We start from the raw sequence: 59,838 nt of genomic DNA, 5'->3' as shown, positions 1-59,838 counted from the left end.
TAATCTTTTATCTATACCCCTCTATCCCCTTTTCCAGCAGGAAATTGTCCAATCCTTTCTTAAACCCCAGTACCGTTCGCTGCCCTATAACGTCCTCTGGAAGCGCATTCCAGGTGTCCACCACACGCTGGGTAAAGAAGAACTTCCTGGCATTCGTATTGAATCTGTCCCCTTTCAACTTTTCCGAATGCCCTCTTGTTTTTTTATGTTCTGAAAGTTTGAAGAATCTGTCCCTCTCTACTCTCTCTATGCCCTTCATGATCTTGTAAGTCTCTATCATATCCCCTCTAAGTCTTCTCTTCTCCAGGGAAAAGAGACCCAGTTTCTCCAATCTCTCAGCATATGAAAGGCTTTCCATCCCCTTTATCAGTCGTGTCGCTCTCCTCTGAACTCTCTCGAGTAACACCATATCCTTCTTAAGATATGGTGACCAATACTGGACGCAGTACTCAAGATGCGGACGCACCATTGCCCGGTACGCAACCCCAATTCTTCTCTTCCTATATTTAAATTCTTGTAAACCGTGCCGAGCTCCAGATCTGTGGAGAAGATGGGGTATATAAGCTTAAGGTTTCGTTTCGTTTCGGCTAGCGCGTGATGAAAAGCTAAACCCGCTAACTTGCCTTCGTAAAAGGAGCCCTTAAAGTGTGTGCTTCCTAGTGCTGGGGTACACGAATGGACTAATTCACCGGGACATTTAAGCTTATGTACAAATTGTGCTAACTTTAAGAAGTTACTAAAGACACAACTTTTTGTTCATGCCGATTTCTAACGAGGATCTTTCCTTCTTCAACCGCCTTGATATTTAGGGCTCCTTTCATCAAGGTGCGCTACGGGGGTTAGCGCGTCGGACACTTCATCACGCGCTAACACCCGCGGCACGCCAAAAAAACTAACGCCTCGTCAATGGAGGCGTTAGCGACTAGCACGGCAGGCGGTTGAACGCGCGGTATTCTGCCTGTTAACCGCCTCCTGCAGCTGGATAAAAGGAACCCTTAGTCACCATATATGATGAGAAAAGAGATGGTTTGGGTCTGTTTGGTTTTGTTTTATTAGAAATTTTAGGTATGTTTGTTGCTAAAAACCGCTTAGATAATAATAATAATAACTTTATTCTTCTATACCGCCACAATCTTGCGACTTCTAGGCGGTTTACAATCAAGAGTGCTGGACATTCAACGAAATACAATAAGTAGATATTCAGAGGAAATACAGAGATCAGGGACCTCAGGAGGCAATAGTATAGAAATACAATTTGCTGAGCGAAAATGTAATATGTACATTTTAGTAGGTAATGTCCGACAGGACCTGTTGGGGATAAATAGCAATACTTGGTCTATAAATGTTTTAAATAAATAAAATAAATGATAAATTTTTAAAATATAATTAGCATAGAAAAATATACACAGACATAATTAGAGCAAAAAGCAAAAAAAACAAAATCTTACCTAGAGCCCAAGGAGTATAGTTAGTTTTTTTGCAATGCGCGCATGCCCTCCTGATCGACGCGATTTCGAGGAAGCTTTTCAAAACCCGGAGAAAGTGCCGGGTTTTGAAAAGCCGCCCAGACCCCCCAGACATGTTCTCAAAAAGGAGGACAAGTCCGTGGAAATCCTGGTAAACCTAGTAAGGTCAGTGTTCCCTTTTGTTGAAATTCATATTCATACTTTATGTTATGGTCTATTTAAGGTTGCCTCGTGTCTGGATTTACCCAGACATCTCCTTTTTTTAGAGGACTGCACGGGTGATTTTTGAAAACTCAGCAGTCTGTCTGGGTTTAGGAGCTTGGGGCCTGACTGTCTGATGGTCCCCCCAGGACAGGCTTGAGAACCACCGGCCATATCCTTCCACTGGCCCTTCCTTGTAAGGAATGTCCACATCAGCTCTGCTTGTAGGATCCAGGCTTCGTCTTTCATAGCCTGAAAGCTGCAGAATTCTAAACTCTTTTCAATATCAATCCCAGAATTCAAAGAGATAGAGTTTTGGAAAACCAATGTTACATCACCCTTTTTCCAGAAACATCAGACCAGAAAAGTAGTTACAAACAGAAGAACCAGAGGCAAGTGAGGTATCTTTAATTTTAATTCAATATTTACTGCACAGGAACATTCGTTATTATTACAAACATTATTAAATACTGTGTTAAATATAAAATACTGACTCCACAAGAGCAGAATATGTATCAATAACAGAGTGCTCTACTTTAAAAATAAATCACACTGCAAACACTTACAGATACCCTGTTAGCAAAGTCATTAAAAGTCAGTGTCAAAGGTTGTCACAACAGATGAAATCGCAAACCATAGAAACCAGGCTTAGGAATGTAAACACAACCAGGAGTGCATTGCTTTTCAGACAGGTGCTCCAAAAGTAAGGCTGCCAAGTGGATCCAGACCTGGGTTTACCCTGTTGCATGCTGGGACTTGTAGTCTCGCTTTTCTTTGGAAGTGTAATGAGGAAATGACAACTACAAGTCAATATGTGCGGCACCCGGAAGTGATGTCAGAGGGAGAGCCGACGGGGGTCGCGAGGAGCGCATTGTTGACCGCTGCGAGCAACAACGTCAACTAGGGGTACAAGGGATGGGAAGGCGCGTGGCAGGTAAGAGAGTGGAAGGAGCGGTGGAGGGGCTAAGCGCAGCAGATGGGATCAGGGGGCGGAGATGAGGGCAGGGGAGGGGCGCCTCTCACCCTCGCTACACCACTGCTAGGCACGCCCATGACAACATACGCTAGTGTTCTATGATGGCATCTTGGCACACAGATGATGTTATCGATTTGGCACCCAGTGCTTGGCTTCGACACTCCTCTATGGAGACATCACTTTATAGAATTGCTTCCAATGTGTCCAGCCATCAATATTTCCTACCGGTGGGTCAGAACAATCACATCTCACGAAGAAGAGACAGTGCTCATTCCGTTTCTAATGACTGTCTAAAGCAGTGGTCTCAAACTCGTGGCCTGGGGACCACATACGGCCTGCCAGGTACTATTTTGAAGCCCTTGGTATGTTTATCATAATCACAAAAGTAAAACAAAACAGTTTCATGATCATATATCTCTTTAGCTACAAATTACAATATTATTATTAAGACTTAGCCAAAAGGAAAGATTTATAAACTAACATAGTAGATGACGGCAGATAACGACCCGAATGGTCCATCCAGTCTGCCCAACCTGATTCAATTTAAATTTTTTTAAAATTTTTTCTTCTTAGCTATTTCTGGGCAAGAATCCAAAGCTCTACCAGGTACTGTGCTTGGGTTTCAACTGCCGAAATCTCCGTTAAAACCTATTCCAGCCCATCTACACCCTCCCAGCCATTGAAGCCCTCCCCAGCCCATCCTCCACCAAATGGCCATATACAGTCACAGACCGTGCAAGTCTGCCCAGTACTGGCCTTAGTTCAATATTTACTATTATTTTCTGATTCTAGATCCTCTGTGTTCATCCCACGCTTCTTTGAACTCAGTCACAGTTTTACTCTCCACCACCTCTCTCGGGAGCGCATTCCAGGCATCCACTACCCTCTCCGTAAAGTAGAATTTCCTAACATTGCTCTTGAATCTACCACCCCTCAACCTCAAATTATGTCCTCTGGTTTTACCATTTTCCTTTCTCTGAAAAAGATTTTGTTCTACGTTAATACCCTTCAAATATTTGAACGTCTGAATCATATCTCCCCTGTCTCTCCTTTCCTCTAGGGTATACATATTCAGGGCTTCCAGTCTCTCCTCATACGTCTTCTGGCGCAAGCCTCCTATCATTTTCGTCGCCCTCCTCTGGACCGCTTCGTTACCTCATGCAAAATTGTAATTTCTTTAATAAGACATGAACTATTTTTTCTGAGGCCCTCCAAGTACCTACAAATTCCAAAATGGGGCCCTGCAAAGGGTTTGAGTTTGAGACCACTGGTCTAAAGTGTAGCTAGCAATTGTAATTAATGTGAGCAAGCCGAAATGGGGAGTGCTTGCAAAGAATGCTGCAGTCCTTGAATATCGGGCTGGCGCCCGCATAACCATTTAAAAAAAAAAAATCCCCTCCCGACCCCTCTCTGAGCATTCGGAACCCTTCCTGTTCCCGTGATGGTTTGAGGTGAGGAGAAAGGAGGGGGGGGGGGCTTGATGCATCATGGGGTTGGGAGGGGAGGGGTTGGAATGCCTGAGGTGGCGGTCAGGAGGGAATTTTTAAAAATAGTTATGCGGTCCCGGCCTAATATTCAGCTGGACCCACATAACCGCCGACAGCCTGCCCGCTCACACCTGACCCCCAATATTCAGTGCCGGTGCCCGGCCATGGCCTGGGATTGAATATCAGGGTCTAATTCAGCTGGCAGTGGTAATAATAATAAATAATAATACTAACTTTATTCTTCTATACCGCCACAATCTTGCGACTTCTAGGCGGTTTACAATCAAGAGGCGTTTAAAAAAAGCGCAGACCAACACCAATGAAATATCGGGGTTGGAGGTGGGACAGAAAAGATGCAGTGCAGGGGATTGACTTTAGAACTTCAATCCACCAGAACTGGTTTGGCCTTGGTGCACCATGGAGATGGGCAGAGGAAAGACAGTTGCTGTTGTGGTGGTGACCTCTGCTGGCCATGAGTGTTACTGAGGGTGTACCTTGCAGGAGGCACTCTCTAGCCCTTGAGTTAGCTAGGGTTGACATAACATAGTAATATAGTAAATGACGGCAGATAAAGACCTGAATGGTCCACCCAGTCGGCCCGTTAGTTATTCTCATTAAAAATACATGATTAAATTAACTTGTCTCTTCATTGATATTTCAGGGTCATAGACTTTAAAGTCCACCTGGTTCCAAATGTTGAAGCTGCCATCTAATTAAGCCATTGTGACCTCACTGATGAGGCTGAGGCAATAGTGGAATGAGGCATTATGACATCACAATCTCAGCTCTGGAATGTTGCTATGCTCTGGGTTTCTGCCAGGTAACATAGTAAATGACGGCAGATAAAGACCTGAATGGTCCATCCAGTCAGTTATGCCCATTACAAATTCATGATTAAATTAACTTGTCTCTTCTTTGATATCTCTGGAAAATAGACTGTAAAGTCCACCTGCTATTGTCCTAGGTTCCAAATGCTGATGTTGCCATCCAAACTCACTCCAGCCTATCCGACCATCCCGTTGTTTGCAGGATATCTACTGTAAAGTCTGGCCAGTAACATCCTCATGTTCCAAATTCCCATTGATGCCCTCCCCAGCCCATCCTACACCATGCACGATACCTCAAGGAGAGGGCATTAACAGTAGAGAAATATAATGGGGAAAAAAGATAAACCAAATATGCTTTAAACCAGGGCTGCCCAAGTCCGGTCCTCGAGATCTACAGGCAGGCCAGGTTTTCAGGATATCCACAATGAATATGCATGAGATCTATTTGCATGCACTGCTTTCATTGTATGCTAATAGATCTCATGCATATTACATTAAGGAAATCCTGAAAACACGACTGGATTGCGGCCCTCGAGGAGGGACTTTGACACCTCTGCCCTAAACCAACACCTCCTAGACCAGTGTTTTTCAACCGCTGTTCCGCGGCACACTAGTGTGCCGCGAGATGTTGCCTGGTGTGCCGCAGGGCCGGCGGGCCCGGAGCTGACAGGGGGCCCGAGGCAGGGGCGCCAGTAGCTCACCAAGGCAAAGTGAGGCGATCACCCAGGACTCACTTTGTCTTGGCGATCTAATCTATCGAGCCGATAAGTCTTCTTCTCCCCGATGTCAATTCTGCAGTCGGAGAGGAAGTTCGGCCCAGCCAATCGCTGCCTGGCTGGGCGGAACTTCCTCTCCGATTGCAGAATTGACGTCAGGGAGTGCATGCGTCGGCGTCGGCTTTGGGGCCTGTTATCCATTGGTGGGTCCTGTTCCCCGATGGCAGCGGCAGTGGCAGTGGCTTGGGGAACGGCAGGGAGAAAGAAAGAAAGGGGACAGGCAGGGAAACAGAAGGAAAGAAGAGAAACAGAAAAAAAGAAAGAAAGAAAGAAAGGTCAGGGAGAGAGGAAGAAAAAGTTGGGGGAGGGAATGAGGTGTGGAGGAGAGAAAGCATACAGGCTGATAGAAGGGAAGAAAGATTGGATGCACAGTCAGAAGAAGAAAGTGCAACCAGAAATCACCAGACAAGGTAGGAAAAATGATTTTATTTTAAATTTAGCAAAGTGGAGGCAGTATTACCACAGTTTTCAAAGGAATTTGCCCAAATAACTTAATAGTTAACTGGGTAAATTCCCAGAGATGAAAACTTCCCTTCACTTACTATGCACAGTTCTGAATTTATATCTGCTGTCTATATTTTACAATATGGTCACCTTTTACTAAACCGCAATAGTGGTTTTTAGCGCAGGGAGCTTATGAGCGTCAAGAGCAGCACTGGACATTCAGCGCAGCTCCCTGCGCTAAAAACTGCTATTGTGGTTTAATAAAAAGGATGGAGGGTATATTTGTCTATTTTTGTATGCTATAAAAACCAAATACAGAGAGAGACTGAGAGCTGTTGACGAAGAGCTACGTGTGTGTCTTTCTTCGATTCCAGCCAGAATATCAGCTTTGTGTTCAGCCAAACAGGCCCAGGTTTCGCACTGAATAAAGTATTTTATAATTTTTATAATTTTTATTTCGTAATAAAGTAATTATAAAATACTTTCTTTGTGTTTATTTGATTCCTATTCAAGAGAATTACTTTATATATAGTCAATATAGGCAGAGAGTTAAATTTTTTAACATTTTCTAATGGTGGTGTGCCTCGTGATTTTTTTCATGAAACAAGTGTGCCTTTGCCCAAAAAAGGTTGAAAAACACTGTCCTAGACTACTGCGACCTGCTTCTCATTGGCCTTCCGCTAAACCAGGACTGCCCAAGTCCGGTCCTCGAGATCTACTGGCAGGCCAGGTTTTCTGGATACCCGCAATGAATATGCATGAGAGAGATTTGCCTGCACTGCCTTCTTGGTATGCAAATCTCTCACATGCATATTCTTGGATTGTCTTCCAGTTCCCCTTGTTTTATTTGTTTTTATAAAGTTATATGTTTTTAACTAATTTTACATTGTAAACCGCTTAGATATTTGATTAAGCGGTCTAAAAAATCTTTTAATAAACTTGAAACTTGTGACAAAAACCTGGCAAAAACCCAAATAGTAGCAGCATACCATGTGGAATCCCTAAAGAGTAGCAAGATTCCGGAATCCCAGAGAGTAGCAACATTCCATTTTCTCAGAGTAAGAAAGATTCCGGAACCCCAAATAGAAGCAACATTCCATACAGAATCCCCAAAGAGTAGCAATATTCCATGCTACCGATCCAGGGCAAGCAGTGGCTTCCCCTGTGTTTTTCTCAATAACAGACTATGGACTTTTCCTCCAGGAACTTGTCCAAACCTTTCTTAAAACCAGCTACGCTATCCGCTCTTACCTCTGGCAATGCGTTCCAGAGCTTAATTATTCTCTGAATGAAAAAGTATTTTCTCTTTTTAGTTTTAAAAGTATCTCTCTGTAAATCCATCAAGTATCCCCTAGTCTTTGTGATTTTTGATGGAGTAAAAAAAATCGAACCACTTGTACCCACTCAGGATTGTGAAAACTTAATCACATCTCCCCTCAGCCGTCTCTTTTCCAAGCTGAAGAGCCCTAACCTCTTTAGTCCTTCCTCACATGAGAGGCGTTCCATCTCCTTTATCATCTTGATTGCTCTTCTTTGAACCTTTTCTAATTTCTCTAAATCTGCTTATTATTTAAAGTTGTCAGATGTTTCAGACTTTAAATTTTCTCCCTGCCTCCCCCTAAATACTATCAGAGAGACAAAAAAACTTGTCAGACATGTTTGTGAAATGAAAAATATGAGTCAGTATTCTTGGTTAATGGTCTGTACCAGGTCTGGCTCAGAGCCAGAATGCTTACATCAGTACAGTGAGAAATCTGGTGTAGAAATCTCCCTTTGAGGAAAAGCATCTTATCCTGAAACATGGAAAATATTTATATGAAGATGTACTCTTTCCCCCTCCTGATTCGCGGTTTTAGGACTCGCAATTTCAATTATTCGCAATTTCCTAAAAGCAGAATCACCCCCCACTTCCCTCCCGCCTCCAAGACCTCCCCAGACCTTACCTGGTGGTCTAGCGGTCTTTCGGGGCAGGAGTGATCTTCCTACGCTCCTGCCCTGTGCAGATCACTCATACAAAATGGCTGCCGTGAGTTCCCGTCATAGTCTCGAGAGACTACGGGAACTCACGGCAGCCATTTTGTATGAGCGATCTGCACAAGGCAGGAGCGTAGGAAGATCGCTCCTGCCCGAAAGACTGCTAGACCACCAGGTAAGGTCCCGGAGGCGGGGTGGGTCAGAGCCAGCCTAAAAGCTATTCGCAAATTTTCAATATTCGCAGGCCAGCTCTGCCCCTAACCCCCGTGAATATTGAGGGAGGAGTGTCCAGGAACCCCATCCTACAGAAAGGCTGAGTTGATTTTTCCTTTGTAATCTCTAGACAAACCATACCATACCATTCAATTTTTTATAATCCACAAATTTTGACAAGAATTCCTTGTGGTTTACAATAATTTTCCGGTACAATTTCTCTAGTTCCCGACGTTCCTTACGAATACAAACAATATTTGATTTTCCTTCGGTTAGGGGATACCGTTACAAAAGATTCCATAACAGATTACTCTCATATCACGCAGCCACTTGGGATTCTGTTTTTCGTCGATTATTTTCCACTTCTTACGTGGATTTTAGAAGACTGCTCAAAGCTTAGTTATAGGATACATTTTTATAATCGGTATGATATGTCAAATTATAATTCGCTGTTTGATGTTAAGCTTTTCTTGCTTATTGTAAACCGCAAGGATCCGTATGGTTTTGCGCCATACAAGTGATGTTATGTTAAAATAACAGTAAGATTCTTAGATTACAATTGGATGACGATCATGAGAATTACAAAGAGAAGAGATACAGTAAGACTAACATTTTCCTGACATGGTAGTAAGAAGAGATCTGACGCAGATACAATAGTAGGTTATTCTAGGTTTGGGGAGCCTGAAATTAGAGAATGACACGGTGGTTGTTACCCGCGGCTAGCCGCGAGTAGCCGCGGGTAACCCACCGAAACGGGAAGAAAAAATTAGTGGTCGCTGCGGGGACGGGGACAAGGCCATTCACCGCCCCATGGAGCGGTGAATGGTCTCGTCTCTGCAGTGAAGCCAGCACGGATCGCGCGGTCCAGCATCCCCACCCGATCGCCGCATCCCACGTCCTGCCATCTCCCTCCCTCCACCTCACCTTAGGTGCTTGACGAATCCGAGTTTAATCCTTCTCCCAGCCAGCACGCTTTCAATAAGTCGCGCGTGCGCAGCTGATTGAATTGTTGAATCTCCTCTGACGCAACCGGAAACAGGAAGTTGGGTCAGAGGAGAAGATTCAACAGCTCAAGCAGCCGTGCACGTGGCTTTTCGAAAGCGTGTAGCTGGGAGGAGAATTAAAGTCAGACTTGGCAGGCAGCTAAGGTGAGGTGGAGGGAGGGAGATGGCAGGACGCGGCGATCGGGCCGGCGGGTGCTTCTGGACTACGCGATCCATGATCGTGCATGTTTCCTCACATTAGGAAGGAGGGAGTGGACAGTAGTCGTGGGGATGGGGGGGCACAGTGGTCGTGGGGATGGGGCGGTGACAGGGATGGTGGTCGCGGTGACAGGGACAAATTTTTTCCCCGTATCATTCTCTACCTGAAATTTGAAGGCAGCCTCGAATAACTTTTTTTCCGGTGGACTTGGGGAGCAGGAAAGTTCAGCTCAAAATGTTATATTGTTCTGGAGTTACAGAACGAACCTGTAACCTTGATGATAATAATAATAACAGTTTATATACCGCAGGACGGTGAAGTTCTGTGCGGTTTACAATGATTAATAGATGGTACAACCTGAGTGGAATAAACAGAGTTGAGAGCTAGTGATTAACAGTAATTTTGGAGTATTAGTCCCTGAGAGTTCTCTCCAGAAGACCTTATGGACCACCCAAGCTATCTTAAACCGAGCTCTTCTTTTTCATTGGCAGCCAATGGAGCTCTTTCAATAATGGGCTTGCCCTTCCAAAGTGACTTCATCGAAAGATTAATCTAGCTGCTGTCTATCTACTGTGCTCTATGAAAATGATATCTATAATATCCCAACTCCAGTTGGGATTCTACGTAGTAATAAATACAGAAAATGTGCAGAAGAAACATTCGTCAAAGTCTTGGACCCCCTGTTATAAGGAATGTTCATAGTACTGTAAATACTGGCTCACATGAAATTCACAGTACAGTGGTGCCTTGGAATCCGTTCCAGAACCCCGTTTGAGTTCCAAAACGTTTGAGTTCCAAGACAGTTTTCCCCATTGAAAATAACAGAAACTGGATTAATCCGTTCCTTGGTCCCACAAACTCAGAGGCAGCAAGGTCGGCAACGGGAACTGCAAGCGTTGCTCAGCCCAAAGCTTCCCTCCCAGGCGGAAACATGAAGCTACGTCAGAGGGGAAGCTTTGGGCTGAGCTACGTTCGGATTCAAAGTCGTTCGCGTTCTGGGGCGCTCGGATTCCGAGGTACCACCGTGCTTGCAGACAGTGGCGTGGCGAGGATGAGTGGCGACCGGGGTGGTAATGCCCCTCCCCTGCCCTCTTCTCTGCCCCTCCCCCGCCCTCTTCTCCTCCCCCCTGCTCCTTCCTGACTCCCCCCTGCCGCGTGTGTGCCCCCCTCTTCCTTTCCTCAGTACCTCTTTCATTTTTCCAGCGCGAACAGCATCACGAACTTGCTACCCATACTGTGCCGGCTCTCTCTTTGACATCACATCCTAGGCGCGTGACCCAGAAGTGACATCAGAGAGAGCCAACACTGTCATGGGCAGCAAGTTCGTGGTATTGCTTGCGCTGGGAAATTTAAAGAGGTACGAGGGAAGGGGCGCACCTGCGTGGTAGGTGGGGGGTCAGGAAGGAGCAGAGGGGCAGAGAGGAGATTGGGTGCCGGCACTCCCACTATGACGATGCCTGGGACAGACCGCTTCCCCCCCTTACTATGTCACTGTGTGCAGACAAGATAAAAGTTCTGGAATGTTGTCAAGTTTCATGATGTGGAAGACTTTATTGACTTTATTGATAGCTGTCCCAAGGTGCAGTTATTTTCAAAATTAAGAATAGCCTTACTGGGTCAGTCCAATGGTCCATCAAACCCAGTAGCCCGTTCTCACGGTGGACAATCCAGGTCCTTAGTACCTAGCCAAAGCCCAAGGAGTAGCAAGATTCAATGCCAGCGATCCCAGGGCAAGCAGTGGCTTCCCCCATGTCTGTCTGAATATTTGCACTTAACTGGCCAAGTACTGACTCTGCCCCTGGAATACCCCCCAAATAGCCAGTTTTCAGCAGTACTAACTGGTTAAATGCCACTGAAAATTAGTGGTTAGCCCCGAATCTGCCAGGAGCTGCTTCTGGCTGTAGAAATCGCTTTAAATATTTATCTGATTAGGTGTACTGTACCTTTAAGTTACTTCATTCTCTTTTAAAAAGCCTGAAATATTTGTGATTGAGGATACATTTAATTTGGAACACCTCACTGGGAACCTTTTGGGTCAACAAAGTCTTTCCACAAATCATTGTTCTTCCTTGTTTTTATAAAGCCCATGTAATTCTATGGTATAAAACCTCTGCATTAAGAAAACCCTTGATCAAATGAAAAGTACATTTTTTTAAAAAGACCACAAGTACAAATCTTTCAGGCACTTTTGGGGGTGCAAAGCGCCATCCCTGGCAAGTTAGAGATGGAAAGGAAAACTCTTCCAGAAAACAACCGAGATGGAAGTTAAATGTGATTTGCTCTCCATTATAAAATAATGTTCTTTAGAAAAGCTCCCATTTTTTTAAGGACTTCAAGTATGTTGCATCTACCATGAAACCTTAAGATGCATCTCATTTGGATATTTTGACCTCCAGCATGTGCTCATTGGGTCTGTACAGGTACCTCCAGATGGCATAGTAGTGGACCCCGGCTCCAATTGCTACGAAGAGATGCCATATTGCATGAGCAAAAGGTATGCGCCCATCACTTTTAAAGAAGACCATGCCCAAGCAGTAGAAGACTCCTCCGATAAGGAGCTCGATGAGGCCATCTCGATTAGTCTACACAAAGAGAAACACAAGTTGGGTGAACTTTGAACTTGCATCTACTGGCAACCCTGGTAGGACCACTAGGGAATCATATAGTGCCACGCTGAAGATAACCACCACTAAGGCAGGAGCAGCTGGGGATCCCTCCTGCCCTCCCCTTCCCCCTCCTTTGGGATTAGCAGGTCATTCAAGCTAGGCTTCAGAAGGGCCAAGGCGAGGGGTCGTTCAAAAGAAAGGTGGCAGGACTGGGGAAGGGACAGCCTTTTGGATATTTCAGCATGACGAGTATTGGGGGAGGGGGAAGGAGGAAATGGTGGTGAACAGTAAGTCATCAGGGACACCAGTAGCAATGGTGGGAGGAGAGACTCTAGCTCAGTGGTCTCAAACTCAAACCCTTTGCAGGGCCACGTTTTGGATTTGTAGGTACTTGGAGGGCCTCAGAAAAAAAATAGTTAATGTCTTATTAAAGAAATGAGAATTTTGCATGAGGTAAAACTCTTTATAGTTTATCAATCTTTCCTTTTGGCTAAGTCTTAATAATAATATTGCCATTTATAGCTAAAGAGACATATGGTCAAGAAATGGTTTTATTTTACTTTTGGGATTATGATAAACATCCTGAGGGCCTCAAAATAGTACTGGTGGGCCGCATGTGGCCCCCAGGCCACAACTTTGAGACCACTGCTCTAGCTGGAATGGAGGCTTGCAGCTGGGAATGTGAATTAGTCTCAGCTTCAGTAATATAGAAAAAAAATATATTAGAATGCATTTTACAGACCTGCAGCATTCAGATACCATGGGTTAGTCAAGCCCATGTTAATTTTTACTGCTAAGGTCATGCTTTAGTAATCGGACCTTGTGCAGTAATTCAGAGCTGCTAATGTGGAGATAATTCAGCACAGGATTATGGTATACACAGTACGAGAGTTCTTCAGACAGTTTCAGCACATCCGTATTTTTGCGGGAAATGGTTGGGGGCGGGAGCAATCATAAGAGGGTGTGTCGTAGAATGTCATGTGATTGGTCAGTCAGGCAAACTGGCTCACCTGTGAAGAAGTGATGTGATTTGCTTTTGATATATTTAATAAATAGTATTTTTTTTTTTTTTTTTTTAAATAAAAGTGCGGAAAGTTTTTGAAGGACCCTCGTAGCTCTGAGGAGCTCCATTTGCTTCAGGTTGTAGCCATTCTCCAAAGCTGCTGGGGAACCTATGAACCTTTCCCATCTTTACAGGTTTTTAGGCTTTAGTGAAATGGATTCATTTACTCACCATGGAGAGAATAACCAGGGCTGGGAAGAAACCCATGACAACATAACACGCCAGCTCCACAAGCTTGTACCTGAGCCAGAGAATCGAAGGATGGTGTGAGTCTCAAAAAACGTCAAACCAACTGAGCTAATCCAAAGTAGAGAATGACACGGGGACAATTTCTCCCTGTCCCTATGGGAACTGATTCTCCCGTCCCATCCCGGTGGATTCTTTTCCTGTCCCTGCCCCATTCCTGCAAGCTCCGCCCTCATTTGCACCAGACTTAAACACTTTAAAATCATAAGTGTTCCGGGATTGCGCTGTTTAAGGCAGAGTTTACAGGAATGGGGCAGAATGCGCGGGAAAATTGAGTTCCTGCGCGAGGATGGGGACAAATTTGTCCCTACGTCATTCTCTAGTCCAAAGCACTCACCACTAAGGTGGAGATAATGGGAAGCTCTCTGTGTTTAGCAGCATGGCACGATAGGGAGGGATTGACAGGAGTGGATGGGGCTTTGCCTTCTGCTACTCTCTCCATTTTTCTCAGGTTCTTCCCTTCCACAAACCAATACTTCCAGATTAAATTCCAGGAGCTTTTTAAGGGGAGGGGGTTCTCCCACTATGGTACTGTGCACTAGAGATCGACACGGTGGCAGTTAGCCCCAGGTAACCCGCCGAAACAGCGGGGGAGGGGAGCGCTCACTGCGGGCACGGGGACATGGCCATCCACTGCCCCGTGGAGCGGTGAATGGCCTTGTTCTCGCAGTTAAGGGAGGGAAGGCGTGCGGTCACCGATCGCGCGCGGCCCCCCCTCCAGCCAAATTTATCTCCCTTCCTCCCCCTTACCTTCGCGACGCTTTAGTAAAGAAACTTACTGAAGCCAGCGAAACCTGTCTGCCTGCGGTCGCATGTGTGCGGGCGGAAGCTTCTCCTCTGACGCAACATCTTAGCATTTAGCGTGTGCTAATTATTTAGGCCCGTATTCTATCAACGGTGCCTTAAGTGATGGGCCGGTAGGGACCCTAAAGGCGCCTAACCTACGTTGAAAATGCTGTTTAAAAAACAAGAAACAGCATTTTAAAATGAAAAATCGAAGCGCCTACCGGCTCCTTAACAAACAGCGTCTGCATCATGAATATGGAGATGCTTTAGGATGGCTAACGCCACTGTGGGCGCGGCCAGCACCGGACAATTCACTTCAAAGGTAGGCACGGGAAATGTAGGGCTTGAAAACCCCGGCAACTACCTTTTCCAAAGTTGCAATTCCACAAACGGCACCGTTGCATGGCTGACAGGTGATCGGTAGCCACCGACAACAGCGCCGTTTATAGTGCGGGCTAATGCAGTTAGTGCGCGCAAAATCCCTTAGCACCCATGAATTTCACCCTCAGTTGAACATTTATACAGGCGTAATGCACCTAACTTCATGTGCATTGGGTTGGATTCAGTAAATGGCATTCACAATTCAGTGCCAAACAAAATCAGCGTTAAACAGTATTCTATCATGGGCGTTCCAGGATCGTCACTCTAAACAGAATAGTGCGTGGCACCAGGGTCCATGCTCAACTTTGTGCACGAAGAGTTGCATCAGTTGAAACCAGGTATAAATCCTAGTGAACAGGTTGAGCACAGGTTCACACTATTTTAGTGAACATGTTCGCACCATCCTAGTGAACAGGTTTGCACTATCCAGTTTTGCACTATTCTAGTGAAGGGGTTTGCACTATCCTAGTGAACAGGTTGAGCACAGGTTCGCACTATTCTAGTGAAGGGGTTTGCACTATCCTAGTAAACAGGTTTGCACTATCCAGGTTTGCACTATCCTAGTGAACAGGTTGAGCACAGGTTTGCACTATTCTAGTGAAGGGGTCCACACTATTCTAGTGAAGGGGTTCGCACTATCCTAGTGAACAGGTTGAGCACAGGTTCGCACTATTCTAGTGAAGGAGTTTGCACTATCCTAGTGAACAGGTTCGTACTATCCAGATTCGCACTATTCTAGTGAAGGGGTTTGCACTATCCTAGTGAACAGGTTGAGCACAGGTTCGCACTATTCTAGTGAAGGGTTTTACACTATCCTAGTAAACAGGTTTGCACTATCCAGGTTTGCACTATCCTAGTGAACAGGTTGAGCACAGGTTTGCACTATTCTAGTGAAGGGGTCCGCACTATTCTAGTGAAGGGGTTCGCACTATCCTAGTGAACAGGTTGAGCACAGGTTCGCACTATTCTAGTGAAGGAGTTTGCACTATCCTAGTAAACAGGTTTGCACTATCCAGGTTTGCACTAGCCTAGTGAACAGGTTGAGCACAGGTTTGCACTATTCTAGTGAACAGGTTCACACCATCCTAGTGAACAGGTTTGCACTATCCAGGTTCACACTATTCTAGTGAACAGGTTGAACACAGGTTCACACTATTCTATTACAGTGTGTGCAGTTTAAGGGAATGCCTCTCCCTTGGCCACACCCCCTTTGCAGATTCACGTGGAAACATTCAAGCACTATTCTATAAATGGGTACAAATCTGCCATTTTTGCCCTATTATGGTGCCTTCTATCTGAAAATTCAGCACAAAAGAAGGGTCTGATATTGGGAGGAGGGTCAGATATAGAATTCCCTTGATTATCGCTGAGTCTATAATGGGTTGTGCCACACAAATTTGTCATAGAATACTAGCTTTGCGCTCACTACTTCCTAGCGCCCTATAAAGAATCGCCCCCTTTATGCAGCTATTTGTGTATTTTGCACGCGCGCGTAGCTTTAGGAGTGAGCTGTTTGTCCAAATGGTTGAAATGGATCTGCAGAGACTCACCGCTCATGGAAGAAGAAAACGTAGATTGTGCCAACTGATGCCATGATCCAAATGACCCAGCGCATGTGGGATGCCCAGGGACCTAGCTCCCGTAAATTCAACCTGGCAGAGGCAGAAATGACAGAGAATGTGAGGACCGGTGTAAAAATAAACACAAAAATAGATCAAACGGGTGGAAAGAAGAGAAAACGAGAGCTGGCGTGGTTAAAAGAGGCTATTAAAGCCACAAAAACATCGTTTAAAGCAGTGTTTTTCAACCTTTTTACACCTATGAACCGGCAGAAATAAAAGAATTATTCTTGTGGACTGGCATCGGTCCGTGGACCGGCGGTTGAAGAACACTGGGCTAAGTCGTGGGCCAGACCCCGCCCATCTCTACCCAATCTCCACCCCAGACCCCACCCTATAATAGTACTAATTGCACCTTGCACGTCCCGTGCCTCATCTGGAAGCCTTCCCTCTGACGTTGCAACGTCATAGAGAAGGCTTCCGGTTCAGGCGCAGGACGCCCGTAGGAGCCGCTGCCCGTGGCTTTGCGCACTGAATCAGTGAGGAAGAGGGAGCTGGCTCGAAGAAAACGCCTCATCGATCGCACCGTGGACCGCTGGTTGAAGAACACTGGTTTAAAGAAAGGAAAAAGGACCCCAATGAAGAAAATAAGAAGAGACATACGCACTGGCAAGTTGGACTTGGGTTCCCTTTGCACCTTTAGGGCTCCTTTTATTAAGCCACGCCAGCGGGGTTGACGAGCGCGACTTTTCGTCACGCGCTAACCCCCGCACTGGCCTAAAAAACTACCGCCTGCTCAAGAGGAGGTGGTAGCGGCTAGCGCGTTACGCGCGTTAAACCGCTAGCGTGCCTTTGTAAAAGGAGCCCTTAATGTTCAATCATTTTTATTGAGTTTTTTAAAAATAAAATATACATAACAAAAATCTTACAAAGAACCTCATCTCAGTTCAGTTAATACATTGTAGATGTATAAATTCAAAGAAATCAACAATCAATTATCAAACACAATAAAGCACCTTCCAGCACTCCCTCCTCCCTTCCCATCCCCCTTCCCCCCCTCCATCCATCCCATTTCCAAATACAGTGGTACCTTGGTTTACGAGCATAATTCGTTCCAGACAAGCTGGAAGACTGGGCAAACAAATGGCAAATGCGCTTCAACGTGGACAAATGCAAGGTCATGCATATAGGGAAAAAGAACCCGTTGTTCAGCTACAAATTAGGGGGGGTATTGTTGGGAGACAGCAGACTCGAGAGAGACTTGGGTGTGCTGGTGGATGCATCACTGAAGCCATCTGCACAGTGCGCAGCAGCCTCGAAAAAAGCCAACAGGATGCTGGGCATCATAAAGAAGGGCATAGCAACCAGAACACGGGAAGTCATCATGCCATTGTATCGAGCGATGGTGCGTCCACATCTGGAATACTGCGTTCAGTATTGGTCGCCGCACCTCAAGAAGGACATGGCGGTACTTGAGAGAGTCCAAAGGAGAGCAACGAAAATGGTAAGAGGGCTGGAACACTGCTCATACGCCGAGAGGCTGGATAGGCTGGGGCTCTTCTCTCTGGAGAAAAGGAGGCTCAGGGGAGATATGATAGAGACCTTCAAGATCATGAGGGGCATAGAGAGGGTGGATAGGGACAGATTCTTCAGACTGAAGGGGACAGCAAATACGAGGGGGCATTCGGAGAAACTGAAGGGAGACAGGTTCAAAACAAATGCAAGGAAGTTTTTTTTCACCCAAAGGGTCGTGGACACTTGGAATGCGCTACCGGAGGAAGTGATCAGGCAGAGTACGGTACAGGGATTCAAACAGGGATTGGACGGATTCCTGAGGGATAGGGGGATCGTGGGATACTGAGTAAACCAACCTGGTCGTGCATGTGCAAGACCGGAGGGCTAGGACTTCGATAGGAGGGCAGAACTTAAATGGGAAACCAAGGTGGCAGGGGAGCCCCTTCTGATGATTCAGACAGGCCTTGACCTGTTTTTGGCCACCGCGGGAGCGGACTGCTGGGCAGGATGGACCTGTGGTCTGACCCGGCAGAGGCACTGCTTATGTTCTTATGGTCGCAAACCAAAATACTCGTATATCAAAGCGACTTTCCCCATAGGAACTAAGGGAAACTCCCTTAACATAAGAACATAAGAAGTGCCTCTGCTGGGTCAGACCAGAGGTCCATCACGCCCAGCAGTCTGTTCGCGCGGTGGCCCATCAGGTCTAGGACTTGTGTAGTAGTCTTCTATCTGTACCCCGCTATCCCTTTTTTTTTTATCCTACCTTATCTATATCCTTCTAACTGTACCCTTCTTCATCCTATATCTTCCCTATCTATATCCTTCAATAACTTCTTCTTTCAAGAATTTATCCAATTTCTCTTTGAAACCCCCCCCCAAGGCCAGCGACACTGCTCTACCCAACCCGAGAACCCCCACTCATGAAGGCCCCCCCCCCACGTGATCCGCCATCCCCCCTCCCCGCGATCCGGCATCCTCCCCCTGCTCGCATCGCCCCCCCCCCCCCCGCCGCGATCTGGCATCCCCCCAGCACCCACCCGAACACACTGCTTACCTCTATCTGGCACCGGCACCGGAGAGAGCGTGAACTCGAAGGCCTTGAGCATGCGCAGATGCTCAAGGCCCAGCAAACAAGAAGATGTAGATCTTCGGGCACCGGCATGTCCTGTGCGTTGGTGCCGGTATCGGTGCTAGATGGGGGTAAGCAGTGTGTTCGGGTGGGTGCTGGGGGATGCCAGATCACGGTGGGGGGGGTGCGACACAAGCGGGGGGGGGGAATGCCGGATCGCGGGGGGGAGGGTGCCGGATCACGGGGGGGTGCCGCTCGCAAATCGAGGCAAGCTCGGTTTCCGGTTTCGGTTTTCGGTTTCCAGTTTGCTTGTCTTGCACAACACTCATAAACCGGTGCACTCGTAAACCGAGGTACCACTGTATTACTAAGAAATAGTACTTCACTTTATGATTATCTCCCAAGAATCCTAAACGGTACCAGGTTCTCTAAAGCTTGAATACATCAGGTGCAAAAATATTGTTTTCCTCTTGTCCTTATGGACTCTTGCAGGCTCCTGGATGGGTCCCTCCATTCTGCCTTCCACCACACAGCAAGTCCCCCATGTCACTTCTCCACCCGAATGTCAGACGCACTCTCAAACAGCTCTATACTCCACACCGAATGCTAAAGAGGGTGGGAGGGGCGGGGGAGCGCTATTTCTATCTTAATTTTAGCCCTTTGAGTATATAGATCCAGGGTGGGATTACATTACTATTTTAAATAGGGAAAGGTTATTGAAAGAATCTATGTATTTGTGTTTTTATTGCTTAGTCTTTGGGTGGGATAAAATGGTTACTCATGTATGTCTGTAAGATGAATGTGCTTTTCTTGATTTATTATATGTTTATATACTTGTTTATTGCACTGTTGTTGTTTTTTTAATCTTTATTCATTTTCAAATTGAACAACAAGTGCACAAAAATACATTATACAAGTAATTCCAATATAGCACTATAATATCTAACACATAAAAATCTAGTAATGTAATAACCCCCACCCAACCATTTAACCCAACCCAATAACCCTTCATCTCATTTTCAACCAAAATAGAAATATACACGTGTTATATAACATATTAGAACATATCTTATAAAATTATTCCCAACTCCCCCCTCCCCCTTGAGTGTGCTAAATACAACTAAGAAAGAAAAGAAAAGGAAAAGAAAAGAATTGATGATTATTCATCACAATATTTTGCCAATGGCCCCCATATCTTTACAAAGTTATTATATGTCCCTTTTTGTACTGCTATTGCTCTTTCCATCTTAAAAATATGGCATAATGAGTTCCACCAGAATGTGTGATTAAGATTCTTGTAATTTTTCCAATTATTGGTAATATGTTGAATGGCAACCCCTGTCATGACTCCTAGAGGAAAGGAGAGACAGGGGAGATATGATTCAGACGTTCAAATATTTGAAGGGTATTAACGTAGAAGAAGGGTATTTCCAGAGAAAGGAAAATGGTAAAACCAGAGGACATAATTTGAGGTTGAGGGGTGGTAGATTCAAAGGCAATGTTAGGAAATTCTACTTTACGGAGAGGGTGGTGGATGCCTGGAATGCGCTCCCGAGAGAGGTGGTGGAGAGGAAAACGGTGACTGAGTTCAAAGAAGCGTGGGATGAGCACAGAGGATCTAGAATCAGAAAATAATATTAAATATTGAACTAGGCCAGTACTGGGCAGACTTGCACGGTCTGTGTCTGTATATGGCCGTTTAGTGGAGGATGGGCTGGGGAGGGCTTCAATGGCTGGGAGGGTGTAGATGGGCTGGAGTAAGTCTTAACAGAGATTTTGGCAATTGGAACCCAAGAAATAGCTAAGAAGAAAAAATTAAAAAATTTAAATTGAATCAGGTTGGGCAGACTGGATGGACCATTCGGGTCTTTATCTGCCGTCATCTACTATGTTATAATAAAACTTTGTTGTTATATGATGATATTTGACTCTTCTTTCTCATATTTTCTTTCTGTTGGAAAATCAATAAAGAATTTTAAAAAAGCTTTTCTTTTTAAGACCCAACACGGCTTAGATACAGGAGACAGAATTTCTTCTTCCTGAGCTCAACAGAATTATCCTGCTATCACTTCCCTATTCAGACTCTTCTCCTCTCCTTTACTCCTCTTTACTGGTTCTTAGACTCACTAAATTTCCTGGCGCATCACTGTGGTCATTCATGGGGGGGGGGGGGGGGTACCATGGCACATGGTTCAGTTCTTAGTCTACCCCAGAGTCTCTCAAACTATGTGCCACGGCACAGTGGTGTGCCCCGAACAGATTCCGGGTGCGTTACAAGAGATTCCAGAATTTTACTTTACTGTTAAACATTCCCTTCATGCACACTAGACTACCGTAGATGGCATGTATGTCGCTTTTGCAAGAGTCTGTCAATGTTATGAGCACCTGTGCGCGTAAGGACACAGCCACCCAAATAAGCATCATTCTTTGCTGTGATTGGTCCTCGAAAACTAACGGCAAGTAATTTTAGTTTTATTTTTTTTATGCAGGAGTTATCTTAACCTGAGCAACAAAGCAATCGAGGCTTTGTTACTGTTTGGATCTTCTTATCTTTGCGAACTTGGATTTTCAGCTGCGACAGAAATGAAATTGAAAAAAAAAAAAAAGTGAACGACTGCAAATGGTGGATGGTGAAATGCGGGTTTACTTGACGACTATCGAGCTGTATTTTCAGTTCATTTGCACTCGTAAACAAGCACATCCATCACGTTGATTAGCAATTCTATTCTATCTAGCTTAGTTTCACCGTTGTTACAATTACCCAGACATAGCTTGAAGAACTTTATATTTAATGACTCAAATTAAATTTTTTGTTGGTTTTGCAATTTTACAATTTCAATTATAATGTGCCATGAAAAACATTTGCTCCGTTTAGTGTACTGGAGCTAAAAAAAAAATTTTGAGACACTGCTCTGTTCTCTCCTCTATGTATGTACTCCCCACTAGGGGGAGCACTGGTCTAGTATAGGGGTTACAGCTCTCTATACATTAGCAAAGGGTGCAAAGACCCCTTTAAAGAGTCTTAGCTTGCAGGCTTAAGAAATCCTTCTTAGGATGCTCACAAACAGGGAATCTGAGTTATCAGGCCATTGTCATGAGAATCTTCAGAATGCTAAAGTCGGTTCTGAATACATCCCTACCTAGGGTTGTTCCACACAAACCTCTAAATATTGTACGAGTCTCTTGCCTAGGCTGAATGAACTCACCAGGGGGCATAAGAGGCTGCGATGAAGAAATATATCACCATCCTGTCGAACATATGTAAGCAGTGCTCCATGGTTCTGCAGAGAGCAAATGAAAAGACTAGTGATTATAAAGCCGACTTAGTCCTGTCCGATCAAACTGCTGGAGAAAATATTTTTAAACGCAAAACTACATGAAAAACTAGTGTCTGCTAAAGAAGGAAAAAAATCATTTTAAAAAGGAAGAACCAGACCAGCCTGGAAATTTAATAGCAGCATAACAGGAGTTATGGGTTCAAGGGGGGAGGGGGGGAGGGGCAAAATAAACACATTTTCCTTGAATTTATAGTGTGGGCCGGTTCATAGACAACCCCGCGAAAGACAAAGGCGCGCGCCGACAACTGAGCGCAAGATGGAGGCACGCACCAAAGAAAATTACAGTTTTTAGGGGTTCCGACAGGGGTTTTTTGTTGGGGAGCCCCCCCCCCCAGTTTACTTAATAGAGATCGCGCCGGCGTTGTGGGGGATTTGGGGGGTTGTAACCCTCCACATTTTACTGTAAACTTAACTTTTTCCCTAAAAACAGGGAATAAGTGAAGTTTTCAGTAAAATGTGGGTTCCCCCCACGCCCCCCCCCGTTGGAGCCGTAAAAACGGTAATTTTCTGCGGCACGCGCCTCCGCGCTGCGCTCAATTGTCTGCACGCGCCTTTGTCCCGGCGCACTTTTGACCTGACACCATGTGGGCCACCAAGAATATTATTTGGAGCATAATCAAAAAACGAAAACGTCCAAAAGAACACCTAAGTCGGCACTTGGACGACCTCATCACTGGGACGTCCAAGTGCCGAAAATCAAGACCATTCTCCTGGACATCTAGTGAGATGTTTCATCCGCTGTGTGTCCAGAGTTCAAGGGGGGGCAGGTTAAGAGATGTGTTATAGACGTGCTTTTGGTGGACTACGGGCGTGCTAGACTTTGATGTCTTGTAGGCATAATCAAACCTTTTTTGTAAAACGTCCTGGACGGAACTTAGACCTTTTGGGATAGACCTCTTTTGGAAGCGTCTAAGTGCCAAAAAGGTACCCAAACTGACCAGTTGACCACTGGAGGGATTAATGACCCCCCCCCCACCTCACAAAGTTGTCAATGAAAGAGTACATACCTGTCTCTAGAACGGCAGATCCTAGTATGAGAAATTCTGGTAGAGCATCACACAGGTGTTTTAAGTAGTCAGGTGAGTGGCCTAGTGAACCATAGAGAGGAGGAGCCAGACCCATAAGACACTCTAACCACAACATTTATGGTGAGAAGTATGTGCCTACCAAAATCCACCAAAACCCTACTATACTGCCATATAGGTGCTAGCTGAAGCCATAAGAGCTATTGGGGTGGTAGACAGGTGAGTATAGTAGGTTTGGGGGGAGATTTTGAGGGCTCAACATAAATTATAAGGAGATTATGGTGAGATGTATATCTAAAAAGATGGTAATTAAGACACTGTTAGAAGCCTGATCACTATACCGGTAACAATCTCACATAGCCACTCAAAGTGAAAGTGAAAGTGAAAGTGATGGGGCTTAGCCAACTATCTCCTCTATGTTGCTTTATTAGTTAAAGTAGTCTGTGAAGAGGATGTTCTTTATCCTTTCTTGAAACTTCTGGAACTCCCTTCGGAAGGGAGTTCTACCACCTTGGAGCCATTGCTGAGAACATTCTTGTCCTAACACTTTTTGTATTTGATGTCTCTGAAGGAGGGTATTTCCAACAGGTTTCTTGTCTCCAGCGCAGGGTGGATAACAATATATTTATATTCCTGGGAACAAATTTTCAAATAGAATATTGCAGTAGAAGATGATAAATTTCAAGATAACTTTTTTTTTTAAACATGAATATCTTTAAAAGTGTTCTAAAAACATTATATTGTCCTACTGATCTTATTACGATAGGGAGATCATTCCAAATTAAAGGAGCCATTGAGCAAATCATCTAATTGTCTTTGGAGAGAGAAATTGAAGGTAGAATTGCTTCGGTACAACATAATCTGGTTTTTCTCCTAGTAATGAAATCAATTCCACTAAATAATATGGCACCTGGCCATATAGAATATTAAAAAATCATAATACAAAGCTCAAAGGAGTAGAGGAGTGACCTAGTGGTCAGGTCTGCAGCCTCAGGTTGAAGGTTCAAGCCCAGCGATGCTCCTTGTGACTTTGGGCAAGTCACTTAACCCCCCATTGCTCAGGGTAAGTTAGACTGTGAGCCCATCGGGAGAGATACTTGAGTATCTGAATGTAATCCACTTAGGCTGTAAGTGATCTATAAATACTCAAATAAAAACAAATCCTTGCGTTTACTGGCAACCAATGTAATTTAATGAAATGTGGTGTAATTCTATCATATTTAGAGATGGAAAAAAATTACCCTCACTGCAGTATTCTGCACAGTCCTAAATAAACAATAAGAATAAGCAATTGAAGTGCAAGATTGGACTTATCAAAATATTTCCGAACTACTCATAATTTCTTTAAAATAAAAAAAAAAATGATTTTTTTTTTACAAACCAGATTAACTTGATGTTCCAAGCTCAATAAATTATCTGATTGAATGCCCAGAACTCTAGTTTGCTTATCAAAAGTATAATTAATAATAATAATTTTATATACCGCCACACCACATAGTTCTAGGCGGTTCACATCTAGAAGAGCTGTACAATCAGTGAAAAGAAATACAATTGGCATAAAAATACATTAAGATCAAATTAAAATATCAATTTGCAAATTTACCAAACAGATCAGATTTCAACAGCTTCCTAAAAGACACATAAGAATGAGCCTAAGAAATAATAGTACATAACCATGAATTCATTTTGTCTGCCTGAAATGCAAATAGTTTATCAGGAAATCTCTTATATCGACAGGATTTTATGGTTGGTAAACAAATAGATAATTTCCTGATGCTGTGGGACTAGCCAAAGCAGTGGCTCCCAAACCCTGTCCTGGGGGACCCCCAGCCAGTCGGGTTTTCAAGATATCCCTAATGAATATGCATGAGAGAGATTTGCATATAATGGAAGCGATAGGTATGCAAATCTCTCTCATGCATATTCATTAGGGCAGGGGTGTCCAATGTCGGTCCTCGAGGGCCGCAATCCAGTCGGGTTTTCAGGATTTCCCCAATGAATATGCATGAGAGAGATTTGCATATAATGGAAGCCACAGGTATGCAAATCTCTCTCATGCTTATTCATTAGGGATATCTTGAAAACCTGACTGGCTGGGGGTCCCCCAGGACAGGGTTTGGGAACCACTGAGCCAAAGAAACTGTTTTCCCCATATTTATCTTCAGCTTATAGGTTGTAACTCATTTCTCGACAGCAGGGCTGCTCAAGTCCGGTCCTCGAGATCTACTGGCAGGCCAGGTTTTCTGGATATCCACAATGAATATGCATGAGAGAGATTTGCCTGCACTGCCTTCTTGGTATGCAAATCTCTCTCATGCATGTTCATTGTGGATATCCAGAAAACCTGGCCTGCCAGTAGATCTCGAGGACCGGACTTGGGCAGCCCTGCTCTACAGTATCAAGAGTCCAAGTCAAAATTCTTTCCATAATACATCAGATTTTGCGCCACATCTCTCCTACTGTTTTTCAAGGGTTTCTTGAACTCCATCAGCCTAAAAGAAGTTTGAGATCAGAAAATAGTATGAGATTGTGTTCAGAGGGTAGGCTGCCAATCTCCCATATTAAGATCGGTGCGGCCATGTTGTTGGTAGCGGGTGCAAAGCTTTGGAATGCACTGCCAGGAATCTTGCGTTTCTGTTCTGCTCGGATGAATTTTAAGAAAATGTCAAAAACCGAACTGCTTGTTAAAGCTTTCTTGTGTTGAGATTATATATTTAGAATGATCTGAAAATGTCTTCTGTCCTGCCGACTGCTTTTTAAAGTATGATGATTTGTAATATTTGAAATATCTTTGTTTTGTTTTACACAGTGGTCTCAAACTCGCGGCCCAGGGGCCACATGTTGCCCACCTCATACTATTTTGAGGCCCTCAGTATGTTTATCATAATCACAAAAGTAAAATAAAACAATTTCTTGATCATAAGTCTCTTTAGCTATAAATGACAATATTATTACATTGATGTCTTCTATCCCGCCAATACCTTTCAGTTCCAGGCGGTTTACAACAAGAAATTAGCCTGGCAATTCCCAGGGAGATTACAAGGTCAATAGCTATATGCGTCAGGGTCTGGGAAGGGTCGATACGGTTTGGTTAGTCAGGGGTAGGCAATTCCGGTCCTCGAGAGCCGGAGCCAGGTCAGGTTTTCAGGATATCCATAATGAATATGTATGAGAATTGCCGCTGCTGGGTCAGACCAGTCTGCCTGGCAGTCTGCTCACGCGGCGGCCCCCGGGTCAAAGATCAGTGCTCTAAAATGAGTCCAGCCTCACCTGTGTACATTCCAGTTTAGCAGGAACTTGTCCAGCTTAGTCTTGAAACCCTGGAGGGTGTTTTCCCCTTCAACAGACTCCGGAAGAGCGTTCCAGCCATCTTGGTGAAGAAGAACTTCCTTATAGAGAGTGCCCTCTCGTTCTCCGTACCTTGGAGAGGGTGAACAATCTGTCCTTATCTACTAAGTCTATTTCCTTCATTATCTTGAATGTTTCGATCATGTCCCCTCTCAATCTCCTCTGTTCGAGGGAGAAGAGGCCCAGTTTCTCTAATCTCTCACTGTACGGCAACTCCTCCAGCCCCTTAACCATTTTAGTCGCTCTTCTCTGGACCCTTTCGAGTAGCACCGTGTCTACGTATTTTGTTCGTATATGTCTTTATTTTAATTTTTCTATTCGCTCATTTTTTATTATTATATATCGTCTAGAATCCAGGACAGGCAATCAATCAATCAAATTTTAAATAAAACTTGAAACTTTCAAATACTTGTGATCAAACTTGAAACATTAGGAAATTGTCTGTGGGATATAGGATTAGAATGGATGCCATAGAAATGATGGTCCTGCAATGTGGAACCTTTTAGCATTTCTTTTTTTTTTTTTTAAAGTTTAGAATTTTTAATACAAAAAGTATCTTTGCAACATAATGGTCGGCATTCACAGAAAGCAGATGCTGGGCCGACACTGAACACGGCATTTCCTGGCCTCCTGCCCCAGTGCAACCCTCACTTTGTTTCTAAAGAGCGGCTACGAAATAAACCCACAGGACATCTGAACGACCCAAAGAGGTGCCATTAGTCTAAAAATATTTGCTCCGGTGCCCACAGGTATATAACCACCAATAGCCAGCACCCAGAAAGCACCAGTCCTTGGTATACTTGCAGAGATTCTGGAGATCCCCCTGCTTATCTGGAAGCTTCCCTGATCATCTGTTCCATATTTGATTTTGATATACACTTCTCCCTCCGTATTCGCGGTTTCAGCAATTGCGACTTCGATTATTTGCGATTTTTAGCATGCTGGCTCCTCCCCCAAAATTACAGTGCGTCATCCATGAGTGCGGCACCTTCTAGAATACTTGGCATTTTGCTAGCGCAATCTGTCCTCTGGCAGCTTCAGACCGTCAATGTTTCTGGCCTCCTCTTCCAACTTTTTTAACTTTCTCATATGTTATTCGCAGTTTTCTGTTTTCACGGTTTTATCATATTCTCGATGGTTTTTAACAGAAAACCGTGAATAATATATGAGAAAGTTATTTGCGGTTTTTCCGTATTTGCGGGTATGATCATCCCCAATCACCACAAACACGGAGGGAGAAGCGTAGACACAAGAGGAGCACGCACGAAGGATAGGAAGGAGAACTTGGAATGGGATGGAGAAGAGAAGCAGATCATTTTGGGGAAAATAGATAAGCAGCTAATTTGTTGGGGACAGTTTTAATCTTGTACCAAGACGACATTTCAGAAAGCCAACTAAAGTCAGAGACGGCCATGACATGACCCATTGTTGAATACGAGTTTCCTGTAAGGTTTATAAAATGAAGTAGACCTTGTAGGCGATTCATATTCCCTTTCTTTTCTTTGTTTTATGACTTGGAGTCACACTGTCTCCCAAATGACTGAGGTGACAGATCCACTTAGCCTCTCTCACCTGTGGTGTCTCTTCTTCCAGGAAATGGTGTGAAAGATGGTGGATACAATGAAGAGGCCGCATAAGCCAAAGCCATAGATCCAAGCTGAGATGGTCTCCCATTGATCATCAGATAGGAGATGAAGGATGGAGCTGCCAAGAATGCTGGGAATGATCCATAACTAAAAGTGAAAGAATAGCATCATCATTTTATTTCACTAGTGAAACTGTACTTTTTTGCTTATAAAATGAAAAGGCAAGAGCTAAAAGAGAAAACAGAGGAAGAAATATACTAAGAATAATGCTTTTAATAGAGCATTTTATCCAAATTTAGTCACAGAGAATAAGAGGGATAGTTACTATGCTATGTTAAAACCAGAAATTTTACAGCAGAACTAAGGTACCCTTATTTGGCGGCTTGACCTCTAGTAGCAGTATTGTGAAACTAACACTAGGGGGTTTTCAGTGAAATTTTGAAAGCAAACATCAGGGATTACTGCTGCCCCAGTGTTCCCTCTAAGTGGTGTGGCTGCACAGCCGGACACCTCTTTTGAAGACCCCATGGAGAAATTTTGGACTGCTGTGCACCAGGAGCAGCACTTTCCCTCCTCCCTCCCACCGCCATCCTGGCCATTGCTGCTGCTTGTCTAAATGAGAAGGTGGAAGGTGATGGAAGGGGGGAAGTGAAAGGGGAGATGCTGGAAATAAAGGAGACACTTTATGGAAGTGGAAGGGAGAGAAAGAGAGGTGGCCGATGTTGGATGGAAGGGGAGACAGACAGAAGGAAGATATGGATGGAAGGGCAGAGAGAGGGAAGTGGCAGATGCTGTATAGAAGTGGGGAAAACAGATTCCGGATAGAACAGGGGAGAGAGGGCAGATGGGGAGATAGAGAGGAGGGACATGATGGAAGGGAGAAACAAAAGGTGAGCTGCTGGATGGAAAGATGAGGTGGAACGAAGGAAAAGATGTTATATGGAAGGAAGGAGATACAGAAAGGAGGAAAATATTGTTGGCAGGATAGAGAGGGGAGAAGAAGCTGTATGGAAGGATGTCAGAGGCCTGGATGGAAGAAGGGAGAGACAGGAGGGAAATGTGATGAAAGAAGGGAGGAGGTGAGAGAGAGGAAGACACTGGATAGAAAGAGAGAGAGGGCTGGTGTTGTATGGAAGGGGGGGGGGAGAAACTAGAAGATAATGATGGAAAGGGATATGGACAGATGCTTTATAGAAGGGAGATACAGAGGGCAGGTACCGGATGGAAGAGGAAAGAGAAAGGTGGTGTGGGGAAGAGACAAATGGTGGGAGATGATGGAAGGGGGGAAAGAAGGGGAGATGCTGGATGGAAAGGAGAGAGGGGGCACATCAGATGCTGTTTGGAAGTGGGAGAGAGACATAGGGGGTCCCTTTATTAAGGTATGCTAACCGATCTAGCTTCCTAGCTGCCTCCGACTCTGCTATGTAAATTTATATAATTTTACAGCTTCCCTTCTCAATCCTAACAAGTGCGTAAAAGGTTTCGTAGACACTGATACTTTCCAATAATCAACCCAGGGGGGGGAGGGAGGGGGCAATTCAGCAACTCCAATTAGTGCCTGGAGGCTGCACGGTAAGAACCTGTTCTATAGTAGAATTTAGGCAGCACTTTCCTGTATAGAATAAAAGTGTCGCCAGGTTATAAATGGCCCTAAATTTTAGGCGCTCAAACTTATTGATGTAAGAGGGGAAAACATAAAACCTAAGAATTGCCGCTGCTGGGTCAGACCAGTGGTCCATCGTGGCCAGCAGTCCGCTCAAAGACCAATGCCCTAACTGAGTCTAGCCCTACCTGCGTACGTTCTGGTTCAGCAGGAACTTGTCTAACTTTGTCTTGAATCCCTGGAGGGTGTTTTCCCCTATAACAGCCTCTGGAAAAGCGTTCCAGTTCTCTACCACTCTTTGGGTGAAGAAGAACTTCCTTAACGTTTGCCCTAACTGAGACTAGCCTCACCTGCGTACGTTCTGGTTCAGCAGGAACTTGTCTAACTTTGTCTTGAATCCCTGGAGGGTGTTTTCCCCTATAACAGCCTCCGGAAAAGCGTTCCAGTTCTCTACCACTCTCTGGGTGAAGAAGAACTTCCTTCCGTTTGCCCTAACTGAGACTAGCCTCACCTGTGTACATTGTGGTTCAGCAGGAAATTGTCTAACTTTGTCTTGAATTCCAGGAGGGTATTTTCCCCTATAAGATGGGGAGGTAAGATTAAGAAGCACATGCGAATGATGCATCAGGGACCCATGCAACTTACAATTTTCTATAAGTTCTCCAGAGACAAAAGCAGAGGAGATACAGCTAAGTAAGCTCAAGCTCACATTACAGAATTCTGAATAAGGGCAGTTACGCCAATTACTGCTAATTAACACCGACACAGCCAATCACTGATTAAGGCAAATTAGCATCTAATTATCCCAATAAGTTATGATTGCAACTGACCATGCTCTATAACTTGGACATGCAACTTTGCTTGCGGAGGGTGAAGTTGGGCACGCATGTTTTTAGACTTAGGGCTCCTTTTACAAAGCTGCGATAGCGGTTTTAGCACGCGCTTAGTGCGCACTAGACACTAACGCCAGCATTGAGCTGGCGTTAGTTCTAGCCACGTAGCGCGGGTTTAGCATACGCTAAAATGCTGCGTGCGCTAAAAACGCTATCGCAGCTTAGTAAAAGGAGCCCTTAGAGCAGGGGTAGGCAATTCCGGTCCTCGAGAGCCGGAACCAGGTCAGGTTTTCAGGATCTCCACCATGAATATGTATGAGATGAATTTTTCATGCCCTGCCTCCTTGAGATGCAAATCTATCTCATGTATATTTATTGTGGATATCCTGAAAACCTGACCTGGCTCCGGCTCTCGAGGACCGGAATTGCCTACCCCTGACCAAGGGCAAGAATCAGGGAACAGATCAACTAGGACAGGGGTAGGCAATTCCGGTCCTCGAGAGCTGGAGCCAGGTCAGGTTTTCAGGATATCCACAATAAATATGCATGAGATTTGCATCTCAAGGAGGCAGGGCATGCAAATTCATCTCATACATATTCATGGTGGAGACCCTGAAAACCTGACCTGGCTCCGGCTCTCGAGGACCGGAACTGCCTACCCCTGTCCTAGCTGATCTGTTCCCTGATTCTTGCTCTAGGTCAGGGGTAGGCAATTCCAGTCCTCTAGAGCCGGAACCGGGTCAGGTTTTCAGGATATTCACAATAAATATGCATGAGATAAATTTGCATGCCCTGCCTCCTTGAGATGCAAATCTATCTAATGCATATTTATTGTGGATATCCTGAAAACCTGACCTGGCTCCGGCTCTCGAGGACCGGAATTGCCTACTCCTGCCTTAGAGGGTAACCTGAAGCTTGGGTATTTTGTGGTTAGTTGTGGGAATAGAATTATAGGTAATATGGAGCTACAGAAATTATATCTCTAGACTAGTAATGAATTTTGTGTTGTATTGACTGTATATAATTTGAGTTTATTATACAGCTATGATATATTTATTGTACTACTGCACTGGCACCCACAGGCTCCTTGTATTAATTATTTATTTCATGTCATTTGATATATACTGTCTTTTTAATATTAAAGCAGTCCTGTTAATGACTTTTGTTTGAACTCTGTTCAAGGAAATTGGTCAAGAAATTTGACACAACTTATGACCATGAGCATCCTAAGAATAAACTTAGGCAACAGAGCAATGGAATACAATTCATTCAATAAAATCATGTGTTTTCTTGAAATGAAAGTAGAATGCTTCCATGAGTTTGGGCTGTTTTGCAAATGGACAGGTTGTTCCAAGTTTTTGCCACTTTCCCCCCATCTGCCCTAGAAAAATGTATTCCTGAATTTTATTAAGAGATTGATGTCTGGTTACTAACCATCAAGATCATTGCGTTCCGAAAATTCAGCACTGTTGAAAACAAAGGCCAATCCCCAAGTATGTGAAAACGAATGCCGTGACCGTTTCGTGTGCAGGAGTAAAACTGTGGAATGGCCTTGTTGGCCAAATTCGGAAATGTGATGATAGGAGTTCGTTCAGGAAACTGCTGAAAACGCAATTATTCGTTAGTGCCTTGTAAGGATTGAATCCATCTGCTTTTGCTTTTGTCTGTTCTGACCTGTTTCAATATTTTATTGTAAACCATTTTGGAATAAAACGGGGGTCACTCGGAGAAATTGAAAGGGGACAGGTTTAGAACCAATGCTAGGAAGTTCTTTTTTACCCAGAGGGTGGTGGACGCATGGAATGCTCTTCCGGAGGTTTTAGTAGGCGAGAGCACAGTAAAGGGGTTTAAGGAAGGTTTGGATAGGTACCTAAAGGATAAAGGGATTGAGGGGTACAGATAGCAGCAGAGATAGGTTATAGAAGTAGAGGTAGATTATAAAGGTCAAGAATTCACTTCACAGGTCAAGGACCTGGTGGGCCGCCGCAGGAACGGGCCACTGGGCGAGATGGACCTCCGGTCTGACCCAGTCGAGGCAACTTCTTATGTTCTTATATTTTTAAAATAAATAAATAAATAACTTATTCTGAGGCTTGACCATATTATGTCTTGATATGGCCAATTGTGTTGACTTCTAGTTGAATCTGGTCCTTTATGTAACCCATGGCTACTTTCATGCTGAGAAGTTTACCATTTGGGAGAGGTTTGCATCACGGTATTTGGTCCTAAATTATCTAATGGAAAAGCCAATGTGTTGACCATGTCAACAATGTTTTAAATATATTGATTTTTATACTTTATAAGATCATATTTTATTTGAAATTCAGTTTACTATCTTTTCTTTTTTTTATTTTAAACTGCTTTAACACTGTGGAAAGAAATGGTATATAAAAGTCGATATAATCCAGTCCAATCCAATCCAAAATGTGGATATTTTCAAAATGAGGGACGAGGTGGGGATCTTTACAGACATGTTAAGGCCCATTTTACATAGACTGGAATTGAGATGTTCCTACTGGGACACGCTCATTTCTGGTGGTATTATTTTTGAAAACTACGTACTTATAATGAAACATATGTATCATGACCAGGTCCACTCATGGGGACAGGCACCTTCACCTATAAAAGCTGCCTTTCCTTTTAGGTCCACTGAAGATGCCAAGGGGGCCCAAGGAGGAGGGAGTGGAAAGTGGATATTAGACAGAAGAGGAGGCAGAAGTACCAGGCAGAGAAACAAATCCAAGACAATAGGCAGACAGAGTCCAAGAGCGGGCAGAGGTCATGGGTAGAGGTCAAGGCAAGCAGTTTGGTTCATTAGCGACAGATTAGCCAAAGTCAAAAATCAGAGATGGCTCATACATGATTATAGTCCCATTTCCCAAACCTGTTCATCTAAATCAGTATATGGCACGCTAGCGTACCGCGGCAGATTCCAGGTGTGCCGCGAGACGCTGGCAAGGAGGCGAAGCACCGGCGCTGGCTGACTGCTTACAAGACGTGCCTCTCATGGCAAAAGGCATGCCCTGTAGACAGTCAGCTGGCGCCGGCATCTCTCCTTCTCTCCCCGCACCTCCCCTCCCCCACCGGTGAAGTGACAAGTTCAGGGTCACGACCGGAGGAGCTCCGTGCATGCGCGGATGTCGGTGTGATGACATCACACGGGTATGTGACATCGTCGTATCGGAGTCCACGCATTTCCGGATGCCTTCTGGTTGCTGCACCGGGCATCGTCTGCCATGGCGCCGAAAACTTTGCGGGACACTGATCCATACGCTGCCAATTAAGCCAATTTTTGGAAACAGAGCAATATAAGCTGGGGCAAAATCCAGTGGGGAATACAGTACATATGTAGCTTTGTAACCCCCAAAGCCATGTCATCATAATCTCTACATGTAAATAGTAGCTTTCTGAAATTGACATGCACATATAAATAATGCTATTTACAAATGGAAATGGTTTTAAAATACAGTGGTACCTCGGTTTACGAGTGCACCGGTTTGCGAGTGTTTGGCAAGACGAGCAAAACACTCAGCAAACTTTTGTCTCGTAAACCGAGCACTGCCCCGATAAACGAGCCCTCAGCAACGGTGGCCCAGGGGTGAGGGCCTGCCTGCGGGTGCTGCAGCGATTCCAAAGTGGCGCCTTCCTTCCCTCGGGGTCCCCGTGCGGCTGCCCTCCCGCTTTGGCCGATGCCACTGCCGCTGGTCAGCGCCTCCCGGCTCCCATCTAAGCCTGCCGCCGTCCTGAATGAGCATGCGCGCGGCTTCACCTCTCTTCTCCTAAGTCAGCCGGTGCCCCGACAACACGCTCACCACGTATAAGCTCGTATTATGCTCGTAAACCAAGGTACCACTGTAGAGGCCTTAGGGGTGGGCAAATGTGTGTACCACATATAAATATGAGAGAATGAATGCAGAATGTTTGGGTTTTAGTAATTCATTTAATAAAGTGTGGAGCCCATTGACTACATTTGGGTCATATAAGGGTCGTATATCTCTCCTAGATTTCCTTACACATCCAGGGTGGGTGGGTGGAGGGAGGGAAATGTATTTTGAAGATTTAAATTACTTACTTATAATATTGTAATCATATCATATGTCTTATTGTATTAATAATTGGGAGGAGGGTGGGAGAAAATGATTATTTTATGTATTACTTGTGTAGTTAATAGTGCGTTGTATGCAGTATTTTATGTTCAATTAATTGTATTGCACTGTCAAAGTTTGAAAATCAATAAAGATTAAAAAAAAATAGAGGCCTTAGAATAGGTTCATAGACAACGGCGCGAAAGACAAAGGCGCGCCCAGACAATTGAGCGCAGCGCGGAGGCGCGCGCCGCTCAAAATTACTGTTTTTAGGAGCTCCGACGGGGGGTTTTGTTGGGGAACCCCCCCCCACTTTACTTAATAGACATCGCACCAGCATTATGGGGGGTTTGGGGGGTTGTAACCCTCCACATTTTACTGTAAACTTAACTTTTTCCCTAAAAACAGGGAAAAAGTGAAGTTTTCAGTAAAATGTGGGGGGTTACAACCCCCCACACCCCCCACAACGCCCCCACAACGCGGCGCGATGTCTATTAAGTAAAGTGGGGGGGTTCCCCCCATGCCCCCCCGTCGGAGCCCTAAAAACATTAATTTTGAGTGGCGCGCGCCTCCGCGCTGCACTCAATTGTCTGGGCGAGCCTTTGTCCCGGCGCGCTTTTGACCTGACACCCTTAGAATATTTCCTCTCCCTGGGATCCTTCTGTGCTCTGTCTATACTTTCTAAGCAAGCGGATTCATTTCTCTGCTCTTAAGTTAAAAATTTGATTCTTCATTAAAAATGGATTAGAATAGAGGCAGGTGCCTGTTATTTGATCAGGGGGCACACCTGGATGCAGTCTCGGGGTCTGAACTCATAAAGCCTTTTTGTTCGTGACTCTTTCATTCAGCAGTGACAGACGGGATTTGCGAAACCATAGCCGCACACAGAAATTCACTCCTGATTGTTTCCTTTTGAAACGCAGAAAGAAATCAGGCGAAAGTGGATGGCGATCGCAAAGATTGAGAAGCGCTGCCTGAGCCTGCAAAGTCCATCCTTCCTCCCAAACCCATGAAAAACAGGCCTAGCCTTGGAGACTTACAGCGTGGGTGGCACAATTTGCGGCGTGTTCATACTCGGTGGGTTGATACCTTCGGTGGGAAGGAACCCGGTTATTCATGAACCTGGAATATACACACACACACATACACACACACACAAGAAAACACAAAGAGGCTCAGTTTACCCTGAATAATACAGCCTGGTCAAGGACAGAAAAAAATGTCTCGTTTGACTCCAAGTCACTAGTGTTAACAAAACTTTGAAGATCAGTCGTTAAATAATTTGGATGGGCTGCCTAGACCAGGGATCTCAAAGTCCCTCCTTGAGGGCCGCAATCCAGTCAGGTTTTCAGGATTTCCCCAATGAATATGCATTGAAAGCAGTGCAGGCACATAGATCTCATGCATATTCATTGGGGAAATCCTGAAAACCCGACTGGATTGCGGCCTTCGAGGAGGGACTTTGACACCCTTGCTCTATGGGAACCCTCCAAGGGGAAGGGGTCTCAAAGTCCCTCCTTGAGTTGGGTTTTCAGGATTTCCCCAATGAATATGCATTGAAAGCAGTGCAGGCACATAGATCTCATGCATATTCATTGGGGAAATCCTGAAAACCCGACTGGATTGCGGCCCTCAAGGAGGGACTTTTAGATCCCTGATATAGACAGTGCCTACCCCTCCCCAACATCTCTAGTTTCAATTTGCATAACATCACTGTCTATGCCAGGGGTCTCAAAGTCCCTCCTTGAGGGCCGCAATCCAGTCGGGTTTTCAGGATTTCCCCAATGAATATGCATTGAAAGCAGTGCATGCACATAGATCTCATGCATATTTATTGGGGAAATCCTGAAAACCCAACTGGATTCAGCCCTCAAGGAGGGACTATGAGACCCCCTGGTCTAGATCAGGGGTGGGCAACTCCGGTCCTCGAGGGCCATAATCCAGTCGGGTTTTCAGGATTTCCCCAATGAATATGCATTGAAAGCAGTGCAGGCACATAGATCTCATGCATATTCATTGGGGAAATCCTGAAAACCCGACTGGATTGCGGCCCTCAAGGAGGGACTTTGAGACCCCTGGCCTAGACTGAAAATTGCATCACTGCATGGCAGCTAATTGTATGAAAAAGAGGGCAGGGACTAAACCATGGGGTTTCAAATCCACTCCTTGGGTTTCAAATCCACAGCCTGGCTTTCAGGATTTCCCCAATGAAAATGTATGAGACCTATTTGAATGTACTGTCTATATTGCGTACATATAGATTGTACATATATTCATTGTGGAAATCCTGAAAACCAGGCTGGGCTGTGGACCTCGAGGCCTAGATTTGAGGATCTCCGGACTAAACTATGGGACCGATAGTGAGATTGTGGAAGGCAGTCTGGCTACCTCGCACGGTCCATGATGATCCTGGAAATTCATTGCTGGGGCCATTTCCAGCCACCAACATCAAATTTCCGCATATTTTCTTAGGTCTTTTCATCTTTCAAACATATATTACACAATGTTAAAAAAAACCAACCATGTACACACTGGCAGTAAAAAACATAAACTGCCTTCTCATGGTGTATGCTAGAGATTGACATGGGGACAAATTTTTCCCCATCCCCACAGAAATTCAATTTCCCCATCCCATCCCTGCGAGTTTTGTCGCTCTTCCTGTCCTTGCCCCATTCCTATAAGCTCTGCCTTAACCGCACAAGCCTCGAACATTTATGATTTTAAAGTGTTTGAGGCTTGTGCAGATGAGGACGGAGCTTAGGCATTGGTGGAATGAGGCATTGTGACATCACAATCTGAGCTCTAGAATGTTGCTACTTAGGATTTTAAAGGGTTTGAGGCTTGTGCAGTTGAGGACGGAGCTTAGGCATTGGTGGAATGAGGCATTATGACATCACAATCTGAGCTCTAGAATGTTGCTACTTAGGATTTGAAAGGGTTTGAGGCTTGTGCAGATGAGGATGGAGCTTAGGCATTGGTGGAATGAGGCATTATGACATCACTATCTGAGCTCTAGAATGTTGCCACTTATGATTTTAAAGTGTTTGAGGCTTGTGCAAATGAGAACGGAGCTTAGGCATTGGTAGAATGAGGCATTATGACATCACTATCTGAGCTCTAGAATGTTGCTTCTTAGGATTTTAAAGTGTTCGAGGCTTGTGCAGATGAGGACGGAGCTTAGGCATTGGTAGAATGAAGCATTATGACATCATAATCTGAGCTCTAGAATGTTGCTACTTAGGATTTTAAAGGGTTTAAGGCTTGTGCAGTTGAGGACGGAGCTTAGGCATTGGTGGAATGAGGCATTATGACATCACAATCTGAGCTCTAGAATGTTGCTACTTAGGATTTTAAAGGGTTTGAGGCTTGTGCAGTTGAGGACGGAGCTTAGGCATTGGTGGAATGAGGCATTATGACATTACAATCTGAGCTCTAGAATGTTGCTACTTAGGATTTGAAAGGGTTTGAGGCTTGTGCAGATGAGGATGGAGCTTAGGCATTGGTGGAATGAGGCATTATGACATCACTATCTGAGCTCTAGAATGTTGCCACTTATGATTTTAAAGTGTTTGAGGCTTGTGCAAATGAGAACGGAGCTTAGGCATTGGTAGAATGAGGCATTATGACATCACTATCTGAGCTCTAGAATGTTGCTTCTTAGGATTTTAAAGTGTTCGAGGCTTGTGCAGATGAGGACGGAGCTTAGGCATTGGTAGAATGAAGCATTATGACATCATAATCTGAGCTCTAGAATGTTGCTACTTAGGATTTTAAAGTGTTTGAGGCTTGTGCAGATGAGGATGGAGCTCAGGCATTGGTGGAATGAGGCATTATGACATCACAATCTGAGCTCTAGAATGTTGCTACTTATGATTTTAAAGGGTTTGGGGCTGGTGCAGATGAGGACGGAGCTTGCAGGAATGGGGCAGGGACAGGAAAAGAACTCTCCAGGATGAGATGGGAAAATGAGTTCCTGTGAAGATGGGGAAAAATTTGTCCCCATGTCATTCTCTAGTGTATGCAAGGTCCAGATTTTTTAAACAGCACTAGAAGTTAGGTACATAGATTGGCACAATCTAGGCACCTAATTTAACACCCCCACCCCTTTTTTTTTATTTTTATAAAACCAAGAGGTTATAGCAACGGCTGGCACGCTGAATGCTCTGCGTTGCTCCGACGGTCATAGAGTTCCGGCCGGTGCTAAAAACCTCTTGCTCGGTTTTGTAAAAGGGGTGAGGGTGGGGGAAGTGTTAAAAAAATTGATTTAATCAGCACCGATAATTAGCACCGATAATTAGCCGATTTAATCAGCACCATTGAAAACCAATACAAAAAACACATTATAATATTAATTAGACAGTAGATGCCTAACTCAGTTGGCCCCAACCATTTTGAGGTAGGCATTTACACTGAAGCACCTACCGGCAAGTAGGGGCTGACTCAGGGTGGATTTTGGGCATGGTTTCTCTTAGATGCCATGTAGGCCAAGAAAACCTGAAAGGCAGTGCACCCAGTGGTGTAGAAGGTAGGAGGCACCTGGGGCAATGACGCCCCCTGCTCCCCTCCCTGCCCACACTATATGTGCACCTTCCCTTCCCTCATACTGTACTACACTGTGTTTATTTTTGATTTTTTTTTTTTTTTAATTCTTTATTCATTTCTAAACTTTCATCAAGTGTACAGAATTCATAATAAACACTATTAATTAGACCACTTGAACATCTTATCATTATATCTTATAAATATAAATGCAACCCTCCCCCCACCCTCCTTCTAATCATATTATTCATTATAAGATCATAAACCCTCCCATTAAACCCTTCCCCTCTTTCAACACTAAACGGTGTATAATTAATAGAAAAATGGCATTAATCATGACAAAAAGATGTTAATGGCTCCCATATTTTTATAAAACTATCATACTTTCCATTCTGTACCGCCAATGATCTTTCCATTCTATATAAGTGACACAACGAATAACAATAAACTTTTATTGATCATGACAGGAGTTGCCATCCAACATATTACTAAAAACTGGAAAGACCACAGTAGACTTAATTTCAATTTCTGGTGGAATTCGTTGTGTCACTTATTTTTGATTTTTTATTGTACAACGCTTTGAAATGTCATGGTAAGCATTTCATCAAATTTTAATAAATTCTGAAACTCTTTAACCACCGGTGCAAGCAGCATCTCCAGCTTTTTTATACCGATTCATCCCAACAGGAGGGCTCGACTCGGTTAACAAAATATTAATAAAATTATACAGGAAATTAGAACAGAAACTATGGGGCTCATAATCGAAAGAGAAAAACGTCCAAAAACCGGCCTAAGTCGGCACTTGGACGAACATTTCTCAAAAACATCCAAGTGCCGAAAATAAAACCGGGTTTTGGATGTATTTCTAAACGACCTAGGCCTTCGTAGTGCCGCTCAATGTCCAAAGCTAAAAGGGGCGTTTTGGGAGGCGTGTCGAGGGCGGGAGTTGGGGGGGACGTGGGCCGGCTTAGACTTAGTCGTACAGCATGTATAACCCAAAGTTTAACAACAGAGCCTAGACGGAACTTGGATGTTGTGATTTAGACCATGTAAAACATGGTCTAAGTCACAAAAACCCACCTAAACTCACCAGATAAGCATTGAAAACACATTAAACAGACCCCCACACACTACCCCAGTGATCACCAACCCCCCCACCCCCATAAAAATTTTATTCACAACATTAAATTTCAGCCTCCAGACCATCATCACCTGGCAGCCGGGCACAGGAAAGCCTAGTCGTCCAGGCCAGAGGCAGCTTAACTCATCTTGGGGGTGGGTTAGGGACCCATAGAGAGGAGGACCCATGCCCATAAGCCCCTGTAATCACTGCATTGATATTTAAACATGTGCACTGCCCTATAGACCCCCAAAACCCTTTTGTACTGGCATATAAGTGGCTCCTGCAGCCATAAGGGCTATTGGGGTGGTAGATAAGTGGGTCTAGGGGATTCTGGAGGTGGTTTGGGGGGCTACCATAATCTATAAGGGAGCTGTACTGAGGAGAAGCCATGGCACCCTTCTTGTGAAGTTCACTGCAGTGCCCTGTAAGGTACCCCACTATTTAGGTGGCATGACTGGGTGTGCAGTCCATCACTTTGCAGACCCCTCCCACGTCCAACAGAGCTTGTTCTAGGCGTTTTGGACTTGGACAGAAAGTTGGACGGAAATGTGGTATAAAGATGGACGATTTAGCGGCTTGGACAATCAGATCGGCAGGACGTATAATTAGACGATTTTCGAAAGTAAAAAAAAGTTGGACATATCTTTCGAAAATGTGTCTTAGGCTCTTTTTAACTTTGGACGACTTGCGAGATGGATGTAAACGGACTTAGACGTCCCTTTCGATTATGCCCCTCCACATCTTTTAGGCCAGAATTTTTATCTTTTATGATTGATTATTTGAAAAAGAAGGATCATTAGTAAATTTCTGAAATAAATATGTCTTCAGTACTTTACGAAAAGTGGGTAGATGAGAGAGAACTCTAATCATAGAAGGAAGGTCATTCCAAACTTTTTACGAATTAAAAAAAGAAAATGATCGACAAAAACTGGCCATAATTTTTATTCCTATAACAGTGGGAAAGCCAAGTATATATTTCTGAGAGCTCCTAGAATTAGAGATTTCTTGTGAATTAAATGAGACAGGAACCAATAGAGACAGTACCGCTGCCCACACTGGCCTCGGCTCTCCCTCTGATGTTGCTTCGTGGCCCTGTGACCAGGAAGTATCTCCAAAAGGAGCGCCAAGGCCAGCGCAAGCAGCAGGTTGGAGATGCCGCTCGCTAGAAGTAAGGTGGGGAAGGGAAGGTGTGCACATGGTGGGGGGAGGAGTGGGGACAGAGAGGAGGAGAGGTGCCAGCGCCCCCACCAGGATGGCGCCCAGGGCAGTCCGCCCCCTGCCTTCTTACTACGCCACTGAGTGACTTAAAGTTTTAACACCTATGGTGACTAGGAACGCTTCGGTGCCACCAGGCATATTTCTATAAATGGCATCTGGCCAATGACTGATAACCACGCTGAACAGTGCCTACGAGTCAGACACCATTTATAGAATCAGGGTCCAAGGGTGCACATTGAGGGTAACGCTCTATAGGTCACCTAAACTTGGACACCAGAAGATTCATGCCGAGTATGAATTCTGTATCGGAAAGGGGTAAAACGCGGACCTCACGGACCTGACGGACCTCGCGGATCTAAAGCCGTACGGCCTTAAAAATCTGAGGTCCGTGTCGGTCCGTGTCCGTGGCGCTTGTAGTTTCTGTCACTGACAGACCTTGATGAGATGTTAGCACTGACGGATCCGTCTCAGCATAGGGAGGGAAAAGTGTTAGGATCCGTCAGCGCTAAAATCTCTTTGAGGTCTGTCAGAGCCAGAGACTAGTGCTGGAGCGGCAGAGCAGAAGCCAAGAGAGCGGGGACATAGGTTTTGGACGTGGGTTATGGAAAAGAAGTCTCCAAAGTCCAGCACTAGTCTCTGGCTCTGGCAGACCTGGAAGAGATTTTTAGCGCTGACGGATCCTAACACTTTTCCCTCCCTATGCTGAGACGGATCCGTCAGCGCTCAAATCTCAATCAAGGTCTGTCAGCGACAGAAACTACAAGCGGCAGGGACACGGACCGACACGGACCTCAGATTTTTAAGGCCGTACGGCTTTAGATCTGCGAGGTCCGTCAGGTCCGTGAGGTCCGCGTTTTACCCCTTCCCTTCTGTATCTGCAATTTCACATACAATCGCTGTTACAGAATATTAAAGGAAGTCTGAAGCGCAAGTTAAATGGCTGGAGGAAATGCTCCCACCTGTTTGTAAACGGTACATAACTGCAGGTATTCTAGGTGTGCATAAGTGCCAGGCAGGTCCCTCCCAGACCCAGGTCAGGATTAATTTGTCGAGGGCCCCTAGGCACACAAGTACACTGGGCCCCCCCCCCACCACCACGCCCCACCCCCACCATGCGCCCAGACGGAAACAGGAAGCTGCGTCAGAGGGAAGCTTTGGGCAAGCAGCACCGCTTGCACAATTACAGTTCCCGTTGCATTTCATACCCGCGTTGCTTGCTTGTCTTACGTTCCGTCGATGGGGGGGTGGGGGGGGCTGCGTTGCTGATTGGGGTGGGGCCCGCATTGCCAATCAGGGGGGTCCACATTGCCAATCAATTCTGGAGGGGCCCATCGCCGTTTGGAAAAAACAATGTTGATGCCCTCCTTCATCGGGCTCCCCTGACCATTTCGGGCCCTAGGCACGTGCCTACTTGACCTACTGGTTAATCCTGCCCTGCCCAGACCCATGCCTCTTTCCAGTTGTGTACTATAGAAATTGCGTGCACATTTTGGGCTCCTTTTACTAAGGTGCGCTAGTGTTTTTAGCGCGCGCTAACCATGCACTAAATGAAAAATACTAACGCAAGCACTATGGAAGCGTTAGCATTTAGCGCGTGCAGTACTGTAGCGTGCGCTAAGCGTGTGCTAAAACCGCTGGTGCAGTGTTTTTCAACCTTTTTACACCTATGGACCGGCAAAAATAAAAAAAATTATTCTGTGGACCGGCATCGGTCCGTGGACCGGCGGTTGAAGAACACGGGGCTAAGTCGTGGGCCAGACCCCGCCCATCTCTACCCAATCTCCACCCCAGACCCCGCCCCCATAATAGTACTAATTGCACCTTGCACGTCCCGTGCCTCATCTGGAAGCCTTCCCTCTGACGTTGCGACATCAGAGAGAAGGCTTCCGGTTCAGGCGCAGGACGCCCGTAGGAGCCACTGCCCGTGGCTTTGTGCACTGAATCAGTGAAGAAGAGGGAGCTGGCTCGAAGATAACGTTGCATCAATTGCACCGTGGACTGGCGGTTGAAGAACACTGTGTTGGGCCTGATGCACCTGCTGGCCCTGTGGACCAGCAGGAAATTTCTGTGGACTGGCACTGGTCCATGGACCGGTGGTTGAAGAACACTGGGCTAAGTTGTGGGCCAGACTCCACCCATCTCTACTCAATCTCCACCCCAGACCCCGCTCCATAATAGTACTAATTGCGCCTTGCACGTCCCATGCCTCATCTAGAAGCCTTCCCTCTGACGTTGCAACGTCAGAGAGAAGGCTTCCGGTTCAGGCGCAGGACGCCCGTGGGAGCCACTGCCCGTGGCTTTGTGCACTGAATCAGTTAGGAAGAGGGAGCTGGCTCGAAGATAACGCCGCATCGATCGCACCATGGACCGGCGGTCGAAGAACACTGTTTTGGGCCTGATGCACGTGCTAGCCCTGTGGACCGGCAGGAAATTTCTGTGGACCGGCACTGATCCATGGACCGGTGGTTGAAGAACACTGCACTAGTGCACCTTAGTAAAAGGAGCCCTTTGTAAATATGCGGGTAAAGGCTAATTAGTGTCATTAGTGCTAATTAAAACCAATAATAGCCAATAACTAGTTATTAAAGCCAATTTGCATCTAATTATTCAATTATTGCATGTTAGGCATGCAACTGACCTTATGCCAGGGGTGTCAAAGTCCCTCCTCGAGGGCCGCAATCCAGTTGCATTATCAGGATTTCCCCAATGAATATGCACGAGATCTATTAGCATACAACGAAAGCAGTGCATGCAAATAGATCTCCTGCATATTCATTGGGATAATCCTAAAAAGCCGACTGGATTGCGGCCCTGGAGGAGGGACTTTGACACCCCTGCCTTGTGCATCGTTTTAGCTGCATTTGGGTGGGAGACCGTTCCCAGTCTGTTCATGGAGGTTTATTGTTATTTACTTCCATCAACTGGCCTGGGCTTTGGAGTTGGCATTGCCACCCCATTAGCGTTTACAAACATCGGTACGTTTCCAGCGTCGCTGTCCAGGCAGGTGGTGGTGCTGAACAGACCCGTATCTGCGCTATCCATTTAGCAGACGTTCCGGGAAATTGCTGCCGTCTCCTTTCTTATACTCTCCTGCTATTCGGTCCCGTTTGCAGCCTAAGAATACTGACTGGGAAATGGAATAGGAGGGAGGGGACGCCTTCACCCGAGCAAAAGGTTACATTTAGAAGGTATAGAAAGAAAAATAGCATTTCAAGCTCTGCATTCGTTCCTGGATTATATATATTTTTAAAAAAACCAAAACCTGAGAACTTTCCTTCTCCCCCCCCCCCCCCCCAACTTCATTTCCAGCCTAATCACGGATTTAAGTCAGCAATGCATTCCTCTCCAACTTAGCGCAAACATCTCTCTGGAACAACGGGGCATTATTCTAGTCCACCGTCGCTAGGCAACCGTGCAAAACCTCTGCACGACCCAGTTCGAGGGCTTTTCTCTCTTGCCTGCTTTCCTTTCTTTCAATCCTTTTGCAAAGGAGGTGCAGCGCGTTAGGGCTTCTGTGATGATGTCAGGGTTGCCATGGCAACACGCGCACCACCATTTTTTTTAAACCTTGCCTGTCTAAAGCTACGTCTATAGTGCATTTAAAAAAAAAAAAAAATAGCCAATGCACAGTGAGGGGGAGAGAAACGAACCCTCTGTGCTTGTTTCAGTTGCTCACGGTGCCACCTCTAGAAATGGATGAGGGGTTTATTTTTGTAGAGCAAAATCCAATATGGACACCTTATTCCCCCCACCTCTCACTACCCCCCCTCCCCCCCCGTGAATGTTCTATTTAAAGATGAAAGATTAATAACAGTGATTGAAGTCTGTGGATTCCTGCTCCTTTGTTAAAGCCTGAGGCACCCGTCAAATAAAATTCACATGCTTCATGGCAAAATCCCCCTTCCCCGTTGGTCTGAGCATGCATTTGGTTTTCACTATATCCTAATCTAGAAGACTTTATTTTAAGTGGAGAGAGAGCAGTCGGTTGGTGAGGGTTTCTAAGACAGGTTTTTAGCACCTACACAGGACTGTCACTGCTTCTTCATAAAGTCCCAGCATTGAAGTGGCAAACAGCCTGTACCCCCTTATATGAGAAGGAGCTTCTCAGCAGTGCTAAGAGGCTGTTTGCGGCTCCTTGCTGGTCTTCTCTTTAGGAATTCTTTGTACATATGTGTCCGAGGATTTTTTTTGCAAGCTGGCTCTATTTTCTCAGGACTTGTACTTCTGCTTTGTCAGGGAAATATCAATAGAGGGGATGAGAACTACAGGTCCTAGCATGCAATGGGGTTGAAACCAGGACTGGATGTGTCTGTGCTGAAAAACTGGAGTCGCATAGCATCCTAGAAAAAAATCAGGCATTCACAAATATTCGGCACTGGCTGCTATCCAGACAGTGGCAAAATACCTGGATAGACTGCCAACTCCAGAGCTACCCGCAAAACAGTGATTATGTGGTGCCCCTATCGAGATAACTAATATAAATGCAGATAATAAAAATAATAACAGCTTATATACCGCAATACCGTGAAGTTCTATGCGGTTTACAAAGATTAAGCAAAGGTACAAATTGATTGACTTTAAGAGGGGAGGAAGAAAGAGGGTTAATAGGACAGGAAATCCATTTTTGAGGAGAAAGTGATCAATAGAACAGTTAATCGCTATAGAGGGGAGAGGAGAGAGAGGATCAGTTGTCTAGATACTTTAGGAACAGGTGTGTTTTCAGACGTTTCCTAAATTCCTCATAAGTAGTGGGCGAAAGCAATTGTTCTAGGTCTTTACCCCATGATGCTGCTTGGTGCGAGAGAAGATGTTCATGGTGTTTTTTCAGTTTACAACCTCTCACTGGGGGGGAAAACGAAGTTGGAATGTGAGCTTCTCTTGTGTCTGTTGGCTGAGAAGACGAAAAGGTCAGTTATATATTTAGGGGCAAGTCCGTGTAGTGCTTTGAAGCAGAAGCAGGCAAATTTAAACTTTACGCGCGCCTCCATTGGCAGCCAATGCAGCTGCCGGTAGTAGAGTGTCACGTGGTCAAACTTCCTCAGCCCAAAGATCAGTTTGACCGCTGCATTTTGCATCAATTGTAAACGCTGCATGTTCTTTTGGGAAATTGCTAAGTAGGCAGTTACAGTAGTCAAGTAGACTCAATACGAGGGATTGGACTAGGGTTCTGAATGCCGCTGTATCGAAATAAGCTTTAATGGATCTGAGTTTCCAGAGAGTGAAAAATCCCTTTCTGATCAAGGAGTCCACCTGGTCTCTCATGGTTAGGCACTGATCCAAAGTTACACCTAGTATCTTTATGGTAGGTTGGATAGGGTAATTAAGATTATTGATACATAGTGGTGATTTGGTGTCAAGCGGATGTGGCGAAGCAACGAAGAAAGTTGTCTTTTCTGAATTAAGTTTGAGCCTAAAGGTTGTCATCCAGTGCTCCATCACGTTTATGGCTTCTGAAGCTTTAGGAATAGTTTCAGAGATAGAATTAACGAATGGGATGATGATCGTAAAATCATCTGCATAACTAAATAGTTTTATCCCTAACTGGTACGGAATATTACATAAGAACATAAGCCGTGCCTCTGCTGGGTCAGACCTGAGGTCCATCATGCCCAGCAGTCTGCTCACGCGGCGGCCCATCAGGTCCAGGACCTGTATAGTAACCCTCTATCTATGCCCTTCTATCCCCTTTTCCTTCAAAAAATTGTCCAATCCCTTCTTGAACTCCAATACCGTACCCTGTCCTATCACGCCCTCTGGAAGCGCGTTGCAGATGTCCACCACCCTTTGGGTGAAGATGAACTTTCTAGCATTGGTTCTGAATCTGTCCCCTTTTAATTTTTCCGAATGCCCTCTCGTTCTTGTAGTTGTCGAAAGTTTGAAGAATCTGTCCCTCTCCACTTTCTCTACGCCCTTCGTGATCTTGTAAGTCTCTATCATGTCCCCTCTAAGTCTCCGCTTCTCCAGCGAAAAAAGCCCCAGTCTCTCTAATCTTTCAGCGTATGAAAGGTTTTCCATACCTTTTACCAAATTCGTCGTTCTCTTCTGAACCCTCTTGAGTATCGCCATATCCTTCTTTAGGTACGGCAACCAATATTGGACACAGTACTCCAGATGCGGGCGCACCATCGCCCGATACAACGGCAGGATAACTTCTTTCGTTCTGCTTTTAATACCCTTCTTGATTATTCCTAGCATTCTATTCGCTTTCTTAGCAGCCGCTGCGCCAACGGCTTCATTGTCATGTCCACTATTACCCCCAAGTCCCTTTCTTGGGAACTCTCACTCAATAACAGCCCTCCCATCGTGTAGCTGTACCTTGGGTTTCTGTTTCCTACGTGTAAGATATTGATGCTAACTGGATAATTTCAGGCTTTGCCTATGCACCATCTGGATAGCACTAAAGTGATCTGTAATGATTTTCAGCAGTATTATTTGGATTGTGCCACAGAAAATCAATGGATGGCCCTGGTGAGTGGCACTTATTCAGACAGCTGGTACTTCTATCTGGATAAGTGCTTTTGAATTTCAAGTCTTGGGATCTTTACCAGAGTTCTAGAGGGAATAAAAATCTAACAACTCGCCAAATAAGCTCCAGCATTTCTACGGAGAATTCTTCTGGGGCTGTTGCCCGAAGCAACAATATTCCCAAACCATGAGATAGGTCTGCATCAGGGCAGGATTAACCAATAGGCCAAGTAGGCATGTGCTTAGGGCCCGAAATGGCCAGGGGGCCCGATGAAGGAGGGCATCAATGTTGTTTTTTTACAAACGGCGATGGGCCCCTCCAGCACTGATCAGCAACGCGGCCCCCCTCCCCCATCGAGGAAAGTAAGACAAGCAAGCAACGCGGGTAAGAAAGGCAACGGGAACTGTAATTGTGCAATCGGTGCTGCTTGCCCAAAGCTTCCCTCTGACGCAGCTTCCTGTTTCCGCCTGGGCACATGGTGGGGTGGGGCGGGGCAGGGGGGCCCAGTGTACTTGTGTGCCTAGGGGCCCTCGACGAATTAATCTTGCCCTGGTCTGCATGCATTGCTTCCTGCATGCAAATTTGTATCTTATGCATATTCATTGTGTCCTGAGAACCTGACTGGCTATGGGTCCTCCAGGTTTGGGAGCTTCTGTTCTAGAACCTTCCAGAATGATTCTCCAATCATTAGGCTGTTACAAATAATGTGCAACTTGCTTATTTTTTTCACATTTGAAATAATTCCACCTGTATAATTCAGTGGTAGATTTACACTTAATTCGAGTTGAGACCAGAGGGGGAAAATAATTTACTGCTTTAATACGAGCTTATTTTTGGTGAACCAAAGCTTGCTGCATGCCATACTTTTTTCTTGAATTCTATGGAGTATTGTCTAGCCATATCTGCAGAGCATCTCCTGAGACTCTAATTAACTTAGAGCCTGATGTGCTGGAAGAATTGTCTCGGATTGTGTCTATGTAGAAAATGATTAAGTCACAAGTCTTTGATCGAGGCTGTCCTAGGGCTGGTGCTAGGTGAGTGAAACAAGGCAAGTGCCTTGGGCCCCATGCCACAGGGGACACCAAGCCTGCCCAAAACCGAAGGAAACACAACTCGCTGGTGGTTTGGAGGTCCCCGCCTGAATTTCTGCCCAGGGCCTTGCATATGAAACACTGGCCCTAGGCTACCCCTTATCAACCACAATCAGGGCATCAAAGGGAATCAAATCTGTTTTCTGGCCCTGAAAAAAACCCTCATTTTCTCACAGGCCTTTGTTGGAAGGCAGGCACCAGGACCCTCATGAAAATATATTTTTTATTTAATTATTTAAATTCCACATATCCTACAATTCTATGCGGATTACAAATTATTCAGGTACTCAAGCATTTTTCTCTGTCTGTCCCGGTGGGCTCATCACACTCTATCTAATGTACCTGGGGCACTGGGGGATTAAGTGACTTGCCCAGGGTCACAAGGAGCAATGCGGGATTTGAACCCAGTGCAGTGCAGGATTTGAACCCACAACCCCAGGGTGCTGGGGCTGTAGCTCTAACCACTGCCCTGCAATGCTCTTCATGGTGAGGGCTTGTGTATTTATATCATAAGCTAACCTTGCAGGGTCAGCAGAAAAGGCTTAAGGATGTCAGTTTCACAATCCTAGACTTGGCTTTCCTTTATTATGCAAAAAATGTTATTCATGGATTCAGCATCCAGAAACTTAACCACCTGCTATTCAGCACTATTTGGCTAGTCAGGAATGGTTCCTGTCTGGCCAAATAGCACATAGCCGGCTGTCCGCCAATTTTCAGCGGGAGATGGCCAGCTTTCTCCTGCTAAATATCCCACTCAGACGCTAGCCTGATAACTGGCTATGTCATAGAAACAGAGAAACATGACGGCAGATAAAGGACAAATGGCCCATCAAGTTCAAGTTTCAAGTTTATTAACTTTTTAATATACCGACCATCAACAGGTATCTGGCCGGTTTACAATAAAATTATAAAAAGAGAAAAGAGTCATAAATATAAAAAGCAGATGGGTGAACATCAAAAACATAACTTGACTAACATGAAAGTGAGGATAAGAGGGAAAGGAGGGGGAAAGTTACATGTTTTGGAGAAGAAAGGGAGAAAGTGGGAATGGGGAAAAACATATTGGATAGGGTCGCTTTTTTAAAGCGGTTGGTTAAATAAATTGGAACCAGCGGAGTGAAGGAGAGAAGAAAAAGGAAAAAAAAAAAAAAAAAGAAGGGAAATAGAGAAGAAGAAGAGAAGAAAAGGAAGGTAGCTTTAAGGACAGGCGAAAGCGTCACGAAATAAGAACGTCTTCAAGTTAGTCTTGAATTTATCTAGATATTGTTCTTCTCTAAGTTGTTGTGGTAGGGCATTCCATAACGTTTTTTTTTTTGTTTTTTTTTTAAAAAGCAGCAGAAAAGGGCTATAGCCCACCAAGACTGCCCATTCCAAGTATCCCCTCCCCTGAATTTACTCCCTTAAAGATCCCACGTGAGTATCCCATTTTCTCTTAAAATCCGTCACGCTGCTGGCCTTTATCACCTGGAGTGGGAGTCTGTTCCAATGATCCACAACTCTCTCGGTGAAGAAGTACTTCCTGAAGTCGCCATGAAACTTCCCTCCCCTGATTTTCAGCGGATGCCCTCTGGTGGTCGAGGGTCCCATGAGCCAGAAGATATCATCTTCTGACTCAATGTGGGGCGACTACTGTAAAATTTATTTTCCGGGTATAATAAAACTCTTTTACGGAAGGAATTCGTAGAAGTTTTTGGTCTGTTGACCTCAAGGTACGTGAGGAACATTGGGGGATGATAACCTTATTAAGATATAGAGGCTGGTGTGAGAGTTTTTTTTTGAAAGTGAGCAAAATGATTTTATAGGTTATACGATGTATGATGGGCAACCAACGTGCCTCTTTCAGAAGCGGGGTAACATGATCATATTTGCCTATTTTGTAAATTAGTTTTATTGCTGTATTTTGTATTAATTGTAAACGGCGGGTTTCTTTTTGTGGGAGGCCGTTATAAAGAGAATTACAATAGTCTAAGTGAGAGATAACAAGAGAGTGAACCAGAATTGTGATTGCCTCTATTCCTAGGATTGAAGTTAATGAACGGATAAGACGAAGTTTGAAGAAACAGATTCTTACTACTGAACTGATTTGATCATGGAATGTAAGATCCTCATCGATAATGACTCCTAATAATTTTATTTTTGATTCCATTTGTATAGGAGTGGATTTGATAGAAATTTTTCCAGATAAAGATGCCCCTCCACTAACTCCTCCTCTCCCTATTGGCTAAGGCTCTTAACATTTGCATTTCCTCTTCCTATAGGCTAAGGCTCTTTACACCTGTATTGTGATGTCATAGAACTTTATGGTTATAGAAACATTGTAATGATGGCAGATAAAGGCCAAATGGCCCATCCACTATCTCCTCCTCTCCCTATTGGCTAAGGCTCTTAACATTTGCATTTCCTCTTCCTATAGGCTAAGGCTCTTTACACCTGCATTGTGATATCATAGAGCTTTATGGTTATAGAAACATGATGGCAGATAAAGACCAAATGGCCCATCCAGTCTGCCCATCCACAGCATCCATTATCTCCTCTTCTCCCTAAGAGATCCTGCGTGCCTGTCCCAAGCTTTCTTGAATTTATACACAGCCTGTGTCTCCACCACCTCTACTGGGAGACTATCCCATGCAACTACCACCCTTATAGAAACACAAATATTTTAAGGGAGGAATTCTTCAGCGGGCACTAAGCGATTTAGTGTACACTAACCATGTTTGTGGGGGGTGTGTGATGCAGTGGTTAGAGCTCCAGCTCCAGCACCCAGGGCTTGTGAGTTTAAATCCCACACTGCTCCTTGTGATCCTGGCCAAGTCATTTAATCCCCCAGTGCTCCATGTTCATTAGATAGCGTGTGATGAGCCCAACCAGGACAGATAGGGAAAATGCTTGAGTACCTGAATAATTTGTAATTCACATAGAATTGTAGGATATGCAGAATATAAAATTAAATAGTGTGTACTAAATGCTATGATGCCCATTATATAGCTATGAGTATCTTAGCATTTAGAGCAGGGGTCTCCAAAGTCCCTCCTCGAGGGCCGCAATCCAGTCGGGTTTTCAGGATTTCCCCAATGAATATGCATTGAAAGCAGTACATGCACATAGATCTCATGCATATTCATTGGGGAAATCCTGAAAACCCGACTGGATTGCGGCCCTCGAGGAGGGACTTTGAGACCCCTAGATTTGAGTGTCTATGTCAGGGATGGGCAACTCCGGTCCTCAAGGGCTGAAATTCTGTCGGGTTTTCAGGATTTCCCCAATGAATATGCATTGAAAGCAGTACATGCAAATAGATCTCATGCATATTCATTGGGGAAATCCCGAAAACCCGACTGGATTTGGCCCTCGAGGAGGGACTTTGGAGACCCCTGATTTAGAGAGTGCTAAATCAATTAGTGTCCGTTGATTAATTTTCACCCCCCCCCCACCCCAGTGCTTTTATCACATCATTGGGGAATGAGTTTCAGAAGAGCTTTATAAGTTGAATGAAAAAAATATTTTCTCCCTTTTATTTTTAAAGTTACTATGAGCTCCTTTTACTAAGCTTCGATAGCGGTTTTAGCGCGTGCTAGACCTTAACGGTTCATAGACAACGGCACGAAAGACAAAGGCGCGCCCGGACAATTGAGCGCAGCGCGGAGGCGCACGCCGCTCTAAATTACTGTTTTTAGGGACTCCGACGGGAGGTTTTGTTGGGGAACCCCCCCACTTTACTTAATAGACATCGTGCCGGCGTTATGGGAGGTTTGGGGGGTTGTAACCCTCCACATTTTACTGTAAACTTAACTTTTTCCCTAAAAACAGGGAAAAAGTTAAGTTTTCAGTAAAATGTGGGGGGTTATAACCCCCCACAACACTCCCACAATGCGGCGCGATGTCTATTAAGTAAAGTGGGGGGTTCCCCCCCACACCCCCCCGTCGGAGCCCTAAAAACAGTAATTTAGAGCGGCGCGCGCCTTCGCGCTGTGCTCAATTGTCTGGGCGCGCCTTTATCCCGGCGCACTTTTGACCTGACACCGACCTTACCGCCAGCATTGATCTGGCGTCAGTTCTAGCCACGTAGCGCGGGTTAGCGTGCGCTAAAAAACGCTATCGCAGCTTAGTAAAAGGGACATGATGTGTCCCTTGGCCTTTGTCCTTTAGAAAGAATAATCAATTTGCATTTACCTATTCTACTCACGATTTATAGAACTCTACCATATTCTCCCTCAGCCAAGCTCCAATCTCTTAAGTCTTTGCTCACGTGGCGAGTAATGCCATCCCTTTAATCATTTTTCTTGCCTTTTTCTAATTCCACCATATCTTTTTTGAGATGTGGTGACCAGGATTTACTCAAGGTGAGGTCACAGAGATACAGAGGTATTTTAATAGTCTTTGTTTTATTCTGTTTGTTTCCTAATGTGAGGGGCCACTGAAAAGTTCTCAGCCCATCCGAGAAGAGAAGGATGTGGAGCCATGAAATTTACAAGTTATTCCACACTTTTCGTTTCAGTGAGGCAAATGCATCTAGTAAATGGGCACAAGTGTAGGGAAGCCAAGCCATTGTGACATCACCGATGAGGTTGGCTCTTAGGCATTGGTGGAATGAGGCATGATGACATCACAATGCGAGGGGCCACTGAAAAGTTCTCAGCCCATCCGAGAAGAGAAGGATGTGAAGCCATGAAACTCGCAAGTTAATCCACACTTTTCTTGACATGTTTCATTTAATTTCACTTAAATGACAAGTGTCAAGGAAAATGTGGAACAACTTGTAAGTCTCAGGGCTCCGCATCATTCTCTTTTTGGATTGTCTGCGAACTTTTCAGCGGCCCCTCAAATGAGCAATTTCCACCATTCTGTTTGGCTTTTGTTTTCTTAGGTGCTGACTACTAATATGGAATCTAGCATTATAGAGCTTTAATGTGTGTTATTCTTCCCAATGTGCATCACTTTGGTGCTTGTTCACATTGCATTTTTAAAAAAAATCATTTGGATGCCCAATCTTCCAGTCTTGCAAGGTCTTCTTGCAATTTCGTACAGAAATGGCAACTCCAGCGACATTAATTTTAACGGTGGCTCTTCAGCCAGATAAGGCATGGATTTTGAGACTATTCTTTAAAAACAGACAAAAAGAATTTCATGGACTTAAAATCCAGATGTTTCCCGATCTCTCACGTGAGACGCAGAAGCGCCGACGCGAATTTCTTCTTTTGAAGCCAGGTGTTCTAGCTTTAGGGGCTACATTTTATTTAAGGCACCCTTGTAAGTGTATAGTGAATCACCGTGAGATTAAGTATGTTTTCTATGAACCTTTTCAGCTAACTAATTTCTTGGCATTATCTCGTCTGAAGGAAGAACTTCATTAGCTCTTTAGATTAATACAGGCATTAGCCCTCAGCTCTACAGTTTTATATCATTGACTATTTTCTTAATTTTCTCGCATTTTGTTAATCTTGGATCCTATTGTAGGACTTGAGTAAAGGACTTGAGTAGGACTTGAGTAGGACTTGTCTTAATGTCAACCTGATGGAATTTGTTCATATGTTAAACTTCTTTCTGTACAAGTTAATATGCTTGATATAAGTTTGAAAATGATAAATAAAAAAAAAAAAAAATCATTTGGATGCCCAATCTTCCAGTCTTGCAAGGTCTTCTTGCAATTTCGTACAGTCTGCACATGATTTCACAAATTTTAATAATTTAATTCTGACAGTAGGAGCTTCAGCCTGATATGTAGTATACTGCCAGCATATCTGCCACAGAGTAAACCAGAATATTCGGTCTCAGTACGTATAATTATAGACACCAAATAATTTTTTTTATCCAAATTTATTTTTTATATTTATGTTCAGTCCAATCACATAAATTACATAACTGCGCAACCATTTCTATTAAACTGTACTTGCAAAACATCCCTTTCCAACAATTAGAAAGGAGGAATAATTGTCTGACCCAGTTCTCGAGATTTGTCATATTTCATGCAGTAGCTCCCAGACTGCTTCAAAAGCAAAAATAGTGGCATTGAGAAAAACTCTTTGGTGTCTTTAATTATCCAAATTGAGTACCTGGAGACAAAACACCCGGGATGTTTTGCTGCTCGTAATAAAACCCAGTTCAATTATCGGCGCTTGGACGACTTGTTTTTTTAGAGCGTCCAAGTGTTGATTTAGACCAGTTTTTAGACGTTTTTCTGTTTCGATTATGAGCCCCATAGTTTTTAATATACATAAACTTAAATTCAAGGGAAAAAACTTCAGTTCGCAGTTTTTCTGGACAACCCTATCGGCATGTGCTGCTCACGTCAGGGAGGCAAAGAGTTGGCATAACTCTGAATTAGGTCCATTGAGGTCCATTACCACACACTAACTCCCTCTTTTACTAAGGTGTGCTAACAAAATTTAATAAAACTTGAAAGTTGGTTATGTATGCAATATCAAATGATTCAATGCGTATAACATTTTAAAAAATGGGGGACAAAACAAAACTCTTTTATACAATTACATTCAAATTCCATACATAATCTAATGCATGACTGGTACGGAAGGTGAAGGGGAAGAGCTACAATCTTTAAAGAAAGAAAGGAAATATTTAGGGGGAACACATATGGTGGGTAACATTAAAAAAAAAAGATAAATTTATAATCTACGCGTAAATCTGATTAAGATCTAAGAAATTTGGTGATTAGTAAATTATGTTGTCTAGTTTTCAAATGCGTCCTTGAACAAGAAACTTTATAAGGAACGCTTGAATTTTTCTAAAGAAGATTCATTACGAATATATATTGGTAAATTGTTCCAAAGCTGGGGTGCTATAACCAACTCCATTCTCAAAAGGATGTGCTGAGAATGGAGTCGGTTCAGCGAATGGCCACTGGGATGGTCTCAGGCCTCAAGGATCTCCCATATGAAGAACGTCTAGGTAAGTTGCAGCTATACTCTCTCGAGGAACGCAGAGAGAGGGGAGACATGAGAGAGACGTTCAAATATGTTACTGGCCGTATTGAGGTGGAAGAAGACATCCTTTTCCTTACAGGACCTACGGCAACAAGAGGGCATCCGTTGAAAATCAAGGGTGGGAGATTTCATGGTGACATTAGGAAGTATTTCTTCACCGAAAGGGTGGTTGATCGTTGGAATGATCTTCCACTTCAGGTAGTTGAGGCCAGCAACGTGCTCAATTTTAAGAAAAAATGGGATAAACATGTGGGTTCACTTCGAGGACGTGCTTAGGGGGGAGAGGGTCCTTAGAGTGGGCAGACTTGTTGGGCCGGTGGCTCTTTTCTGCTGTCATATTCTATGTTTCTAATCTCCTGGTCCCTAACCGATTAGCAAGAGGGCCTAACTGTTTAGCACAGGATTACTACGTGAGTCCTTACTGCCGACAACATAGATACCAGGAAGTGCTAATAGTAACATTAGACGTATGCGAATAGTAACATTAGAACATGGCCATTAATTCAACATATAGAAAATCAACCATTTTACTGCTGTGGTAAAAACAGACTTAGCACTTGCGAAACCGCCCTCCCCCCTCCACTTAAGAGCATGCAACTGCAGCTTTGTAAAAGGACCCCTAACATGCGGTATAGGACATTTTCATGTCAACTGCAAAAATCATGCTAAGCAGAACCTCAATAATTACCGCACAGCTTTGGCACTTATTGCTGTTAAAAAGTAGGATACTTTAAGAGGACCTTAATGTACCTAATTCAGAGTTATGCCTGGGCAAGGCTATATTTCACTCATGCTGACTAACGAAAGTACTGACCCACTAGAGGGCGCTTTCTCCTTGGTAGGTCACTCAGCAGATGGTTTAATTGCTTGCACTTCCCATTGCAAATTTATCTGCCAATTATCAATGATGCACAAACAGCTGGCTTGGTAACGCTAGCACAGCATGAGAAGCAGCGACTTAGTGCCTATCAGTAACATCCCGCAGAGGAGAGAATCCTGCATTCACCGTGGGCCTCATCTGGGGCAGCCTCCTTGGAGCGGCTGGGGCATGGGCAGTGTGTCTGGGAGGGAATGCATGGATGGGAGAACATCGCAGGGGAGGAGACATAGGCATCCTGGGACTGTCTGCCAAGTCTCTTCCCTGAAGAAGCCCTTTCTGGAAACGTCAATCGCTCCTCCTAAACTTACTTGCTCCACTTCATCACTGACGCTGAAACCGTGGATTGAAGACAAAGTTTTATTTTATTTTTCTTTCCAGCTTATGATTTATCTTTAATCTTATCTATTGTTTTGCCTTTTGTCTTTGTTTTGTTCTATTTCTATCATTTAAATTTCTCCAGAATTCTACTGTTCAACGGCTCCCCCTTCTGCTTCTATTCCTTTCTCTCCTCTCTTCTACCTTCCAAAGTATTTAGATCAATGCTATCTTGTTAAAATGTTTATTTTATTTTTATTTTTCCTCTAACTCTACTTTTCACTTCTCTATTACCCTCCAGGTACTTTAGTTAGATTGTGAGCCTTCGGGACAGTAAGGGAATTTTTCAAGTACCTTTCTTATTTCTAATCTTAATGTATATTTTCTGTAAACCGCTTAGAACCTAACGGATGTAGCGGTATATAAGAAATAAATTACATTACATTACATCTGTAAGAACACAAGAATAAAGGAACCTGTAAACTGAACCAGACCAATGGTCCATTAAAACCAGTATCCTGCTTCCAGCAGGGTCCATTGAAGTCACAAGTACCTGGTAGGATCCCAAAAAGTAGCAAGATTTCATGCTGCTTACTCTCGGAGTCACCCACCATAGGACTTTGGACTCTTCAGGATGTTTGTGGGGACACTGTTGGTCCCTTACTCCTCAGCCTATTGGGTCCCCATTGGTCCTGGACACTCTTTACTAGCCCCACCACTGTTTGTCAAGCTTGAGCCCCCATCCCACAGACTCCAAGCTCTACCAGGCCCTCTAGCAACTCCTTCTTCCAGACTCACACTCTGAGGACTTTCCCAGTCCCTCAATTATCTTTTCCTGAACACCCTGATGACTTGTCAAGTCACTCACACCACTCTACCAAGCCCCCCCCTTTGGACTCTAAGCTCTACTGAGCAGGCCAATCTATCAGGCTTCCCAAGAATTAGCCAAAGCAAGCATTCCTTTCCTTGAGGATCACCTAACTCCCAAAGAAGCTCCTGCCTTTTTTTGGCTCTTTGCTCAGGAACTGTCCTTTTCAGCACCCTACTTCACTCAGAGTGAGTGGACAGCTCCCAGGTACCTTTGCAGGATCTTATGCAAATTAGCTCCTTCATTCTGCTGCTCAGCCTCCCACTGATGGCCTGTAACAGGAACTTCACCCCCGTCCTGCATTAGCCCTTACAATGTAAGTATGGGTGATGTTGCATGCTAGTGTCAAGACTAATGTTTATATGTGAAGGAGTGGGGGGTTGGGGTCTGCAGCAAGGTTGTGCTGCCTATTCAACTGACTATATTAGATACTTTTTTAATATTATTTTATTTTCCTCTTTTCTTCTTATACGATTATGGTTTCATTTCTAAACCACTTAGACTGTACTATGAACATGTGGTATATTAAACTGAAGACATTGAAACTGAATTTGTGTATGTGCTGCAGCCCTCTGGTAGCATTATGGAAATGGCACATAGTGATAACACACTATGGAAAAGAGGGTATGAGAGAGCTGCTAATTCAACCTTATCCCCTCTGCATGCCTTTTGGCTGTTCACCCTGTTCTGTCTCAGAGTCACTTTTTCCTCTGCCCATCTTACGCCGGGGGTGCCTGTAAGTTCAGTAGCAGCCTCCCTCTGACCTCCCCTCCCCTTGCCTTTCCTTTCTCCTGTGCACTTTTGATCTGTAATTTTAGAAGTGCACTCAGGAGCTTTCTAATGAGATTCTGCTGGCCATTCCCTCCTCTGGCTTTCATTAGGCCACATTCTGAGCACTCTGTTTGAAAGGAAGCTCTGGAATAAGAGGGCATAGGATGAAGTTGAGAGGTGATGAAGTTAAGAGGTTCAGGAGTAATCTAAGGAAATACTTTTTTACAGAAAGGGTGGTAGATGCGTGGAACAGTCTCCTGGAAGAGGTGGTGGAGACAGAGACTGTGGCTGAATTCAAGATAGCCTGGGATAGGCACGTGGGATAGGATGAGATAATGGTTACTGCAAATGGGCAGATTGGATGGGCCATTTGGCCTTTATCTGCCTTCATGTTTCTATAACCATAAAGCTCTATGACCTCACAATTCAAGTGTTAAGAGCCTTAGCCTATAGGAAGAGGAGATGCAAATGTTAAGAGCCTTAGCCAATAGGGAGAGGAGATAGTGGATGCTGCGGATGGGCCATTTGGCCTTTATCTGCCGTCATGTTTCTATAACCATAAAGCTCTATGACCTCACAATGCAGGTGTAAAGAGCCTTAGCCTTTATGAAGAGGTATAAAAGTCCCAATCCCCCCCTAAAGTACATGGAGAGCCATTTTCAACAGGACATCTAAGGCCAAATTTGGATGTTTCCCACAAGGCAGAGAAATGTATTTTCAAATAGGACATCCAAATATATATATATATATATATATATATATATATATATATATATATATATTTTAAAATCGCCTACTAGACCACCAGGACATGTAACTTCATTCACTATTTCTGACCATAAACATGTCCAAGTTAGAAACGTCCAAGTCAGCACCATTTAGATGTGGGAGGGGCCACAATTCTAATGGACTGGCCACATAGACATGCCAACAGAGCAGTGGGGCACCTTAGAGGTCACTGCTGTGAACTTCACATAAAGGGGGCCAGATATATATCTCACCATATACCTCTTATA

General features: G+C 44.5%; 1 protein-coding gene across 1 annotated transcript; it reads right to left on the bottom strand.

Moving 5' to 3' along the window:
- Positions 1 to 11,373: 11,373 nt before the first annotated feature.
- MMD2 (monocyte to macrophage differentiation associated 2) lies at positions 11,374 to 35,758 on the bottom strand. Its single transcript, XM_033963858.1, has 6 exons — positions 35,654 to 35,758; positions 28,079 to 28,239; positions 22,002 to 22,076; positions 16,200 to 16,301; positions 13,408 to 13,477; positions 11,374 to 12,149 (listed from the first exon to the last, which is right to left on the bottom strand). Exons 1-6 carry the CDS (start codon positions 35,756 to 35,758, stop codon positions 11,940 to 11,942), a joined length of 723 nt encoding a protein of 240 aa, XP_033819749.1. The 3' UTR covers positions 11,374 to 11,939.
- Positions 35,759 to 59,838: the final 24,080 nt, after the last annotated feature.

Source organism: Geotrypetes seraphini, chromosome 11 (genome assembly GCF_902459505.1).
Source record: "Geotrypetes seraphini chromosome 11, aGeoSer1.1, whole genome shotgun sequence".
Classification (NCBI taxonomy): domain Eukaryota; kingdom Metazoa; phylum Chordata; class Amphibia; order Gymnophiona; family Dermophiidae; genus Geotrypetes; species Geotrypetes seraphini.
The sequence above is the reverse complement of the archived record's forward strand: the minus strand, read 5'-3'. Positions and strand labels throughout refer to the sequence as shown.

Excerpts from the sequence above, each read along its gene's own strand:
- MMD2 (XM_033963858.1), bottom strand. The coding sequence starts at position 35,758 with ATGTGTGTGTGTGTATATTCCAGGTTCATGAATAACCGGGTTCCTTCC. Across the intron at positions 22,077-28,078 it reads TGGAAGAAGAGACACCACAG|AACCATGGAGCACTGCTTAC; the intron begins GTGAGAGAGGCT and ends TGCTCTCTGCAG. Across the intron at positions 16,302-22,001 it reads GCAGCCTCTTATGCCCCCTG|GTTGAATTTACGGGAGCTAG; the intron begins GTGAGTTCATTC and ends TGCCTCTGCCAG.